General features: G+C 35.6%; 1 protein-coding gene across 1 annotated transcript; it reads right to left on the minus strand.

Annotated features, from left to right (window-relative positions):
- Positions 1-16,043: 16,043 nt before the first annotated feature.
- LOC145667488 (uncharacterized) lies at positions 16,044-32,024 on the minus strand. Its single transcript, XM_081734964.1, has 8 exons — positions 31,439-32,024; positions 27,800-27,961; positions 24,853-25,011; positions 21,529-22,124; positions 21,224-21,281; positions 19,038-19,169; positions 18,040-18,274; positions 16,044-16,219 (listed from the first exon to the last, which is right to left on the minus strand). The coding sequence occupies exons 1-8, from the start codon at positions 31,574-31,576 to the stop codon at positions 16,044-16,046; spliced, it is 1,656 nt and encodes a 551-aa protein (XP_081591090.1). The 5' UTR covers positions 31,577-32,024.
- Positions 32,025-72,089: the final 40,065 nt, after the last annotated feature.

Consider the following 72,089-nt stretch of genomic DNA (forward strand, 5'->3'; position numbering starts at 1 on the left):
GAAAAATCTAACACCGAAGGATATCCATGCAGATATGGTGGAAACTCTTGGAGACTCTACTCCTACACATGACATAGTAAGACATGGTGCCGTGAATTTAAATGTAGTCCTCAGACCTGTAACGGTGCCCACACCAGAAATGATTACAATAGTGCATGATGTGATTTTAGCAGACCAGTGAGTGACTGTCCGCCATATAGCTGAGATGTGGCATCTCAACTTGCAGTGGGCACTCCATTCTACATAAACATTTGTTAATGAAAAAGATCTCTGCACGTTGTGTCCAGCGAATGCTGACGGCCGACGGAAAGAGGACATATTGTGTTCAAGTCAGAACCTGTTACGGACAATAAAGGCTGACAAGCCAAAGTTTCTGAAGAGATTTGTTACAATGGATGGAACGTGGGTTCACCACTTCGATGCCGAATGTAAACGCCAAAGTATGCAACGGAAACACCCCAATTCTCCACTACCAAAGAAATTCAAGGTTCAACCATCAAAGGGAAAAGTCATGACATGTGTTTTCTGGGATGCAGCAGAAGGAATTCTTTTAATAGATTATCTTCACTAGGGAAAGACGATCACAGGTGTTCATTTTGCAAACTTAATTGCACAATTACATACTGCCATCAAAGAAAAACGCCGCGGAATGTTGGCTCATGGTGTGTTGTTCCACTGCGACAACGCTCCTGCCCATACCTCTCAAGTTGCAGTGGCTGCAATTCATGCAGCAAGGTTTGAAATTGTCCCTCATGACCCTTATTCTCCAGATTTGGCCTCCTGTGACTTCCATCTGTTCCCGAACATGAAGAAACATTTTCATGGAAAATATTTTGCCAGTGATTCATAGGTTATATATATTGTGAATAAATGGTTGCAGGACCAATCAAAAGATTTATTTTTTCCGCTGGAACTGGGGCACTAGAAAGTCGATTGGAAAAGTGTGTTCATGTTGCAGGGGACTATGTTGAAAAATAACTGTGGTTTAGTAATCCTACAGGGGTTCCTTCTATGTCAGAGGCGGAGCATGTTGAACCAATCTCGTAAAGGTAAGGATCGGTTATACAATGATAAAAATGGTGCTGATAACGTTCCCTGAGAAAAAGAAAATATTCAATTAAAGTAATATACACAGAGGCACAAGGTGAGCCACTTTTCTTATCAAATAGATTACTTTGTTTTCCTTGCCTCAAGAGACAAACAGACGGAACAGTCTAGAACGTAACATCAAAATAACGATATTATTTTTTAATGGCTGAATTAAACTGTAATTTTAGCTTAAGGTGCTAAAATTCAAAACTCTACAGGGTTCCTACTGATCTGGAGAAATCTATTTCCGCGACCTTTGACAGGAAGTTCCCTGACTTTCATGACAGTTGTCGGATGACGTTGACATATAAATAAGGAATAAATAACGGTGAATATTTATATATGAGAATATTTATTCTATAGAGACAAATAATAATCAATTGCTCACACGTACATTCCACTTACCACCCATAAAAATCTGAGCAACGTCCCATACTGTGATCATTAGTATCTACCCATAAACGTCTGACAATCAAGTACTCTGAAGATACGATACTTCTCATACATTCATAATTTCCCTGATTTCCAATCTTTTCCCCTGACTTCCCTGACCACTAGGAACCCTGCTCTAATTCTTTAGTAAGTTTTACATATAAATCTATCTACCTATCTATCATAAGTATAAGTTGATTTCACAGATTACAATGTCCTGGGTTCGAATTTCGACTGAAGCATTCATATTTTTAATATAAGTTACAATAGTGGAAAGCCCCGCGAAACATGAGGAAATCTGTAGGTAAAAGCTACTTAAAACGAACATACTTTTAATAATATTAAACAGTAAAATCGTTATTTATCTTGAATGCGTAGTTCTCTTTGTACGCAACTTATTATCCGTTATCACACTATGTTGTACACATTGCCATGTTAGTATAAGGACGAAACATGGCTGAGTATTTAAAATAACTACGCAGTCAACGTAAATAACAATTTTATTATGCTTTTGTTATACCTTAATTGATTTTAGGGTAAACTTACACAGTCATGGTCCTCTTGGTAAATTTGACTCCAGGTGCCGTTGAATTTTCCTCCAGGTGAAGTTGGCCGTACATTTTCCCTCCTGCTTTTGCAACCGGGCTGGGGACCGGCTTAGGCGAGTTAAAAATGTACTGCAGTCACCTCTGCAGTTTTCCTTAAAAATAAAACATACATTAACGTAACACTAAATGAAATAGAAGTCACAAAAGAATATTACTTATATTTCATTTATATGTATTTTTTATTCATAATTTATGTGTTTGCTTGTGTTTCGACTCTTTTGTTGTTTTCGGTGCATATAGTTTCATGTTCGATTTCCAGTTGAAATGTATTCTCTATTCTGTAGCACATAACTAGACTAAATCTTGCAAAATGAATTCAGATTAAAGGACATTAACTATTCATTCCTGTTAAGGAATTGGTTTTATTGATTAATACTAAAAAAGTGAAATATTAATTAGATACAAGATCGGAAACCTTAATAATAATTCATTAATTCATGCCCTCAATGCTAGTACCATACAATCGATCATATTCTTTTGTAACATCTATTTACCTTATAGACATAATATATTACATACTACGTATTATGTAATAATAATAATAATAATAATAATAATAATAATAATAATAAGAAGAAGAATAAGAAGAGGAAGAAGAGGAAGAAATAAGAACTGAACTGAAAACTCTAAGACGACGACCGCGGAGATTTTTTAGATTTAAAATTATGAAATATAACAGAGGTTTTCAATATATACACAGAGATCGGCGTATATTTTTAAGATTCTTTTCCTTACTTGCGAAATTCAACTTCAAATAAAGGTAAAAAAAAAAGTATCGTATCCTTGCTTATATTTATGGTGTCTAATTATTTGAAAGCAAGGGGCAAGCGTATGGCTAGAGGGAAAGAAAATCGAAGACGTTAAGACGTTCTTCTATTTAGGAAATCTATAATCCTCGAATGGAAGAAATGAAAAAGACGTAAATTCCAGTAAAGCGCGGGCTAAACAAACATTCAATATAAATAGAGAACTGCTAACATCAAGAAATGTGTCGTTGAACGTTCGAAAACGATTTATTGAGACTCTGATATGGAGCGTGACGCTTTACGAACCAGAGATGTGAACATTGGGAAAAGCTGAAATATCCAAGTTGGAAGCATTTAAAATGTGATGTTGGCGCAGAATGCTGCGAATATCACGGACCGAAAGGAAAAGGAATTAAGACATACTAAAGGAAGCTAATGAAGGACGACAGATCTTGAAGATAATAGGGAAAAAAATAAACAGCATGCTTGGCCATCTTATTCGGCACTCCGATTGGATCAATGTGTTGATAACGGGAAAGGCAGAAGGAAAACCAGGAAGAGGAAGAGCAGGGATAGACTAGATGCTCTTACGAAGAAGGCACTTTATCAAAGTATAAAACAGCTCTCCCAAGGGAGAGAAAAGCTTTAAAATTTGCATGTTGCCCAATAATCTATGACTGAGGACAGAAAGAAGAATTATTTGAAGCACATATTGGAACCAATCACCAATCCTCAATCGTTTATTAGACATCTTCACTGGCTAGTGGCTAGAGCGCACGCCTTTGATACACGTGATCTCGGGTTCGATTCTCCGTGGAAAAGCTTTGAAATTTGAGCGTTTTACGGAAATTTATATTGCACCTTTAACTACAGGTCTACATCACATATAGCCCTGGTGCTGAAAATGGATGATGGACCAAGAAATCAACTGTTATTAACTCGGAAATTACTAGAAAATGTGTTATAGTTTTACCTCGGATCACAAAAAACCTAGGTAATAGCTATTTATTATTATAATTATTATTAAATTTAATCTATTACCAGATTAAACATTTCTCTTCTTTTTCCTATACACTAAATAAATGCTATGATAATAACTTCCTTCTTCTTCGGTCCTGGAAAAGCCACAAAGCACAAACATGAAATAAGAATAACAAAAAGATCCAAGCAAAATAACGCTTAAGAAAACGTTTGGTAAAAATTTTGGCTAAACTACTAGTTTTAAATATAGTTTTAATCCAGTCTTTTAACTATAGTACCTTAATAACTATTTGATAAGTAGTGAGCTGTTGCACAAGTAATGCAGGATTTGGGGTACCTCAATTTAAAACATGACTGTCATCCTAGTGATGTTATCTATATATACCGTGTTATATATCATTCAACAGCTTATGTGTTACTTATTTTAGATATACACCTCGTAGAAAGTATGGATTGTGTTTCCGTTTTGTGTATTGAAACCATTTCTGTCGACGAATTTAAACTTCACTGTAGCGTGCATAAATAACTGAGCAGCATGTCAGCTCTGTCATTAGTATTTCAGGCTGAAGCTAAAGTAAGTCCCGAACATCGATTTATTGCTGATTACAAATTAAAGGACATCCAGACACGGGAAGAAGTTGTACGAGATTTCCGTCGCACGGCATTGGAGAAATTATGAAATGTCTAAAAGATGGACACATTCGTAGCACAAGAATGTACAAAGAATTGAACAAATTGGTACTTTTAATTAAGAAAAAAAAGGAAGATTGGAGGCTTTCTAAATATAGCTGTGAAGAAGAGTAGAGAAATTTACCTAGGTTGAACGGGAAACGAATAAGAAAGTATTAGAAATAGTGGACGAGAAAAGTACAATTTAGAGGAAGAGAAACTGCTTGGGACATTCGCTGAGAAGGCATTATATCATGAAGGACATGATAGAAGCTAAGGTGAAGTGGAAAAGGGAGAGCGAAAGAGCCTAAAGCTGATGGACGGTATTAAAAAAGAAAATTAATACATCAAGACTAAGAGATTAGCTGAAGAACGTGATGCATGGAAGCTTCTTTGTTGCAACAAACTACCTGCAATAATGGCAGAATATCTATGATTATGAAATAAAATGAATGAAATGATATCTTTTAGTTTTACGTCCCACGGATATGCCGGCGAGGCTAAAGGAGACTGTGATGAGAGAAAGCTAAATTGCGCTTCTGCTTCTAAACACTTTCTAATACAACAGTTATACCCGAAGATCATGCCAATTCTGCTCCTAAACACTTTCTAATACAACAGTTATACCCGAAGATCATGACAACTATGTAGTGATCTTTAGATGGAGAGAACCCCTCAATCCGCTTAAATCCATCACGATTGAAAATTATCAGGAAATTGACCAAATGCATCAAATGTTCAACGCCTATGGCCATCATTGTTGAACATAAAAGGCTCAATCATGTTAGTAACAATAGTGCCGAACACTTATTAGGATACGAAACTCAACAAATTGTCCAACATATTCGTCAGACCTCTCGCCCACTATCACCTTTTTCTACACTTGGACTGCTTCTTGCACGAACACGTCTTCAATAACCAAATCAAGAATGCATTATGAGATTTTACCAGTTGTACAACCACAGATATTGGCAGAACTATATTGATGATGTTAGTTTTTACTTCAATAAATTTCGTTCAGTTTCATGTAAGTTGTGGCCATTTGAACCTGTGAACCAAGATCCTGCATTACTGTGTACCAATCTATTAGGAAATTAAAGATCAGAATACTTACGATATCAGTCATCAATAAATATACCTTTTAAATAGCTTCTTTCTATGAAGAACTCCAGAACAAACTGAAAAATTAGTCTCAGCGAAAAAAAAATAATTAATTATTTAAATAGCCAAGGAGTAAAGCAAGATTATTTGAAGACAAAAACGGAACAAAATGAGACCTATAATACACAATACGTTAACTGAAAGTTTTACTGAACAAATACACAGAATATGTAATGACGAACATAGAAGACGGACTCTCAACATGCGGCGACAAACATCTTATGCAAACTGGGCAAACCTCAAAAGACTAGACTGAAGATACACAAAACACATTTAAACTTATGCACCACAGATCAAAGATACAAGGCAGAGAATAGGTTTCCATTTGACAGCATAAGAGTATTGTATAAAATCAATATAATGGATTAAGAAGTGACAAAATTTACTAACTAAATTCTTTTAAAAGTAGCATATAGGGACATTACTTTTATGGTATTATTTAGATAATTTAAGCAATATGAATAGAACCAGATTATTACTTATGATGTTGAAAACTTTCTACGTAAAAAATTACTTTTATTACAACCTTATGTATATAGAATGACCTCATCAATATTGGACACTAACGAAATATAAACATAATTTAAAAAGGAAAATTTTTCGCTGTAATGAAAAACTTGTAAAATTTATCTTTCATAAAAACAACACATGTAACCTCATTTATTGATATGCAATAGATATGAAATTTAAATAACAAAATTACCTCTAAATTACCAGTCTGCTAAAATGAAATTAAAATTTAGTTAAACAAGCTTATTATATTATTCTTCAATAGAAAGAGAGAGAAAGAGAGAGAGAGAATATAATTTTTCGTAGAAAGCGATGAAGTAGCTACTTATTTACCATTTAATCTTACTTTAAACACACACACACACTAACTTGTTAGTATTCTTAAGTAAACCACCACGTCTTTTACAACACGAAATAAAAAACAGCATATACCTGGAAATAACTGCGATTTGTTCTAATTTTACAACCCTATGAAAGCAAAAAACAAAATCCAGTTCATTCATTCACAAGACTACTTGTTTTAATACTAATTTTAAAAGTGCGCCAAACAACATTATACCAAATAACTCACTTTTACATTAACATATTTTTATATCTGCTCCAATGTTACTGGATACTTTTTCATTTACAAGCATTATGTGTCTCTATAATTTCAACATTATTTCCTATTTTATTCCAAGTAACCGATTCTTATGATGACCTCTACATCTATCTACCTACCTACCTCTACACTACATCCTATTTTAGCCCGAGTAAACAATTCTTAGGATTTAAGATTGTCTCTGTATTTACCTACCTACCAACACACTTACAAACTATATGTATGGTATATCTTATTTTGGCCCTATGTCTATTTTTTCAACCTCTAGGTTAATAGTTTTGGAGAATAAAACGTAGAAACATCAAGTGTAACCGTAGAGCTCACCAGGTGTGATCTAATGCTGTAAATCGCTTTCTCGAGGCTTCAGCCACAATTTGTCATCGAATGAATGATCTCTACAGCGAGGACTTAATGAATGATAGTTGTGTGTACGAGGGCACAGAAAGTTTTAAAAGGGACGTACCAAGGTAAATGGCAATGGTAGTCACGGGCGGAAATCTGTGACGATGTGGTTGATTAAAGACGTAGATTTTCGTCTTCTGAAATGTCTGCTGTCTTCCCTGAAATTTCAAGATCAGTTCTCTATGGCACTTTGACTATAATGCTTGAGCACAAGAAACTTGGTCCACTGTGAGTTACAAAATTGACTACTGATCACCACAAGTCTTAGCAAATAGACTCGGTCTTGAAATTTTTGGAACGCTACGACGCGAAAGGAGAGATGAGACATGTGAGCGGTTCAAAATTATAGAGATGAAAATGCATCCCAAAGCTAACAAAGGCTTATGGTGGCCCTAGCTAAGTGATCAGAAAGAAATCTACTTCGGTATAAGAAAACCCTTACCAAGGTATGATAAATACTTTAATCACAATGGCAGCTATGTAGAAATAACATGTGACATATCAGAGTGCGGTATCTTGAGTAAGCAGAATTAGAACAATGTTTAGCAAGTGAAAAATAGAGTTGTTCGAAGGTTTATAATTTTGTTAAGTGTAATATTTAAATTTGGAGCACAGATATGTATCTTCGTCGGCATTGCCACAATTTTTAGTTGAGGCAGGGTCCCATTGAACTGAGAAGAAATTTGGATTTCAGGTAAAGTGGACAAACAAAACAGATTTAAGAGGTAAACTACCCGTGAATCAACACGATTCAGTAAGAAATCCATACCAGTTCCCATCACGTAAAGCGGTATTAACAAGATAGCATTGTGTAGATATATAATTCACAGGCATCTTTTACCTGACAAGGTAATTTAAAGGCAGTAATTCAAAATTTATTAACATTATTTCTACAGCAGATGAGAAAATGTGGTTCCACAAGCAGTGTGATGTTCTTAAGAAACAAGTACTGAGAATGACAAAATTTGGTCGTTGAAACGTTTACGCCAAGTTGTTATATGAGTACTTTGATGACTAGATTTATTCTGATGAATTTATGTATTCATGTTCTTATTTCTACTTTACTAGAGATTGAGAAAATAGCCCTCCTGTGTGCATATATAGTAACAACGGTACATTAACAAGTTACAAATCAAAGTACAATATCTTCTTAAGATATTGTTTACATCTTTATAAGTACAATAAATATTTTGTATTTACCTTTAACATAAAGTGTTTGTTTTCCTTTTCAACAGAAAGTTTATCATAGACTATCCTGCTTTGCCAGCTTAATTTACTTACTTTACAAAATTCACTGTTAATATACATTCAATATTTAAAAGGAAAAGAAAACATTTGAGCTAAGTACAAAACTATATTGGTAATAATTATTAAAGCTAACAAAAACATTGATATATAGTATATACAAAATGAAAAAGTAAAATGAAAACATGAACAAACAAAACAACACATCTAAATATATAATTACGCAGTAGCATAATCATATGAACATTTCATAATTATCTACTCATAAAATATACAAAGATAATTATTTAGAAAAAAACATAACATGACATATATATATATTAAAATATTTACAATAAAATTACAAACATAATTGAAAACATGACATATAATTATTATTTTCTCGTTTTTATGAATATTTCAAAAATATTACTCTCTTATCCTTTCATTAAAAAATTAAAAAATACACTATATTAAACTTGTTCAATGTTTATGAACTAAACTTAGTTAAAAATATACTAATTATAACTATATTAATTACCTCTTACCTCTAGTGGGCCCTTCGCCCCAGGAATAGCTTCATCATATGAAGAGGAGCTATACCTGGACACCCCCTTCGCCACGAGACACTGCACAACTATTATTAAGCAACAGCCAACAGATAGTAATAGAATTTCTAATTTCTAATAAGCAACAGCCAAAAGATAGTAGAATTCACTAATTTATTTTTTTTACGAAATAATATCTATCAGATTACTTTTTGATGTTATGCTTTGAATATGAAACGTATAAATGCAAACTGAAGAATAAATTATTTTTATTGTCCAAAGGAAATCACTATCTGGTTATTGGTTTACTTTATTTACTTCTAAATAACTGCACAAACTGCCTCGCTGCAACAGATTTCTACTGAACACAATTCAGTAGATATCATTTTGCACGTGTAGGCGTCCCACAGGAAGGGGATTTTATTTATTTAAAAAATATATAATAAATATGTACATTTATATGCCACTGCTTGACAAAATTACTGTGCTAATTGAATGGAGTGAAATTATGTTTTTTTTTCATTCATGATATTATTTACCTATGTAATGTTGACTTTCTCATTAACTGTTTATTTTGGATTTGTGAAGATTAAGATACGTAATGCATCATTGGTGCTATAATAGTTAAGACGCAAATCAAAAAAATCAAGAGACACTTTATGTATGAATATGAGTTAATAGGACGTATAAGAACATATGCAACCATTTGAAGACAAAGAAATATCTTAAAGAAGACGTGTAAACATAACCGAAGCTATTGGAAGAAGGAAGAAAGAGATACGAAGATTATAATATGTTCTAGAGATTTTTTTAAAAGAAAGAATCATATAAGTACCAGAGAATGAATGAATGTATAATTTATCACTCAGGGTTGTAATGGAAGAGAATTGTACCACTCAAATTTAACCGAAATTTGATACATATTTCAGAACATGCTGTTTACAGAAAGAACCAAGACTACTCTATTTAAGGCTAGGGTCAGACACGCCTCTGTTTTCTCCATGGAAGCAGAGGTCAAACTATGACGTCACATGGCGACAACTAAAGGGACAAACACACACACATACACAAATGCAAATTAATGGGAAACATGTGTGGCTGAAAACAAGAATTTGAGAAGCGTTTCTGTTAGAAATTAGTTTGTTTTGTGATTGTGTTGTGGGCTGTGTTTTGTTGTGTATATTTTTTCATTATTCTCATATATTCATGTGTTAATGCTGAGTGAGTGAGTGCATGTCTAATATCTAAAGAAAATGCCGTCTGAGTGTGCTGTTTCAACTTTACTCATTTTATTTTCTCTATTTTGTTCTCTACATAATGTTTAAGTAGAGTCAGAAGATTTATGAAGTTAGGGAACTATTTCGCCTATTGTGCATAAATCTTTGATCTCTTATGTTTTAGTTATTAATTTTATGTTTCTTTTCTATTTATTTTATTTTATTACTTATTATTTACAAGTAAGTATTTTAGTGGAAAACCACGTGAAGAAACATAGCTATTTCGCCTATTGTGCATAAATCTTTTCTTTTGATGGTGATTCCGAAACAATTATTGCAAGAAAGCTTGCAATAGTTATTGGGAAACATCAGTTTCTCTGAAAGAATCTAGGAAATTTAACAAATAATAAAAACACTTTTTACTGTTATCAGAAACTATTCGTAAATGCCCTTTTTTAGAAAATTCTAGCTGTCACATGCTTCTTGTAGCTTTAGTAAAAATTGTATGTACATTGGTTTTTATTGTTATTATTATAAAGAAAAGTGTGTGCTGACATGTTAGAGATTATTGAAAAAGCGACTAATTTACAGCTCAGAACTAACAGTTCGATTTATTAAATGTAAACCAGACATATAACACAGAACAATCGGTTACTCTTTATTGGATAAAAAATCATGGATCTTGGGAAGTGTTTGTAATGGCAGAGTGATAGAAATTCAAGTTCTTAGCAATATTAGACTTCGGAGACACGTTCTGAATATATGAAATTAACAGACCTGTTATTAACAAGTCTGTTAAATTAACAGACACTAGAATATTTACGACAAATTGAAAAATCATGGCCTAAAGTTGAAACAAACCCAACTAAAACTAAAATGAACATTGAAAATTGGAAAGTAAAGCATAGTGGATAAGTTGAGGTATTAACCCATTATAAAAAGTTAGTTCAAAGGGGGTACATGAGACATTGTATACATAGCTATCATCCCAGACTTTCAAACTTGAAAGATTAACTGGAAAAACATGCAAAATGAAGATAAATAAGAAGAAAACCAAAGCGATAAAGTACACAAGAGCAGCAGAGGAAGGGGCAAACGTATGCCTAGATGGAGAAAAAATCGAAGGGTTACCTTATTTAGGAAGTCTAATATTCTCGGACGGAAGTGAAAAAGATGTAAATTCCAGAATAGCACAGGCTAAACATGCATTCAATAGAAAAAGAGGACTGCTAACATCAAGAAATGTGTCGTTGGATGTTCGTAAATAATTTATTACGACTCTGGTATGGAGCGTGGCGCTTTACGGATCAGAGACGTGGACACTGAGGAAAGCTGAAATATCCAAGCTCGAAGCATTTAAAATGTGGTGTTGGCGCAAGAATGCTGCACATATCATGGACCGAAAGGAAAAGGAATGAAGTGCTAAAGGAAGGTAATGAAGGACAATAGATCATGAAGATAAAAGGAAAAATAAGAAACAGCTTGCTTAGCCATCTTATTCGGCACTCCGATTGGAGCACCGTGCTGGTAGGGGAAAAGGCAGAAGGAAAACCAGAAAGAGGAAGACCAAGGATAGATTATCTAAATGCTGTTACGAAGAAGAAACATTATCAAATTATAAAACAGCTCTCCCAAGCGAGAGAAAAGCTTTAAAATTTACATATTGCCCACCAACCTAGACTTGATGTGAACAAGAAGATCATCCCAGAAAGAATGGAAGGTTGACTGGTAAACTCGGAGAGCCTGAAATATATTTAGCAAAGGAAGCTTCAATGAAAATTCACATTTTGGTATACAGGAAGATCGTTTGAAATCGTTGTGGAACTATTTTGATCGCACAGTTTTGATTAATTTGTAGATTGAACTTGCACGTAAGTTAGTCTCTATGAAAATTATTTTCAGGTTCAATTTGATTATTATTTGGCCACGAAGTTGTCTTAGAGGAATATGTGAAGGTATTGCCGACATGAATGTTCTGTTTATAAAGTTACTTAAGAAAAATTAGATTTCCCGTAAAGTAAAGGCTAAACGTTCCATAACTCTCAAAGAATATTAGATATAAGTCTTCCCTCTCCTTGCTGATGCTAGATGGGGTAAATTGTGAGAGTGATCTACATAAACAACAAAGAACTTGTGATAAATAAAAGATAGAAGGATATTAATTTTGATACCTAGCAACATTGATGATTCATGGAAAATGGAAATACTGTCATAGAATGAAATAGCGGGAACACGGAAGGCAGTCTCAGCTTGTTTAATTTATTACAAAAGCGTTTATTATGGTCTTTAATGAAATCTAAGTAATGGAATGTACACATGAAAATCGAAACAAAAAAAGTTCAACAAAAATATGTCAATTAATTTTAGTAAGCATTTTTTAATGTTTGTCAAGCAGTGTAGAATTTAAAAATTGTCAAGATTTACGAAATATGTGGTTCATTTCTATTCCAAGCGTAATGACTTCCATTTTTCAACTAATCTAATATTCATTTGATTTCATTACATAATACTTTATTTTTTTTTATTCTTTAATTAACTGATATTCATTTGAAATCTACACTATACTATATTTCTACAATCTAATTCTAATGTTTTTTTGGAAATTAACCCTAGAGTACAATGATCATGACAAAAGATGTATCTATCTAATGTGCTCTAATGGCAAAGAGCGCCATAGAACACATGGACATTCTCGTGAAATCTCTTTGCATAGCATAATTTGTCGATGCACACGAAACAGGAATTTCAATAAAAGAAAATAGCTTTTAGGACGACCTACAAATACACTATAGTGACGAAGCATCTGCAACTTCAAGCATGACAGGAAGACATAATATCATGCGAAATACCGATTGATATGGTCAATTATTTACAAGAAAATTACAGCGACATGACATTCAGGATTATTTCGAGAAGTCGATTTGGAAGATATAGTACATATATTGATAACAAAATCGATGTTTAGAAAGAGGCAAAAAAGTAAAAGAAAGGTGTCAAGAGAAGGTTTATCAGTTTTCATAAAATGTTACTGTCGCACAGTAAAGTGTGTTCAATATAAATATATACAAATTTCTAGAGGATAGCACCTGTCTCACGTAGTACATGAACAGGCGGTAGACCTGTCAGGATGATGAGCCAGTAGTGCACCAACAGATACAGGAACAAATGGTGTTATCGTGATCCTGTTTGACGGCGAGGATAACCTAATGTGTGTACATGTTCTACGGCACACAACAAAGCACGGGTAAAATGTGCACAGTAAAAACATTTTACAGCTGAAGGAGTACCACGTAGAACAGCCTACGACATCATTAAAAGATGTAAGAATGGGATTGAGTGACCATCCCGAAGCACACAGAACAACAAAAAAGCATGGTTAAACTCAAGTGTGGCCACTTGTTGCAAAAATTCGATGTTCGTGATTTCATCTTGGATGATGAAACCTATGTTACATTGTCCCATGCCTCTATCAATGGAAATGTTGGCTTCTATACAACCGAAACCTCTAAAGCTCCATCTAGTGTTAAATTTGCCAAAAAGAAGAAATTTGAAGAGAAAGTGCTTGTTTGGATTGCTATGGCTCCCAAAAGTGTTAGCCAACCGTTGTGTCGATTTGGATTTGCTATTAACGTCCAGACGTACCTGGTACAGTGCATTAGGAATAGACTAACACCGTACATACGTGTCAAAAATCCAGTCGAAATCCGTTGTGAAAAAGGAGCAAAATTGATGTTGTGGCGCTTAGCAAGTGATTCATTTTCTCCTGATTTGTTGTACTTAGGGTTAATCTTTTTTCTTTCTTTTTTTTTCTACTTCGCTTGGAATCTATTTTACTTTTGTTTCCTTTTTGTTTTTCAGATTTCTGCATTACTCAATATATTTTCTATTTCTATATTATATATCTGTTCTATACTACACTACATTCTACTTTCTACACAACTGTTCTACTTAACACTACTTTTTACCTACTTTATATTTTTTTTTACTTTTTTATATTTTTTATTTTTTTTTTTTTTACTTTTTTATTTTATTATTATTATTATTTTTATTGATTTCTATATTGAGTCTATAACAGTGCATATGTATTGTGTAAAGAAACAGTTGGAATATTAGTATTCTCAACTTTCGATCACTAAGTCTGAGATTTGATACTCGTAACCACCTTTAATTTTTAAAATAAATCAAACCCGTTTGGAAGTGTAGCACCATCATGTGTGAATACATTGACCTGACTTTTTAACACTATGTACTAGATAATTTTATAGTTCTCTCTTGTATTTAAAATCTACAGTCGCTGAAATATTTACTTAATGTGACTGAGAGTCAGTGTGTTTATCAAAAGTCACCACAAACATTCAGGCACTTGTCCAATTATGATGCTGTTTAAATTCCTCCACACAGAATTCGGGAAGGTGGTCTTTGAACCACTGTTGTACGGTGGCCTTCATTTCATGATATGTGAAATGTCATCTCATCAAAACCTGTCACCTTAGTGGCTTCTTCAGCAGACCGAAGATGTGAAGGTTCCAACGTGACAGGCCAATGATATAGGAAGGATGACTCAACATTTTTCACTTGAATCGTTGGAACAAGTCCTGTACTACTGGTTTTATATGAAACTTACATGAAACAATTTGAAACATTCTTTGATCTTCTGAGGTTAAGTAATGATGATTTTTGTTTTCTTGAAGAATAAAAGTGTAACAATAATCATTAAATACTGTTATAAACTCAATACAATATAAACTTCATGCAGAAATCTTCCTACTACAGTGATACCTTTGAATAACGGGCATTGATAGGACGTAACTATTTGTCTGTAAATGAAAGTTGATAGTTACAGAGAAGACATGTTCCAATTGTTGGGGGAGTAAAGCAGGAATTCGTTTTGTAAACAAATAGAAGTATCATTGAAGAGATGTGTTTATGTGGGGTTGCAGGGGAAGATACAAGTACCAAGGGAAACACAAGTAGTGACTTTTTCAGGGAAGAAAAGAAATTTCGTGTAGAATTCTTGCTCTTATAATTGGTTCTCCACCATAGAAAGTGTTGAAGGAGTAACGCCAGGAAGCAATTTAGTTTGGATAGATGCACAGGAAAATGAAGAATGTTGTGTGTGGTGGTTTACCAATTTATTGAGATTGAATTTGAAAGATGTTTTGTAGAGAAGAGAATTTCTGTTTACTGTAGCGTGACCAAGTTTTATTTTTTAATTGAAAGAAGCACTTTTTGTACTGAATATGTATAGAACAAAGAGCTTACTAAAGCATTAGGGGAAAAGAAGACTGCTGAGGCTCCTGTCCTATTATAATACAAACAGTTTTAACGGGATTAAAAAAAAAAAATCTGTCTGTATTGTGGAGGTGTCCGTTATTGTGAGGTTTCACTGCATTAGATTCTACAAAACGACTTGTCGTTGAGAATTAGCAAAAGCTTACTATTGAATTTTGAGTAACTACAATTACTACATAAATTATATACACATATATATACACAACATCCTTTGGTCTAATGGATGTAATTTTAGTTCGTGAGGAACTGGAATATTCTGAGGCAAAAAGATAGGTAATAAAGATGTATTTAATCTTAACATAATACTTAACCCTTCTGCAAAATGACAACCTAAAGGATTGAAAAAGATGAAATATTTCTCAAAAGTCGCCGAGTTGAGAGTCCGTCAAATTACCCGAAATCATAACTGCAGACAATTAATACAGAAAATCCGAGACACAGACGTCAAAGAGAAATATCGAAGACTTACAAATACATAATACAGATAAGGATATTAAAGCGAATTGATAAAACGAAAGATATATTATGTTTAGAAATGCTTATCTTTTTACCTCAATTCCTCTTTAGAGGAAGCACTCACGCTCATCGTCGCACCAAGGAATGCAGCAGCAGCAGGGACAAAAATAAAACTTGAAGCAGCGGCCACACTGAGATTCATGGCGAAGATGAAGTAAGTTGGGAGGAAGATCCCTGTTTCCAAATTGTCTTTCCCACCTTCTTCTTCTTTCCTCTCGTTGATCTAAAATGAACAAAAATATAAAAATAATGAGGATTTGAATTATTATATTTGATACAATTTAAATAGCATTATTTCTAATTTCAGTTTTTGTACTTGGGTTCATCTGGGAACTATTAGTACTCATGGGGACTAATGATATTTAGAGGGAGGTTACACGTTGAACACAGTATTATATAAGGTATCTCTAATACAGTAGGCTATTCGCGTACGAAATGGGCCTAGTGTCTCAAGTCTCTGGGTATATAAGTCGCAGCGTGTCCGGCCTAAGGTCATTTCACAGTTGAAGCTAGTAGATGTATAAGTGATGGGATTCTTACAAATAGACGTAAGAGGATACTTTCAAATATCTAGGATCAATATTAATAGACGGAAACCATATTCACGAAGAAATTAAATGTAGACTAAAAGTTGGGAATTCGTACTTATTCAGTTCAAAATCTATATTTATTTATTATTCAGCTCAAAATCTCTTGTCGTAGCGAATTCTGTCTAGGAATTTGAAGCTTAAAATATATAAAACGATAATCATGCCTGTCATGCTGTATGGTCGCTTACTCTGAGGGAAGAACATATATTGAAAATATTTGAGGACAAGATCCTGAGACGAATATTCGGACCGAAGAGGAACGTGAAAGCGGAATGACGGAAACTTCATAACGAGGAACTACATAATTTATGCGGTTTACCAAAAATTGTTAGGGTCATCAAATCTAAGAGGGTCAGGTGGACAGGTCATGTAGCCAGGCTGGAAGAAAGTAGGAACGCTTTCAAAGACTTGACTGGAAGATCAATCGGGAAATGACCATTAGGAAGACCTAGGCGCAGATAGGAGGGCAATATTAAAATGGATCTCGCAGAAATAGGAATACAAAACAGAAGCTGGATCTAGTTGGCTTGTGAACGCGGCATTGACCCTCCGGGTTCCATAGGCCATGAAGTTAGTTAGACGTAAGGTATTGCACCGTGAAAATCCCGCAAAACTGCGCTACATTTTCCAATTTTATTTCAGTAAAGGTGTAAATATTGCACAGACCTGTTAAGAAATTTCTGCTGTTTACGGGCAAGATAAGATAACAGTCACTTTCTTTGTGGAAATTTTTATATCCAAGATGCTCCTCACAGTAGGCATCCAATCACACAAAAAATAGGTGATATTCGGGCAAAAGTCGAGTAAGACCGACATATAAATAGTCATGGCTTCGCTAATGACCTAAACGTTCATAATCAAACTACCGTGTTCACTTGCGTAATAGTAGCACTTTTTGTATTTATTTATTTATTTATTTTATTTTATTTTTTTTTTTTTAAATGCGAAAATCCAACTGCGACTATTAAACGAGGAAAACTGCCATTTACTTATCGCTATGATCAAGACAATTTCGAATTTTGATACATACAACATTGTGTCAACAAAAAAATGGAGGGTGGAAGAAGTAGGTTGCTTGATCTCTATTGACAGATGGGTCACGATGTTACGTGTCAGTAAACACGAAAAGTTCTTTTGCAATTTCGAAGGAAGTCACGTTCACCAAGAGAAAACTTAAATGATTAAAATATATTTATATAATTTGAAATAAATGAATATAGACAACTAGACTTGTTTACCACAAAAAGTTGCAATCTACTGGACTAGGTATGAATTAGTTGCATTTCAGTTCAATGGATAACATCAGTAATCAGTGCTATAAGATGGTTTCACCGTGTAACCAAGTAAACATTTGTATACTGGTACATAAAAGATTAACTCATAAAGATTAATGATCATAACTCTTATGGTGATAACACTAATTTGTACAGATTAAAATATGAAAACAACTTACACCAATTGTCGCACGGGTCCACTTCATAGCCCAAACAAGCCGAAAACGGGGCGACAACGCATCTAGCTGCACAACTGATTACACAGAGAAGTCTACTTCGCCAAGATATGGGATATGGATACGACGGCTCCTGAACTGGGTGTTCCCTCAGATTATCATCATCGACTTCTCGCGGTGACCTCTCGGTCACCTCTTGTCGCTGTTTTCTCGGTCTTGGTTCCTGTTGCCGTTCGTGCTATAATAAAACAATAGAAATTTAATGAGAATAGAGAAGCATTATTTATTATTCTTGAAATTTCATATAGAAAACTATATATAATGATAATTCTAAGCTACTTGCGTTTCGGAAAAAAAAATCAGTATCAGTGATGTCATTCAGCTAGTTCGCACTGATTCGCCCGAACTGGTTGTTAAAATCACCTCTCCACCTAATAGAGGAGCACTTATGAAAAAGAAAAAATTAGTATTGTTCTTGAGAATCTAATATATTTATTTTCCTTTCCTTTCCAGCTTTCAAAGAGATGATTAACACCACATTAAATAATTTTCAAGTGTTTGTAGATAGTCAAGGTTTTCCTAAAGCAGAAATTCATCAAATCATCAAGGAGGCAAGAAAAATAATTAAAGTTATTGCTGAGAGTTAAGGCATTCAGTTTAATAAACAACGTAACTACAGATAAAAGAAACTACCTCCTTGCTGAAACTCGTATCTCACCTCTGAGAATAACTTCTTGTAGGAAAGCCTTTAGAAGAATGGGATGCAACGCACTGGTAAAAACGTGGTTACACCAAGGGTATTATACACGTGCCGATTGTTGGGTTAAAAAGAAAGCAACATCCGAGTATTCTAAACATCGACTTTAATTCTAGGCTTATCTCAACATCGGCGAGTTTTGCAAACTAAATATTAAAATAAGCTTTTGCATGACTTCAATCTAATACTGTTATTAGTATCATTGGAATCAATCAATCAATAAATAAATAATAAATCAGTTTACCTCCTTGATCTCCTCCACGAAAACTTCTTTGACCATCGTCTCACGATCCATCTGCGAGGTCTCAGGAGGAGAGGTGGGATGACTTCGTTCCTCAGTTGGTGGTGGAGTGGTCCGTTTTCGTGTTGCTTCCTCCTACGAAATATAAATCAAGTTATTTTAGTTCCAGTCCAAATCTGTTTCATCAATGACTCATCTTACTTGTAACAATACCCCTGTACTTTTATTTCCTACGTAATATCTCTAGTTGCATATAAACAGCATTAACAGCTAGGAATTCAGCAGTATATGCGTAAACAGTGCTGTGTCAACAATAAGTACAATCTCCTACTTCAAGTGAATTTTGCCACATGTGTAGTATTATTTCTTCCAGCATATTAAAAACAGTCATTTATTATTGGTAAAGAACGACACATTTCTTAGCGCCACAAAAGTTAGTATCTTCCTTTTTTTCGATTTTCCCAAAAACTAAGCATAAGAATTTAGCTTAAAGCATATTATTTCGTTCATTTCCAAGGGATCTATCGATTTATGTATGTCTTATCCATCGGCGCAAATCTGTCTTCAACATTGGAGGGGGGGGGACGGGTAATACCGTTCCTTTTTTTAAGCGATGTTCAAAATAGTTATGAAGTAGAAAAATAATGCTGTGGAGGATCAAGGGAGCACAAGTGTCTTCAACATTGGGAGGCGGGCAATTTGAGGCTTATTCTGGAAGGGTGGGGTGGGGGGAGACAGAGACTCATATTACGGTAGATGAATCTGATTTCCGAAGTGAACCTGTTGTATATTATACAGCAAGGAACATCAATTTAATCTCTCTTTCCTTTGTAGCAGTCGGACACAAATAATATCATATTTCTTCTCCTCACCCCCAAAAATACACATTTCAAATCGGATTATTGGGGGGACATTCCCTCCAACTCCAAGATTGAGGGGATTTGCGCCAATGCCTTATTTTTGGACAATATATTAGTTAAATAAAAATAAAAAATTTAAGAGTTCATGATAATTTCGGGCTATATCTCATTAAGAATCTATGTCTTAATGAAAAGCTTAATGAAAGGTTACTTTAACGTTTTACCTCAATAAGCTCTCGTACAGGATAAATTATTTAAGTTTATAAATTAATTATTTTTTCCCTCCATTTTCTCAAAAACTACGCATGACCTTTTACAGTCGCACATATCATTTTGTTCTATCGATTGGTGTATTTCTCATCTGTGAACATTTTTTTTTTTTTTCATTAAACGCTAAGAGTATTCTAGAATTGGGTTAAGGTACAATTGATTAGTGGATTTCGCTTTATTTCTGTAATAGAAGATCGAACTATAAGTATGGATGACAATTTCACTTCTTCCTTTTCAGAGGTAGCAGCGAAGGAAAAAAAAAAAAAAAAACTGAGTTAAACTATATCCTAACCAACTATTAAATTAAACTCCGGAATGCGTCTAAATACCAGTTGTCAATACCGAAATTTTCAATGGGAACCTCCATTTTCTTCAGAAGCTTATTTATTTACATAAACACACATTGCTCTTTTCAATCACATTTTATGGTTTCCATCACATAATTAAAAGAAATATATATTTCAGATATGGTTAAGCTTACATCTAACATTACATAGCTTGTAGCAAATATGGTAATTCATAATACATAAATGTTTCTGTTTCAATTAATTATTGGGGTTTCATCTGTATTGTGATTTTTTTTGTTTTTACCTGTGGAGTTATGCTTGCTGGTAATATGGTGAAAAATAAAAATAAAACCAATTAGTTCAGTAAATAGTTTGTATTAACTAATAAAGCTCAGCTGATAACATCATTTTCCCTGATAGCTTGAAATAATATATATGATTTGCTTCAAACTTTTCAATCTGCAAAGAATATTTGGGTCCTGGTTCTCTTGATGCAATGATCCATTATACGCTGAAGAAGATGGCAGCTTGTATTGAATTTTTCGGCATTAACGAATAGTTAGAACTGTGAGCGTCAGTTTAGTTTCTTCAGAAGTTATATCTTAATATCTTCACACTCACAATTTATACCTTTTGTCAGAATTTTTACACTTAGCGTTAGTACAAATAGAAAAAAAAAATAAATTTATAAATTTCATAAATATAAATAAATAAAAAATAAAATAAATAAGAAACTACTGATTATAAATTAATTTCTATTTTATTGTCTTACCGTTCCGCTTTGTCTCCGCCGGAAGATTAAGCTTCTTATCCTTTGGAATCTAGATAAACTAAGATAAAAAAGAAATTAGAATTCGTGTGAACATAAATTCAATTTAGTGCACTAACAAATAATAAAATAAATTAATTTATTGTAAATAATTTCAATTAAGTTTTTGAGTCTTATTAAGTCCATTAATATAATTCTCGGGTCTCTAACAAGCTGGGCATGAGAAATACTACGGTCGCTAAAAGTGCATAACCCACAACCATTTTCAGAAATAATATATATGAATAAATAAGACTTTGAAGTATTACCTGGAACGGGGAGGCGGTCGAACAACTGGGCCATACACACGCCTCCTCTCTTCATCCTTAGGCCTCCTCTCTTCATCACTGGCTTCTTCCTCTCTGTGGCTGCCATTAGAGTGTGATCCTTCCTCTTCTTCCACTTGCACTTCAACCTCAGCTTCACCTAGTTGAACCTCTACTTCTGGAAGTGCAATTGCTGGGGTTCCCCACCTCTGGAACTGGAGGATTCGCCACAAGCAATACACACTTCTGAAGAAGTTAGTCATAGGAGAGTCTTCTCGAGGAATGCCACTGAGATCGTAATCGGGCAAGTCCACGATTTGCCATGGCATTCCAATTCGAATCCTCTCAGAACTTATTAGGTAAGATAAGGACACTCCAAGGACCGAAGTCTCTGGAGTGGTCATTATCAACAAAATCTTGAGACCGCTGACACGCTGGGCCTCAGACATGTTGATAATGGCAAAGATGGTGTATGATGAATAGCCATACAACATTCTCAGCCATGGTACAGACACTGGCTGCGAATGCAATGACATGACTGAGGTCGAAGTGTCAAGTATAGAACAGAAGCTCTCATCACTACTGTTGTCATATGAGTGCTAAATCAAAGAAAGAAAAACAGAGGTAAGTCACATAAAATGGACAACCATCAACAATACATTACTTTAAACACATTAGCAATTCTTGAGAAACCTAGTTGGAGCGCAATTATGAGAAATCGCCTCAGCCCATGAGCTGTTACCAGCCTGATAGCTTGAGCATGGTTTGGGCATCGGCTTCCGATGTGATTTTTTCGGAGGTTAGAACCTCGTAATTCAAGTGACTCCCCAAATGTCTGACGATACTATATCAAAACCGAAAAACATGTACTTCCAACATAGATAGTAAATTTTAATTTTTCCGTAATATCTTGCTCAGGAGGGGGGTTAAACCTCGAACTTTTTCCTTCATATATATATATATATATAGTGTTTCAATAAACAACACTTACAACGTTTGGGAGGTGATTCCCGAGACAAAAGAAAATTCATATGGACCTATGGAGAAAAGTCTTAGTTTTACAGCTAAAGCTGCCCAAAAGTATGGAAAAGCTATATTGCAACACTCGTTATTTCGAACACGAGAGACCGTGGAGTGGTGGTTCATACCAGTGTAAAGGAAGTTATGCATATGCATCCAAAATACATTATTCTAGTAATGTACAATGTGTGTGCAAGGGATTCCCTCATAACATAAATCCCAGACATGCTACCACCAGAATTTTTAGATATACTGTGACTTAAAAGGTGAGTCTACGTAGGGAAAAGGTAAGCTTTGACAACAGTAAATACGGAATGCGTAAGCGGGACATCTGACGTATTAGGGAACGCCAGCTCCGTGGTTACTCGTGTTGAGAAATAACGTACGCTGAGATGTGATATGCCACAGTATATTTCACGTTTTTTAATACGTAAAAGCGTCAAATGATATACTGTATCACTTTATGAACGTTGATGGTGTTGTTTTGCGCACCCTATATACAGGCTATTTCAAAACAACACCGACAGTGTTTGGGAGGTGATTCCTGACACCAAAATAAGACAAAAAGTATATATCAAGCTGGTTGCACAAGTGCTTCCTTTCGCAGTTATAAGCTGCCGAAAACGTGAAAAAAAAAAAAAAAAAAAACACTTCAAAGCTCTATCGGGTCAAGACTTCATTTAGAAACTAGTATGTGCTCTACCCAAATATCCAAGTTTCAGAATCGTGCGGTACTTCTGCAACAATTTTTATAGAGGTAGTTGGTGAGCACTTCAAATTATATGCCGGTAGCTAAACTCCCTCTATAAAAATAGTTGCGTGAGTACCTTTGGATTCTGAAACATGTATTTTTGAATAGCGCACATATTAGTTCCTAGGTGAAGTCTTGATCTTACTACGGTAGGACCAATAGTTTTAGAGCTATGGATCTTTAAAGTTCATTCTTTTCACGTTTTCGGCAGCTTATAACTCCAAAAGGGAGCATTTGTTCATCCAGATTAGTCTATATTTTTGTCTTATTTTGGTGTCAGGAATCACCTCCTAAGCGTTGTCGGTGTTGTTTTGAAACATCCTGTATATAGAAATCACGCTAGTCCTGAAAGTATATGAAATAAAGTCCTTGAAGCCCCCTTCTCCCCGTTGATTTTATACTGCGTATACCACTGGAAAAATATATTTAACAACTATACAGAATATAATAAATAAAATGTTTGAATAAGAAATAATATTCATATTAAATACAGTGAACCCTTGCGTCCTGAATTTAATCCGTTTCGTAAGCTGTTTAAGAGCTAAAATTATTTTTGCCATTTAAATTAATGTAAATATACACAATTGATCTGTTCTGGCCACAGAAATGTGTTTTTGTTTTTATCTTTTTAAGCGTTTTTTTTTTTTGTGATGAAGGATATAAATGAAAATATTCTTAATTATCCTAAATTAGATATAATGAAGACTAAAATAATACAAAAAAATGCAAAGAAATTTTTGGACACAACACCCTGACAAATAATGTGTATGACAAATGCTTGAAAGCACTACTGATAGCATGGATACAAATGTGTGTTCATAGCCCGAAATATCATTCGTGAACCGATATGTGGACGAATAGAGGGAGTCGTGAACTGTGGTCCACTGTATTAAATAAAGAAATATTATTAAACAAACAAGTTTCGTGTGAAACTACGGTAGACTTCCAAATTATACAAATTTAATACTTAAACTTGAAGTAGTACCTCTATAACTACTGGTTCCAACAGAGGAATAAGATCAAAGATAAGACCTGTTCCTCCATCCATATTAAAAAGCCATTATTTGCTATCTCTTGCTGTTTTTGTTCTATGGAGAGTCGTATTAAAACCGGAAGTACTTGTAAATTTCAACCACTTGTGGTTTTGGTAGAGTGTTGTAGGTTGTGACGGTATGTTCTCTTAAGACGATGATCGATTACAGAAAACCTCTTGTTGCTGTTCATTACCATTTTTGTTGTATGGCAACCAACGTTGAAACAGGAAATTGTTAATTTGAACCTCTTCCGGTTTGAACGAATAGTTAAGGGAGGTGATAGAACCTATTCTTGGGACGCTAAAATGATCGGGAAAAATTGCTTCTTGATATCTCTTACCGTTTTTGTTCTGATATCTTTCGACAGACGGACGGAAAGAACTGTTGTATAAGACTCCGACATTTATGCACAGCATAGTATGGAAGTCTGATAATTCGTTCATATAAAGCTACATTTATTTTCGTAAATGTTAAGATAAAAATTACAAGGTACTAAAGTAGTAGAAACTGATGCAGACATACCTCAGAAACAGTAATCCAGCTACCGGTACTACTACTAGAGTACCGTCTGTCTCCAGTGATCCCTTCCTCCAGTGAGTCTTCTGTCAAATCCGGGTTATTGTTTTCTATCGTCATATCCAGGTAATCAATTGAGTGGAAACTCTCCGTTGAACTATCCTCCTAAAATAATAATAATAACGTAGAAAATTAATAATAATGTATATATATATATATATATATTTAAAATTCTACAGCGTTAAGTCTACTCAAAGTGTATACTCATTTTTTTAAAGTTAATCTGTATTTATTTAAGATTTAAGTACGAGGTATCCCTATAAACTTTAACAAATACAGCTGCCTCCCTTTAAAATATTACCATAGTATAACAACACTGGAAACACCTTTGTCTAAGCTTCCTGTTAGTTTGATGCAGTCTGTATCTGGATATGCCTGTGACAAATGTATGTAGTGTGAAGTCATCGTACGAAACACGTGTAACGAAATAGAGCAATATTCTAACATTATGCTTTGTTACAAATTGGATAAATATTTTATTGAAACGTTGCAGATGTAGATACAAAAGTGTTGTGGATGATACTAGGTCACAACTCCATTGAACGTCAAGAAATGAGGTAAATATGGAGAAATATCGTTGAAATTTGATAAACATATAATTCCACAGCAATTGTCAACCATGTTCGAGATAAACAAAGAAAAGTTTTGGTTAATTTTAAGGAAGGACCTGAAAATGAGGAAGATGTGTGTTTGTTTTGCAAATGTCTCTGATTTTTTAACAGAACAGTAGGAAAAAAAAAAAAGCCAATAAGAAAGAATAATATGAGGATTCGGTGGCTACTGCAGTACAGGACAACACCTTTCTAAAGTACATTGTGGTGGGCGATCAAACCTGACGTTCAAAACTTTTGTACAACGACATCACACTATGTGCATTTGTCGAACGTTTACTCAAGTACAAATTGCACAAAACTGGTTTAAACAGGCACTAATAAAAAATCTTAGACAAAAGTATTTCCAGTGTTATTTTACTTTTTTTTAGGTTCAATTGAGTTGATTTTGAGTTTAACGATCCTTCCAGCAGCGAGGTTATATGAGACGAGACCTACTGATTAACGTGGAATCCGAACCACATGAGCTCCCGGCGGGAATCGAACTTGGGCCTCCCTTGCTTAAGTTCGAGTACCTTTATAGGCGCATCTCGTAATATTAAACCTTAGCCGTACCAATCACTTACATCCCTAATAAAGTAGTTGGAAATTTTAAAAATGCGAGTAAGTAACTTAAAATAAATTTTAAAAACCTGTGACAATGAAACTTATCATATAATTACCTCTGTATAAACATCTATAAATTTTATTTTATTTGTGGGGCCGCGGTGGCTCAGTGGTAGAGCGTTCATTTCTGGTGCTTGGGATCCCGGGTTTGATCCCAACTCCCGTGTGGATGAGTTTCATTGGGGTTCTCCCATTTCCTCCCACTTTCTTCATTACACCATTTTTATTCATTTCTCATCATCACCTTCTCCTTTAGCCTAGCCGGCATATCGTGAGACGTAAAACTCAAATATTTCATTTCATTTTTTTTATTTTATTAATATTTTTACAATTATAAATAAATAAATAAATAAAAATATATATTAATTAATCTTTAAGGTAACGTAGAAGAAAGAAATACAAGTGGCAACATTGAAGAAATTTAACAAGTTTGTTTTAAGAGAAAGTGCCTATGTTCAAATATATAAGAGAAAGAATTCATCTATTTTTCTGCTATACTCGTACACGAATTTTTAAATATTTTGAATAGTAATTAAATATTCTAGAGCTCACTGATAGAACGCTCACCTCTGGTGAGACGATCACAGACTGTGTGAATTTATGATAGACAGCATCGTGTCCGTAGAGTTTCATAATGTTCTTCCGCATTTTCATTCCACCACTTTTCTCATATTCATTCAGTTTCACTAATGATCCGTTTCCTTTAGCCTAAAGGGCATAATCATGGGACGTAAATTTAGTTTAATTTTCTATAATAATAATAATAATAATAATAATAATAATAATAATAATAATAATAATAATAATAATAATAATAATAATAATAATAATAATAATCCATTCTAAATTGAATAAGCAAAGACATGTATTTTTTAATAATTGGTTCATATGAAAGAAATCATTTCTAAATATTAAACAAAATTTCATTTATTTTCGTATCAAAATTTACAAGCTACCAAGGCAATAGAAACGTTGTGATAGGCAACAAAATCTCACAGAAAGAGTATCCAAATTAATGGAGTCATGAATTAAGTTACGTGTATATGTATAATACGGATATCAGGGAAATTTTAGGTCTTCAGATTAAGAATCGATTTACGCAGACAAGTTGAGTTGAGTTGATTTTGAGTTTAACGTTTCTTTCAGCAGCGAGGTTATATGAGACGGGACCTACTGATTAATGTGGAATCCGAACCACATGAGCTCCCGCCGGGAACCGAACAAGGGTCTCCCACGCCAAAGGTGCGTACGCTAACCGCTTAGCCACGAAGGACCTCAAGCAGACAAATTGAATAGTATGTATCATTTATTAAAAATAATAAAAAATGTATTACGAAAATCTATTTGACGATTCTAATTGATGTTTTAATTCTTAATATGGTATTAATTTATTTTAAGAACATCACAATAGTTAAGTTTATATATGTTTAACTATTGTAATAATCGCCACACAAACACACACACACACACACACACACACACACAAAAAAAAATGACCAGATAAAGCAATTCTAAAGAAAGTTAAAATATCGCTTTCTACATTTCACCTTATTACTGTCATTAAATCACATATATTTATCTTTTATGATGAGAAACATGAGGTTATTATCCAGATAAAAAGACTAATTTCTAATGCAACAATATTATACAATGTTGAACAATTCAAGTATACTGACCTCGTGTTCACTGGTTCTGCGACAACTTACAGTAGCAAGCTGGAGATCCAGAACACAGGAACTGATATCAATCCTCGCTCTTCTTATAGTTTCCATCAGATATTCCTCTTCTGTGGCCAATCTCTGCTCCAAGTCCATTCCACGGTTGACGAACTCGTCGATCTGAAAAAAGAAATAAATACACAATGTAAAGCTTTTTGTTTATAAAGTATATAATATGGAGTGTCCACAAAGTTCTCTACCATTACAATGAAACATAGCTCGTAAACTATACGAGATAGAGACATGCGGTTTTCTGCAATATGTTCTATAAAAGTAACCAAGAAAGTTCTGTCGCTTTTCGTGCAGGTCTGTGTTCCATGGCCCTCACAACATGAGTTGAATGTCAATGGAGATAAGGCAAAGGTCAGTTATTGGTGTGGGTATATCCAACATACTACCTGGTTGTGGCAGTTCACTTACATCGTGAACTTGCGTGAGAACAGAGTGAACATGGAACCTCCACAGTGCGTCATAAGGGCTTGTATGCTGTACGAGTTCAAATTAGGGTCAAACGTCGCTGCAGCGGAGCGGAAGATATGTCAGGCCTTTAGTGAGGGTGTCGTGACTACGCGGACAGTGCAGCGGTGGTTTAACAAGTTTAAGGACGGTGGCGAAACACTCGAAGACACACCACGGGCCGGAACACCAACACGTGTACAATATGAAGATCTTTAGACAGCAATTGAGGCGAACAGTGGTCAGACATGTGAGGAACTGGGACCACAAATCAGTGTGAGTGGAGAAACCATTCGGCAGCTCCTCCTTCAACTTGGAAGGCACTGCAAGTTGGGTCGATGGGTCCCATATGATTTGACTCCTTGCCAGACAGCAACACGAGCAGACACTTGTTTCTTTACTGTCAAGTCTGAGGAAGGAAAAATTTCTGTGCAGGGTGTTGACATGTGATGAAAAGTGGGTCCTATACAAAGCTCCACGGCGCCGTCATTATTGGTTAGCATCCTATGAACCGGTTCCAAAACAGCCGAAATCAGCACTGCACCAGAAGGTCTTCTTGTGTGTTTAGTGGACTGCTCGCGGCATCGTGCACCGGTAACTGCTACTAGCTGGTCAGAGATCAATGTAACTGAGTACTGTCAGCAGTTGAGCCGTGTTCAAGAAAAACTCAAAACTCTGGAGCCAGCACTTCTGAATCGCAAAGGGATCCTCTTGTTACAGGACAACGCTAAGCCTCACGTGGCTAGGATGACCCGGGACACCATTCTGCGCCTTGGATGGGAAATACTATTGTATCCACCATATTCCTCGAACATTGCACCGTCCGATTATCACCTGTTCCATTCCTTGGACAATCCCTCAGAGAACGCCAGTTCAAATCCCTAGTAGAGGTGCAAAATGCACTTGGTATCTTCTTCGCTTCACGATCCACCAAATTCTACAGCGATGGATCCATGGCCTTCCAGATAGTTAGCAGAAAGTCGTCGATGCTGATGGGGATTATTTTTGATCTTGCAGGTACATTTTAGGTGACATATCGGTTTGAAGGTGGTGAGTGAAAAATCGACAGAACTTCCTTGGTTACCTTTATACATCTCTACAAAGTTTTATTGACAATTACACTACTTCTACACGTGCCAATCTATTTGCCTTCAGGATATCGAGACGATATTCAAGCTCTATCCATATATGCTGCAACATAGCAGCATCAACAAGTCAGTTAAGTTTTCGCAACAATCTGTGTACGAAGTGCGGCAAGATCTGGAACAGGGGTTTCGTAGGCACTAACCTTGACCACCACAATCCGTCTCTCAGGGAAACGTCATTTCAAAAAGTTCCTAACATCTCGAGAGCAATGAGGAGGTACTCCATCGTGTTGGAAGGTTATGTTTGGCCTTCAGTTCCATCATCTGAGAGAGTAGGTGCTCATGCAACATGTCATAGTAAGCTGCCCATGTAACCGTGTTCTCAGCAAAGAAAAAATGGACCGATTACTCTACGATACATAAGAGCACACCAAACTTTAAATTTTGTGCTAACATGAACATGTTCGCGAATGACATACTAATGTTCAGAGCCTCATATCTGAACGACCAGAGCTGACATGTAACTCGAAAATTGAAAACATGGGCAAACGGCACGTAATATTGGTATACATCTCGTATTGTAAAATTTTTATTATACTGTATGTACTCTTTTAGGGGAAGACAGATGTATGATTTACCTCTATAAATGAATGATTTAATTATTGTCAGAGGAACGGGAGAAATGATTGCCAGAGTTCAGAAAGAGGTCCCATGAAACCACAATCAGTCAATAGATGACGTCACAAACATGCTTGGACTCTCTCAAGGATTAGTTGACGCTATCTATATATATAATCGGTATACGCGATACGGAATTACACGTGAAAATACACACGGTACTAACACTATCAGCCGTGAAGGAGTTGACCAGTCCAACTCCAAAGAGTCATTAGATCATGAAAAGATTTATATGAAGTCTGTGAGAAAGTATATTCTTTAAAAGTAAAAAAGAATAATCAAAATCAGTACATCTGTGCTGAAGTTATGCGTGAGCATGCTCACAGTGAAGTCGATTAATTACGATATTAACACTATCCATTGAGGAGTTTCATGGTTTAGCTCCGATGATTATCATCAAATCCTAATAAAAATTTATATAAAATAACCATGAGAACATACTTTTTTAGCCAAAAAGTAAATCAATAAAATAGGTGCATCTATGTCGAATTCATACGCGATCGTACACACAATTATAGTACGAAAACTCAGCCATTCAAAAGTTTCATGACCTAGTTCCGAAGAATATGATTAGATCCTCATGAAATTTATGTGGAACACCCGGGAAAGAATACTCTTTCAAACAAACAAACAAAAACATTAAAGTCAGTGCATATGTGTCGATGAATTATGCTTGATTATGCGCACAACACATATATATGTATAAACAGGTCGAATGAGAACATCATTTTGTTTTGAAGCGGCTATAAGGGTATGAGTTGAGTTGATTTTGAATTTAACGTCCCTTCCAGCAGCGAGGCTATACGAGACGCGAACTACTGATTAACGTGGAATCCGAACCACGTGAGCTCCCACTGGGGATCGAACCCGGGTCTCCCACGCCAAACATTAAGACATTCAAGATGCTATAGCTCAACTGATTTCAGAGTTAACCACAAATCATGACAACCTACCTTTTCAATAATTTGTCCCACATTAAAGAACTTCTCAATAATTTTCCTGATTTTCTCTAACAAAAATCAAATTCCCTGATATTCCCTGATTTTTTGGGTCAGTGGGAACCCTGTTATATATAGAAAGATTACTTCCATTACCTCTGTAGTGCGGGCATCCAACATCATTTTTTTAAAGTTACGAAATATTGCTTAATTTGTCAGGCTTTGTTAAATTTATCAAAGACGTAATCCCTTGCTACACCATCCCTAGGAAGTGCTAGTAGTGTGTTACGCCACAGTAATTTTTTTTCAAGTTGTAAAACATATGTGTAGATATATTTGTAGATGAAAGTTTTTAATTTTTTTTCTGATACTATTCTGTAAATAAGCTGACGAAAATTAATTATACTGTGAATCAGCTAAGTCATTAAATGGATTCTAACCTGGCCTTCGGCATTTCTTCTGCCTTCGTCTGGTCCTTGTACGGCATCCTGGAGTCTTCTCCCTTCCGCTAACAATGTGCGGGTAGACTCCTCTATCTGTCTACGAACAGACGCAAGAATTCTTATACACTCATACATTCTCCTATCTGTAAAGAAAGGTGATAACACGTTAGGAAAATTTTGTTCATTTTCGAACAACTTAGGAACGCAAATTAGATTTATATCTTGCGCGAGTAAAAGTCATGCAATCCAATGGATCATGTTAATTAAAAAAAAAAAAAAAAAAAAAAAAAAACTATCGGAATCTTATTTGCGCTCCTATGCTAAGTCTTATTTCTAGAGAAGTCTACCAGTATCTACAACATCCGTTAGTGACCTTTTTGATTTTGCGTTATACCATTTGTTATAACAGCTACTTTTTGTACAATACAACTGCTTGACTGATGACTCAAATGTTAATTTCATGTTGGTTTCATGATTCACCTTAAAGGTACAGCAATATACTTTAGCGTGTCAGAAAATATCTGCTATTTGATTGTCCTTTCCGTTTTAAGAAATATTTATAAATAATTTAGTTCTGTTTTGAGATTATATACATTGTTTATTATTATTATTATTATTATTATTATTATTATTATTATTATTATTATTATTATTATTATTATTATTATTACTATTTTAATATAAAATAGAGGTATACTATTCCAGAAATAAATGTAAATAAATAAATAAAGATAACTTGTCTTTTTCCTTCTCTTTTAGAAATAATAGATTAAAATGTTACAGTGAAGTAACTGAAATGATGAACAATAATCTTACTTCATTTACAATTTAAACTTTAATGGATACTAGCAAATTGAAGGGCATATTAACAGTAGCTGAATTGTTAACAGTTTCTGTAGGATAACTTTTTATTTATTTAGCAGCTGTTATTAGTTGATAATCGATAACGTTTTATTGATTTAGTAACTGTTATTATAAGTAGGTCAGTAACGGAATGTTTACTATATCTACTTTCTTCATTATTTTGGTTTGTTGGGCTACATCCATAATCAACTATTTACTACTCACAATCTACGTTCGTATCTAATGGATGTATGCCCTCTAGAACCTGCATTATCTACAATACCATGAACTACTTTACTTGTCAATTTAGTTTAATGCAGGCTTTGCAACGTTATCTACTTCACTCACAATGTACAACAAATTCAAGTCAAGAAACAATGTTAGAAAATTGTCTACATTAGTTGATTGTTCCGAAGCTATATTTTCCATTTTAGTGGTAAGGAAATATATAGTTTGTGTAGGGTCCCAGCCACATGCACTAGTACACAAGAAAACGAAGTTGGGTCTTCCAACTAAAAGCGAAAACGCTAATTATTTTGTCATGAAGCACTTCTAACGGATTGCGGTTGCTCAGTGGTAGAGAACTCACCTTTAGTGCATGAGATTCCTGGTTTGATCCCAGCTCACGCCAATTAGGCTTATTGATATGGTGGACAAACACCGTATCACGGACGTTTCAGAGGTTCTCCCGTTTCCTCCTACTTTCTTCATTCCACTATCTCGTCCATTATTATCATCACCGTCTAACTTAGTCTTGGAACATAATCGTGGGACATTATTTTTTTTAAAAAAAGTAAAGTATCTCTAGTGTCTCCTCAAGAATCACATTAGACTATATTTCCAGTAGAAGCTAAATAAAGCACAACAGTTTTCATATTGGAAACATAATTCTTTGCTTGAAATTTGGTTCGAACGGGGGAAAGTGCACCTAAAAAATCTTCAGTGAAGACAATTTACAAGCACATTTAAAAAAAAGTTTTGGTAATTTTTACAGAGTTGTTCATGTAAAATACATAAATCGGCTTTTGACAAATTTAATGCATTTATTTCATTTATTTAATTATGTATTTTGGAAATTAAGTTTTAGGAGCGAACATTTACCGAAAAAATAAGGATAAAATATCCAAAAACTATCTATATTTCGACAGTATTTTTTAAATATTTTATATTTATTACCACTTTATTATATTTATTATTTATTATATTTATTATTATATTTATTATTTTATACTATTTTATAAAAACAAGAACTTTGACTTGAATTAACTGTACATGTAAGTCTACTGAATTCTAACTACGCTACTTGGCCAAAATGAAATATGTGGAAAGTCTGGAGAACATACAGCAGATGGCACAGTGCTAAGATGGACCAGCACTTCAGGAATTAACATTCTGATTGAGATCTGAGAATTGGAACAGCTTATTTCACTGAAAGCATTGATGGTTTGATTCGGAGATATCAGCGTGGACTTGTAACGGAGACATTGGCTATCGAAGGCGATGAACTGGAAGAATCAGAGTCAGTAATTTTCGACGTTTGTGATAAATACCCCCCTCCCAGCTTTCGACGATCTTAAAATGTAGTACCCTTCCGAACTTTCGACGATCGCGACAATTACCCCCCTCCCATCGTTATATTTCGTTTAGATAATTAATTAGAATTAAACTTAGTAATTAGAATTAAGCATAGTAACTTATATTTTAAAAATAGTAAACAACGAAATGCAATATAAAAATCAAATTATAAATAAAAACAGTATACAAAATTTAAAATATCTAAAAATAACATTATGTAATGAACAATATGTAAATTGTAAAATATCAAAAAGTATAAACAAAATTATTATAGAGAATAAGTACTCAAAAATATATAATACAGAATTCATTAAAACATCCTTCCAAACATAGGTAAATACACACAAAAAGTAATCACAAAAATACAAATAAATGAATAAAAATTATGTATAAGATGAAAAAATATCATAAAGAAATATCAAAATTGGAAACATATATAATTAAAAAAAATAGCTGCTAAGAAACATGGAGATTTCATAACTATAAAACACAATCATCGACGAAAGAAAATAAAGTTTCATAGGAAAACTGTATACATATACAAATATTTTAAAACACACAAACAGAGTAATACGTACGTACATAAAATATAAAATTTGAAAGTATATCTGAAAAAAGATTGTAAAAAAGAAATACTGTAAAACAAAAATTGTAAACAAAATTCAAAATTCAAAAGAATAATAGTTAAGAATATGGTTTAAAATTTTTAAAAAAATGTAAAATCATGAATGTACAAGTGCATACGAATAGTATAATCAAAATATATTAAAATTTGAATTATAAAAATGTTATAAAATAGGTAAAAAGAACCAAAATAATGTCAATAAACATAAAAGAGATTGAAATGTAAATATATCTAAATGTAAAAGAAATTATAAAAAATAAAACAATAACTGAAAAGAAACAGAGAAAGGTATGTATTATACATGAAAATACACAACTTGAGAGAAATAAGTTATAATAAGAAGATTCAAGGGTATATTACTACGAAAATTAAATTTAGAAACAAATAAGAAATCATCAGTTTTTCAACTTATTCCTAAGGAACCTGTATTGAAACGAAACCTTACTCCGAGAAGACAGAGTACAAAGTTTTAGTAAAGTGAGTTATCCGAAACGCTGAAAAGAAACCTCTCCTGAACACTGAACTACTTTGAATAAATATTCATAATAAATACAGTTATGCATATCTGTAACTTAAATTTAACGTGATGTTCTAGTGATTACAGAATATACAAATAAGATAGAAATATAATGCAAATACAATAACAAGAAATGGTAATAAAGAAAAATACTGTAAATAATTTAACGCAGAAAAATGGACAGTACGAAAAATTTTTACACACAAAACAGGAAGAATAATATTACCAGACAGCATTGCAATGAATTTGGAAAAGAAATATATATATACTTAATCCGTTCATAATTGGCACTAAAGAAATCACACTTCATAAACACTTATTAAAGTAAGTATATACAGAAAATTAAAGCAACAAGTGGAAAGAGACAGAAAATAACCCAATTATGTTCATAACAAAAGCAATATAAGTCTAATATACTTCCTTACTCGTAGTATCTATGGATATTAAAAAGGTGGATATTCAAGCCATGTTCTAAGTATTCATAGGCATCAAGTGAATGGAGGACATTATTCATATAATGCCCTTCAATGGGGTCAGATTTGAGAAATTTATTCTTTATACAATGTAAACAGAAATGATGTTTACATTATGCATAGTCATCAACAAAAGAAAATAGCATCTTACATACAGGCTGTATGTAAACTATTATATTTTCTTCTGTTTCACACTAGAAAACACAGAACTCAAATTATAGGCGTTGGCATGGAATCAAGAGGAAGAAAGAGCCAAATTGTATTGTTCACAATGAAATAAGACATAAAAATCATATAATATATAAAAACAATATAAAAATTATCTATAAGTCACGTTATGTAATAAATAATACAGAAACTTTAAAATACCTAAAAGCATTTAAAAATATTTTTCTTTTTAAAGATTTTATTACTTCTAGATTATTTAATTGCCAACCTATTTTTATTGGACACTACAGCTCGAAAGATGAACCCGTATCGTGTCGCATCTAACTTTCCTTCAGTCATTTTATAATTGTTCCTACTATCTTTAGAAGCAGTAGCAGATATAAAAGAAAAGTTCAAATGAAAAATGATTTTCTTAGAAACACATCACAATCAGGATATGGAAAGGCTGAATAAAATAAGATATCAACGGAAACTTATAGGAATTCACGTGGGCTGGTGTACCTCACGTTACATAACCAGAAAGCCCTAACCGCAATAGAGAGAGACGCTATTCAATGGAGAACTGGCAGCGGTCTTGGAACTTATGAATATTCTAAAATGGCAAACATAATGCTGCAATACGACATAGAACACTGATCAACTCCCATCTAAGACTGGTTATTCTGTATGAAAAGACAGTGTCAAAGAAAGCTGTTTCAAGTAAGTCATGAAAACTCGTCGGATGACACACAACCCGATCGGGCATACACTTCATTGTTCTCCCTAAGATCTTGCATGGGCTAAGGAACACGTGCAGAAATATTGATAAGTAAGCTTTAAATTATAGAAGTAGGAGGGGGGGGGGGAATAGAACAGGTGACTAGTTTTCGATACCTGGGTAGTATTATTAATAATTATATGAAATATGAACGTGAAATAAAAACAAGGATAGGAATGACGACTCATAAAATGCTTCGTGTCGAATATTGTACTGTATGGGTCAGAAACATGAGCATTACGCAAAAATGACAAAAAACGACTGAAAGCTTTCAAAATATGGAAGTGGAGAAGAACGGAGAGAATTAGCTGTATCGAGCGGAAAACGAATGAAATGGTAAGGGAGAAAAGAACAATGTTAGATATTATTAAGAAGAGGAAGAAAAATGGTTGGGACAATAGAGGGTATGGTGGCAGGAAAGAGAGGACTATAATTAATGGACGATATAAAAACAGAAAAATCGTACGTGAAGACGAAGAGGTCAGCGAAAGAGTGTGAAGCATGGAAGCTTCTCAGTTGCTGCAAGTGACCTGCCAATAATAGCAGAATGCCTATGATGATGCTGATGATGATGACGATTTAAATGATAGATCTCATCCTATACAGCCTCGCTGCTAATAAAAGACATAAATCAATGGAATCATTGTCTGTATCGAGGACACCTACAACCCTTCAGATTGACATTTTAGCATGAGAAACAAACCAAAGTTGCTAGCTAGTAAGTTTGGAATTCAAGAAAGCAGGTTATGACTTGCTTAGACCATTATTATCTTCCGTCCTATTTTCTATAATCTCATTTAAAACCCTACATTACTTAAGTTCACAAGAATAACGGATAAAATGAACAATTATATAATAATGCCAGAAAGTGAAATGTTCACGTTGTGTTTATTAGAATTAATTCTGAATACATCGTTTGTTAAGTATACCGGAAATTTTAATGTCTACTGTCAAAGAATTCTTCAAAGAAATAAATAGTTCACAACGTGTTGTTATACAATAAACGGGACAACAACTTCAAACGAACTTGAATGATTTAAATCTAAACTGGATCTAGACCACTGAACAATGGTTAATACGAAAAGAAAAGTTAATCTGGGAAGTCTTATAACTCCAAGTTATTTATTTATTTTAATTTGGGAAAAAATCGAAAGTTTTCGTGTAATGAAGGATCTAATCTCACTGATTCATCACTAATTCTCGAAATAATTCTTTCTAAAATATTAATAAGAGCACCGCTAAAATACGAAAATTTCACATTTTTTTTAACTTTAAAATGATCTAATTTTATTATTTATGAGTACAAGTGTGAATTTTTTTCTAGCATGTTGTTATTGTTTCTGAAATACTTAAGCTAGTTTTTACCTCCCCTTTCAATTTTCCAACTTCAGAAACGTGCACATCCCTTTTGATTCATATTACATACAGATCGAACACTATGCCTTGATTTCTGAGATACTAAAATCAAGGAAATTTATAAGCTTTTGTTATAAACTAACACCGCTTGATCGAAAATAAATAATAATCCCTAGGTACTGTCTTATTAATTTGGTTGGGTAACCATTTGCTTTGATATTTCAGGTATAATTTCTACCTTTTTCAGCAACCAAGATATTATGACTGGGCTGTATAAAAGGAAAACCTAAACGAGATGACATTTTAAGACTACACAATATTAAAGAATTAAAATGTATCAAACAATAACACGTATAAAAATATTTGAAAATAAACCACAAATACATGACGAAATTTCAACTTTAAGATATAAAAAAGAAAAAGAAAGGAAAAAGAAAAACTAATGAAATTACATGCTATATTCTAACACTAATTATCAACCTGTGGGTAAACTACTGTAAAATGAAAATAAATAAATAAATAAATAACTTATCAAATAAATAAAATAAATATAATCTATATAAATTGGAAATCGAAAACTTTAAGTTACAAGTCACATCCAATCTGTTGGTTAGTGTCTACACCTAAAGGAACAAAACACATCGCAAAATTTCAAAGCCAGAAGCACTTGCGAATCCAAAAATCATGGTCGTCAGTATCTCTCACGTACAAATTATGAGAGGTTCCCCTCCTCCACGGCCTTTGGATTATATCAGGGCATAAAATTTCAAAACCAGACAATTAGATTCAGGATAATCAATTTTGAACTGGGCAATTCACATACATGTTAAAAAGTATCTTACCTTAAGACTTCACGTTTCTGTAACGCTCTCTCTCTGCACTGAAATACCAGTTGTATATTGCAGTGATAATGGTATCTCATGCAAATATCTATTTTTAAAAAAATATTTTATGCATTTATTATCACTGACATCGTGACATGATTGGTTAATCTATTCTAGGTACTGGGCTGTCCCCCCAGCTGTTCTACCTTCAAACAGCGAGGGAGATGATCCCTCTCGTTGGTACGCCGGGAGGCAAATCATTTCGATTGAGGGTAGGAAAGGAGGGGTGAATTACAACGTTGTGAAGACTTCCTCTCCATATCTGTTGTGAAGGCTTCACATTCTCTCGCTCAGTGACAATTATTTTCGTGCGAAACAAACTGTGCAGGCCTGCGAGTTAAAGCAGAAACCATTCCTACTGAACACTGGTCGCCAATGACGACCTGGCGACCGGAAATTTTTCGCCTGAACAAAGTTAGTGCTATTACGGAGAGGAACATGTGTACGATTTCCTGGATTTTTTTCAAAATTAAATTGAGGTATTTACCATTATTTTATGTACAGATATTGAAGTAGTAGAGTCCTTGCGGAGTCGCAGGGCTGTGGGAAGCATACTTTGAGAATGGACTCCTATGAACAGACTTGAGAAATAGTTGCAAACTCAAAGAACACCTATATACTTGTGCATAAGTTCAGTATGTGCACAAGCTGTTCGTTATAAAGGGAAAAGTCTATTACATTCTTTTTTAAATGTAACAACAGTTAAGTGTCAGTCCCGTCATGAAACGTATTTCAAAGGACAACAGCTTCCAAGTAGTACAACCAAGGACGATCCATGCTACTACCATTGTGGATAATCGTTAATTCGAGCGTTCGGTCGGGAAAGCACTATGATGTCCGTCCATTATAGAAAGATTTCCAATGCGCACTGCAAGTGTTATGAATGGAATACAATATTTTGAATTAACTATCAAACATAAAATGTCTTAATTCGGAGAATTTTCATGTTACCCAAACGAAAACGAAAGGCCTGTATTCATTAGGAATAAGTCACTTGGAACATACATATATACTAGTATGAGCCGCTGAAGGGGGGTTGATTCCAGTACTGGTTGTCGAAGGAGAAAATACGGATAATAGGGAGGAAAAATATTTTGTGTCACACACAACAAATGTTTTCTTTCAACAACCGGCAAAATTTAGTGGAAGAAAATAAACTCCAAAGAGCTTACAACTGCACAGGTCTGAGGACATAAGATTTAGTTTGTTTGTAATGTTGTTTACTGTACAAATGCAGTTTTATTTTTCGGAAAATAAAAGTTATTCTGAAACTAGTAACATACTGGATATATAAACAAACTAGTGGAATGAAGGTTAGTACATTTGTTAGGGAAGTAATAAATTATACTTTTTACTTTTGAAATGAGTTCTCAGATCTGCAATTGAGGAGGGGAGGGAGAAAGAGTGGGGCTATTATTTTACGTCACACATTTTACCACTTACAAATCGTGAGGCGTATTATTTTACGTCAATGCACTCCTACTGAAAGCCACTTTTTTTTTTTCAAAAATTCTTTTATATCTTTAAGAAAATCAAGCATGAAAGTTGGTTATTTTGCCAAATTATGAAAAAGGGGAGGAGGAATAATTGAAAGGAACTAAGACCATCGACTATACAACCTCTCCTTATATTTAACATTGCGTTCCCTCTGCAAGGATCCTTCCGTCTGGAAATCACTGGAAACTTCCCAGTGTTTCGGAGACAGTTTTCACCTTGTCCACCGAGAACAAAAAATCAAAAACATAAACAAGAGAAATAATTATTTTATAACTAATTAATAAGATCACTAACATTTTGTTTGGTCTAGAGAATTACTTTATGGAAAGAAACATAAAATTAATTGAACTATCAACACACTGGCTACTTATATGTTGTCTATCCAACAGCAAAGGAACTACAGATATCTACAACTTCAATAATTCTAATTTATACACCTAATGTATATATAAATTCAAGTTTGTAACATAACCGATGAGTTAGGGTTTCCGGCAATGACGGTGCCAGTTTTAATTTCTTGGGGTGGCAAACGGCGGGTAGAGAAAAGTTTTGGATGGCCAGCTATTCTTTTGTATACCGATAAAGGTAGTTTTATATTACGTGACGTACATTATAATACAACATGTCTGGAGAGAAATCAGGGATGGATGCAGTCACCAGAAGAGTGTCCGACTTCATCACCACTCCTCTGGTGTCACTAGTTCCTGGATTTTTCGAAAGAAAAATCGGATATTTGCGCCCTTGCCCCATAATGGGATTCAATATGATCTTTACTTTTTTCTATCTACAATTTAACAAATCGTAAGTTTCTTTTTTTTTTCTCAAACACGAACGCGGTTAAAAGGGAGTTATCGTGGCCCCCGTATTTTTCAGCCTTTTTGGGCTTAAAATGTAAATTTCAATGAGCTGTGCCCAATGGCATCACTTTTGATTTCTGGAACCGACAGCTTCAGAATCAAATTAGGAGTCAAAAAATAAAAGGTTGGAACATTTGGAGAATGCGGACCAATGACTAACTGGGACAAAATGGATGTCATTTGATTCGTATTCACACGTACATGAATAATTGATATACCATTTTACCGAAAATTCTATTTTAATCCCGAAAATTAAGGAAAATCCAAGATCCAAAATTACAGATTTTCGTTAATTTTCGGGAAAATGTCATATCAATTATTCATGTACGTGTGAATTCGAATCGAATGCCATGCATTTTGTCCCAATTAGTCACTGGTTCGCATTCCCTAATTTGTCTCACTTTTTATTTATGAACTCTAATTTGACCTTGAATCGATCGGTTTCAGACATCAAAAAATGATGCCATTGGACACAACTCATCGAAATCTACATTTTAAGCCCAAAAAAGTTGAAACATACGAGGTCACGGTAATTCCCTTTTAACCGAACCTGGGTCTTCTACGCCAAAGGCGTGTATGCTAACCTCTTCGCTACGAGAGAGTTCACTGTTTTGTACAAATGTAAGAGTACTAAGCAATTCAAGGTCTTTTCCATACCTCAGAAACTGCAGATCTCAACAACTATGGCTATAACTACAATTGTCAGCATTTATTAATTACCCTCCCTCACCTTCTATTGTATCTGGTAGCAGGCGTCCATACCTGCCTAACTAACTATCTTTCTTTTCTAAATTTATACTTATTTTTTTAAAAAAAGAAACTAATTTTTTTACCTTCCATATTGATTTCCTAGGCGCCTCTTGCAATCCTAACGTTGAAGAAGTCTTGGTTTAACCTATTCTATGAAGTTTTCACCTATTCAATGTAAATTGCCACCGAAAGGAAATATGAAATAACCACCGCACCACACTAAAAGCCATAAATTAGGCCTAAATCTACAACATGTAAAGAACACTAAGAAAATACGTAATGCATTTTCTGCTGATTATAGTTGTAAGATACAGGTAAGTTTTAATCTACAAAACTACTGAATCGACTATTAGCTGATTAAACACAGCTATACTAGCAGAAAAGTTGCGCTTTAGATATTACACTAATGTACAAGATGTACTTCATCTATATTTTTAGGCCTAAACTACCATGTAAACCTAAGTTCAATAGATAATTATAATCTACATTTTACTTTTAATACTCAGCTAGCTTAATCTGACCTTTATCAATGAATTTAAAATCTTCTTCCGTCTCTATCAAAACCATTTTTTAAAAAAGACACAAAAGTTATTACTTCACTCACTGATCTTGATTCCGATACCATCTTGACATTCGTTTCTGCGAGTTACACTGCAATGGTAGTTTCCATAGCATTGTAGATAAAAGAATAACGATATCCGATATACCCATTCTTAGCTCTCAAACAATGAAACGCATTTTTGAAATAAAAACTGTTAAAACCAATTGTAGACTAGCAAAGTAAATTATACTATCATAGCAACAAACATACGGTTTATTTCTTTTGCTGAGGATTGCCTATGTAAAACAGAATATAATCATAGTTTTTATTCACGTATAAAAAATCGTATTAAACAGGACATTCGATATACTGGGTGTACCAAAAGTTCGGTGTCAAAGACCAACTCCGTTATGTGTAAAGATACGGAAAATGGAAAGCATGGGAAGTTGTTGAAAATAGGCGGTATTTAATCTAAAATAGTGAAATTTTTCCAATCGCACCAGCCGTTTGGGCTCCACGCTGGTAAACAGTAATGTAGCGTGGAGTTTTGAAATGGGAAGGCTGAAATAACTTATCGGAAAGTGGTGATTCATGTAATATATTATTTTACAGTTGACTGCGCAATGCAAGAGAAAATATATAACATTGCTTCTGTTTCATAGAGAGTATTACTGCTTGAAATGAACAAGTAAAAATCTTTTGGAATTAACTATTCATCATTCAAACACGAACTCAAATTATCCACTTCACTCATAGCCAGGGGTAAAAGTGGATCTGAAAAGATGGGAGGACGGTAGGTAGCGACATGACTTCATGCCGTTCCCTCTGCCTACTTTTGTCCATTGTAATGTTTTAGGAACTGGGGGAACGCTGTACATATTTTTTTCGAGGTGGGGGACGCCGTCTCCCCACGTTTCCCCCGCACTTTTACCCTTGCTTATAACAAGAAATATCGAAGTGCTAAAACAAAGCATTAAGGCCTACTATTGCAGAATAGCGCACAATACTTTATTCTATTACGAGCACAAGTGCACGTTCTTTGCATGGGAAGAATAAATTTTAATGAATATCTGAATTTTGAATATTGCAGAAATTTTACTTTAGAAGCAAAATTGTCGAAAACGATTGAACACTTGTTCCCGTATTTTTAATAATGGAAAGTTCAAATAGCGAATCCAAGGAAAGGGAAATTTTAATATTATGAAAATAATCCATTCTCCCTGTTTAGACAATCAAACAACGTACTTCACAATGTTCCCTTGGGCCCTCACCATAACAGCAATATAGCATTGTTGGAAAACGGATTAGAGGTGTTCTAGATTCCATCGCGTAATAACGTGAACGTTCCCCGTCTCACTTTTTTGTGCCATTACATTCCTCTTGAACATCCTACTGAAGTGGAAACTTTACTTTTTCATTCAACATAGGGTGTCTTAGCAGTGTTGACTACAAACGGCTGGAGCAATTTAGAAAATCCACAATTTTAGATTGAGAATCGTGAATTTCCAATAGTTCATCTCTCTTAAAACTTCTTCGTATCTTTAATCATAACATAGCTGGCTCATGACTCAGGACTTTTGTTAGACCCTATTACAAGAGTAAGTCATAAGTCTTGTAATATTTCCACAACCCAAACATCAGACACGTGTATATGCCGCGATTGAGCGTAAATATAAGATCAAACTGACCCAAGTGACAAGCGGACTGTTTAACAAGGAGGCCACCACTGCATCAGTATCTACGGTCCGCTTAAGTCGCAGTGACAATAAATGTTCAACGTCTGATATGTCAACTGTTACTCCACGAGTTCGAACTCGAGCATAACGCTGCGGTAGCAACCCAAAACATTTGTTACCCTAAAGAGAAAGATACAATGACAACAGCACAGCAATTCGTTGGTTCCAAAACATTTGTGCAGATTGTAAAAATGCCAAAGATCAGCGCAGGTCCGGCCACCCAGAGTAACAGATTCTGAGATCATACGACACGTCATTGAGGAAACTGCATCCACCAGCAAAACATAAAGGATTGTCAAACCGACTTGGCACTTCCCAGTCTACGAGTGTGTCAGGGGCGGATTCAGGGGGTGGCGATCGCCACCTCCCCCAGAAGAGGAAACTTTCTTATTTTATATATATAAATAAAACCCATCCCAAAATTTGGACCCCTTAAAAGTAGCAGTATGACAACCCACCGCCCCCCCCAGAAGTCAGTCCTGGATCCGCCCCTGGAGTGTGTCACCTGCACGAACTGGAGAAAACCACCAGGAGCTGCCGAATTGTTCTATTTGAGTTGATCTTAGCTCAGGCCTAGAGTAAAATGGACGTCTACCAAAAGTGCTGCAAAATCCGCGTAATGTACGTTTCCTGAAATGGACTGTCATATGCAACGAGAAATTGGTTTCTCTGAAATCCGAATGTCGAAAAAAAAAGTGGTTAAGCAATGGCTAACTTTCAGAACTGGCGTCAAACAGGGCGGTTTAGAGCATAAAGTCATGTTCTATGTGTAGTGGAACTAGCACATTGTCTTCAACATTGGGGGGAAGGGGGGGCACAAGTAAGACTTTTGTTGTTGTTGTTGTAAAGCGATGCTCAAAATATTTGTGAAGTTGAAAAAACAATCCTGTGAAGGATCAGGGAGCAGAGTTGTCTTCAACATTGGCAGGCGGGCAGATTTGAGGCTTTGGGGGACATCAATTTCATCTTACTTTCCTTTGTGGCAATCGGACACAAATCGTCACATTTTTTCCCAAAAAACACATTTCAAATCGTATTATTGGAAGGAACAGTCCCCAAAGTTTCAAGATTGAAGGGGACATTTCCCCTCATCCCAGTTGAAGCGGTTCTATGCTGCACTACGCCAAAAAATCATGCATTGGTGAACCGAAAGCTCGCCCTGCTGCAAAAGGGTAACGCAGAACTACACTCGGTTAGGAAAACGCAACAAGAACTACAGAAATTTAATGGCATCAAACTGATGCCACATTCGTCATAAAGTTCTAACCTTACCCCTTCAAATTACTACCTGTTCCGGCAATGACGTCATAGATCGATCGAAAGAAGATCGATAAACAAATAATAATATGTATCTGAGGTTATCTTTGTAAAAACAAAATGAAATTAGTTTAACGTCCTACGATTATGCCCTTTAGGGTAAAGGAGATATATCATTACTGAAAGCTAATAATGATGGAATTAAATTTTGTGCTCCACCATCGGGAACCGAACCCGGGACCACGTGCACTAGTCACTAGATCAGTGGGAACTTAACCTTTTTCAGATCAATTCATTCCCTATCATCATGAGCGGTTCTTGGTGTGAGTTAGTACTTTTGGTATTTACTTAATTTTATTTACGATCGACAGTAACTGGTATTGCGATGGATCAGTTTTCAGAAATCCTTCTTTCCTAACTATATCGATAGTCTAGATCTATTGTCTGCATTATCGTCTAAAGATATAATTATCCAGTTTTTTATACTATCTATGGTGGGCAAAGGCAGACGTCGACTTCAAGGACACCTATGAAGTGGACTAATAAAATCGCGTATTTTTTCCGAAAGAATTTGGACGGTATTTCTTGACTTGATATATCCAAATAATAAAACATGGTTGAAGAAATGTTTTAATTATCATTTTATATCGATGTTTTACATTTATTTTTTAAATTTAAATATAAATTCAATCCGTATTTTAGTGGAAATATCTATTTACAGGGAAACAGGCTGTGGGTGCTGGGAAACAAAGCGTTGATATATTTATTCTTATGGAATTTATCAAGAGGGAGTTGAAACACCCAATCTCACATCCTTTCAGAACACGCGTGAGCGGTCCCGGGTTCGATTCCCGGTGGGGACACTCGAACATCCTGCGTGAGGTTTACCCTGGGTTTTCCTCATTCACACCAGGCAAATGCCGTTACGGTACCTAACATAAGGTCCCAGGCTGTTTCCTTAATTCTCCCTTTCCCGAGGGACGTCTTCCCTCATATGTGATAGGTTTATGACCATAGCTGCAGGTAATACCCAAAACTAACTGTGATAAATAAATAAATAAGGCCTGACCATAATGTATAAATAAAGCATGATTTCTGTATATACAAGGTGCGACCCAAAAGTCTTGAAACAACTGTAATGTATAAACCACAGACCAATGTCAATATGGACACTTTTATTTTTGGAGCAAAAGATCCAATATATTTTAATCAAAAATTTTCTTGTACGTCTTATATCTGGAGAACTACAAATAGCGTAGCCAAACGCAAACTATCAGTTAACTCAGTAGCATGTGCCTATTCCGTAGAAAATACAAAAACTCGATTTAGGAGCCTTTCAAAAATTTTGTGGTCCCTGATTCTAAAACTAATTATTGCCAAGATCACAATCTTTTGATCCAATTTTTTATCATTCCTAAAATTCTTGTTCTTTAAAACACTCCTCCTTGATCGATGTTCTTCTTGTACGTTCCTTCATCGTCTCCATGGACTGTACAAAAATAGTTTTGGGGTATGTTGCGACGCTCCTTTGTCCCAAGAATATTGATACGAGCTGTTTGTTTGTTTGTTTGTTTTTAGTTACTATGCGTGCCATGCAGCAGCTGATATCGAAGCTACGAAGCCAAATGGTTCGTGTAACACGTAACTGACAAGGGAAGTTCGGGAGAAGGCACTCGCAGGGAAACTAAGCATGCCATTTGAACATTGCCGTACCGTAAAAAATTAGCACCCGAGGCGAGAGTATACGACGGCGCCCTCACCCCGTACATATGAGTGAGGTCGAGAAACCAGTGGTTGGCGCGAAGCGTAAGGAAATTTTCAAAAATAGACCCTGCTTTTCCTTGATTTTGAACACTTTTTTCATCAATTTTATTATATCTTTTCTTTTTACCTCCCGAATTGTGAGCTCCGTTACATCGGCGCCCGGGGCCGACGCCCCGCTCGCCCCCCCCCCCCTACGGCACGGTATTGCATTTGAAGGACCAATTCATGCTGATTACTACAAGCTAATAAAACTCCTGTACGCTTTAGAACCTTTCCAGAGATTCAACTCGGAAATTTATATATATATATATATATATATATATATATATATATATATATATATATATATATATATATATATATATATATATATATATATATATATATATATATATATATATATATATATATATATATATATATATATATATATATGCGCATTTGAACGCGTTAAGTGCAACATTATTAGCAACAAATATTGACATACGAATAACAGAAAAATACTGTTTTACAATAACTAGTGGGTTTGTTAATTAAAAATCATGATTATACTGTTAACAATAATGATAAGTTAAAGAGGAAAAATTGATCACTGGTTTTTCTGTTCTATGAAGAAATGAAGCAGGCAAAAAGATTTCCTGAACATGAACTGCACCATGAACATTTTATATGTACAATTGCATTGCATCTGTCAACGGAACAGTTCGCATAACCAAAGCGAAAAGCAAATTTGATAGATGATTCAAAAGATATGTAATTTGTTCGGTAACCTGTCTTATGGAACGCAAACTGAAACAATTCAATGTATCGCGGTGATCGGAACTGATTCATTAGCATGCACACGAACTTTGTTTGATTGTATCGTTGGTACATCATAACGTTTGGATGAAAAAGTTTCATACTATGTACAAATCTTCCGCCATAATCTTTGATTGGTCAGAATCCAAATACATCAAGTACATGGTTGTACAAATCGTGTGCATTTCTTTGGTATATTCGCAACCATTACGTCTTTGCCATCCGTCATCCAACTTGCAATGGACATTTTGTCTGTAAATGGACTCCACTGATCAAGCAGTAGCAAGTTCAAACCATCAGGCTTCGCCATGGGAGAGAATACTTCAGTTACATGCTTCTGGTTGACTCTTGAACAATTCTCAATCGTACAGGAATTTTATTAGCTTGTTGTAATCAGCAAGAATTGGTCTTTCAAATGGCATGCTTAGCTTCTCTGCAGGCGAGTGCTTCTTCCGAACTTCCCTTGTGAGTATCAACAGTTTTGGGTTATGAGTCTGTGAAGACGAACGTCAGGCGGTTTGCAAGAAAAGATTTTTCGCTTTCTCATCACCGTCATAAGACAAGCAGAGAGGGGTAATTAAATTTTATCTTAAAGCGGGCAATAATACAGTGAAAGCCATCCTACTCACCAGATCTCGTTCTTGCCGATTACTTTCTTATCCCGAAATTGAAATTTTCCTTAAAACGATGCCATTTTCAAACAGCGAAAGGCGTTCATAGCACCGTAACAAAGGAGCTCGGAACATCTCCAAAACTTCTTTTCTACAGCCAGTAGCATAAATAAGGATGCATGGTCTACTTTACCCTCGCGAAAATGTCAGAAGGGGCTCCCTATTCCTATGTTCATGAAGACACGTAACATTTATACAGGAATAGAAAAAAATGTTTTGACTTTGAATGTTCCATCCAGTCAGTCACTATTTGCTCCTATTATACAAAAATTATTATTATTATTATTATTATTATTATTATTATTATTATTATTATTATTATTATTATTATTATTATTATTATTATTATTATTATTATTTTGGGATGATGATGTCCGGTTTGATTTTGTTCTCATTATGACCAACCAAGAAAGTAAATTTTAATTGTCTTGGGTAGACAGATGTAAGGGGTCGGATAAAAACTCTTTTTTTTTTTTTTTTTAACTAAACCGAATCAATTTTTTTCCCGTGTCAGTTTCGTTTGGGAAATTTAGGGCTTTTTAAAATATTTTAACTCTAGTAGAGAAAAACACGTTCCACCTTAGTATTCTCATCATAACACGAGAAAACATTTAATTTCTGCATTCTGAAGAGAAAATCCTAAAACAGTTTAGAATCAAAGATAATAGGTCATTGGATAGGCAGTGCCTTGCCATCAGGAGGGGCGAGCAGGGTGACGGCCCCCTTTCGCCGAAGTAAGGGGTGCAAAATTCGGGAGGAGAAAAAGAAAAGAAGGAAAGAAAAAAGAGAGAGGAAAATTACTAAAAATGCATGATCACATATATAAAGTGGAAGGTAAAAATAATAAAATGTTTTCAAAATCAAAGAAAAGCAGCTATTTTTGAATTTTTTTTGACGCTTCCCGTCAACCATGATGGCGTTTCGCGGCTGGTCTGTCGACCTCACTCATATGTCCAGGAGCGCCGTCGTATACTCTCGCCCCGGATGCTAATTTTCCACGGCACAGCACTGTCGATAGAAAGGGAAAAGTGTAAGTCCATAGCCGCAGTGGGTTTTCTAGAGTCAACGAATTGTTTATAGAGCTGTTAGATTAACGGTCAATGACTTTTTCTTTTTTTTTGGTAAAATGTTTAATAATATCGATAAATGTTCTGAAAAAGTAGCAGATTTCATGGAACAAAATTCCCACTTGAAATTAATGAATGAATTAGAACTTCATGTTTCATTTAGTGAGGCCACTAAACAGAGCCGTACTGGCCAGGCGGGAGACCGGGAAATTTTCCGGTGGGCCCTGGACGGTGAATTTTTTAGTGGGCCCTCTGCCTCGTATCGTAAGTAGCGGTATATGAACAAAAAGGCACACGTCACGCACTCCTCGCATACGGGAGTAAGAGGTCGAAAGACGATAACACCTTGAGTACCGGCAATAGTCAGCTAATACCAGACCAGCGTTGCCAGTCCATAATGTTGCGAAAACAGTCTTTCAGATTTTTTGTAATTCAACCCTTGAAAGGTTCCTGATTTCCCACTCTGCTTTATAGGTACTTCTGTTAATATTGAAGTATTCAGCTAAATTGAAATCTCAAATAATGCCACAACTTGAAAAAAAATTTGGGCCTCCTTTGTCGCTGTCAATCAGAGCCGTAGCTAGAGATTCCAGGACGAAGTAAAATTCGGCGCTCCCCTCCCCTACACTAATCTAGGGATGGTACCGAGACCGAGATCGAGACGGACTTTTATATACCGAGACGAGACCGAGGCCGAGACGGACTTTTACATACCGAGACGAGACCGAGACCGAGACAGACCTCTATAAATCGAGACGAGACCATAGTCAGTCTCGAAAGTCTCGGTCTCGTCTCGATTATAGATAGTTATTTTGCCTTTACTCAAAATTTGTTTCGTTGCTGTATGAGATAATATGGGAACGGTTGACTGATGTACCTGTACAGTGGCGTATTTAGGGCGTAGTTGTCGGGCTCAAGCCCCTCCCGAAATAAATTTGTAATCATTTTTTCGCATTGCACGTACAACACGAATGTTTTTTACCCGTTCCTCAAGCCTCTCCCGAAACAAAATCCACTGCTGTTGTATATAATCCTTTCTCTCTTTCTCTCTATCCCCCTCTATCTATCTATCTATCTATCTATCTTATATATATATATACATATATATATATACATGGTGGCCCATTTTAATCTTTCCATGGAAATATCTCGAAAACGGTTGAACATAAATGAACTGAACAAAAACTAAAATAAGAAATACCATGCGGCAGATCGAATGATGTTGTCGCGGTGCCCCCCAAGGGCCGGCTTCGATGAGGGCCCAGGCCCAGCTTAGAAATTTTAAACGAAATTATGGGTCAAGTGATACCTCGTTCGATAGATCTTCATACACTAACCAGCGTTTTGGCAAAAGATTGTTCATATGGGTCACCGTTTTCAAAATGGTCGCCAAGACATGGTGCCTGTATCAGATAAAACATCCAGTACCACTAATATGAAAATGGTTGAAGATAATAACCTATGAACAGAATAAAACTCCTATAGGAAATCACAGAGGGTATTTATCATTTCAGGACTCGAAAATGTTGCAACAGAGGAGAAGATGCCAAGAGTAAAAGTGCCATAATGCAAAGGAGGAAATCTAGTTCCTAGAAAAACCATAGTTCCAACGTCCTCCGTAAGTGGTGAAGCGGGACGGGAAGAAACGGTGAAATTGCAAATGAGAACCTTAGTTTTTGCAAATTTTATCTACACAACAAAATTATCTGAAATGTGATTTTATAACAGATAGGTGTCTTTAAAAAAAAAGGTAGGTAAAATTCTTTTTAAATATTACTTTTCATTTTGATTGCAGGCAATGATTTGTGCAAAAGTGAATCAACTGAAATGCGAAACCAATTTGTCGAACAATGCAATTTTAGAACAACGTGTACAAATGTTGGTTTGGCTCAAAAGTCGTCTGCACAGTATTGGTTCATTACTTCATTACAGTACCAGTCACTTGTACACCCAAGTGTTTCAGGCAAGCCATACCTATTGCAAGTAAAAGTGGGGTTCTCATTTGAGATTTTACCATTCATTTCCGTTTCACCCACTTACGGAGGGAGATCGAAAAGATAATTATCTAAGAATTAGATTTCCTCTTTAGCATTATCTCACTTATATTTTAATAATCTCTTTCTCCGTTGAAATGATAAATACCTTCTGCGATTTCCTATACGAATTTTATCCTTTTTATTTATCTCCTACCGTTTTCATATTAGTGGTACTGGACGTTTTATCTAATACAAGCACCATGTCTTGGCGCCCATTTAGAATACGGTAACCGATATGAAAAATCTTTTACCACAGCACTTTTTAGTTTTTAAAGATCTATCGAACGAGATATCACTTGACCTATGTTTTTTCCATTGACAATTTTGAAGTTGGACCCCCATGAAAGGCGACCCTGGGGGTCACCACGACATCATCCGACGTGCTTTATGTCATTTTCCTGTTTTTGTTCTGTTCATTGTCACAACTCTGTTTAGTGTTTGAAGGTCTATCGAACGAGGTATCACTTGCCCCATGTTTCCATTTAAAATTTTAAAGTTGGTCCCTGGGTCCCCATGAAGGACGACCCTTAGGAACACCATTCGATGTGCCTCCATGGCTTTCCTATTTGAACTTTTGTTTGGTTCATTTATGTTCAACCGTTTTCATGTTAGTGCTACAGGACAATTAACTGATACAGGTAACATAATTTGGCTGCCATTTTGAAAACGGTGACCGACATATAAAAAAATCTTTTGCCACATTCCTTTTCAGTTTTTAAAGATCTATCTAACGAGGTGTCACTCGCCTCATGTTTCCATTTAAAATTTTAGAGTTGGGCCCCGGGCGCCCTTGAAGACCGGCCCTGGGGGACACCATGACATCACCATTCGATTTGTCCCATAGTATTTCCTATTTGAGTTTTTGTTCAGTTTATTTATGTTTAACCGTTTTCGAGATATTTCCGTGGAAAGATTAAAATGGGCCACCCTATATATATATATATATATATATATATATATATATATATATATATATATATATATAGGCGCGGATCCAGGATATGATCAAGGCAGGGGCTAAACCATAGTTTGCCTCTTTATCCAGTGTAAAGCAGGATTGAAGCTCATTTTATTTAGTGTAGCTTTACCTGAGCGTTAAGGGGATATATAGCCCCTATAGCCCTTCCCTTGGATCCGCGCCTATAAACAAGCAGTGTTACTAACGCAAAATAAAGTTATATTTTCTCAAGTTGCACTATGTAAGGCAAGGTGACCAGACGACCCGTTTTAGCCGGAACAGTCCCTTTTTTCCACCGTTGTCCCGTTTTTATCTGATTCTCAAACGGGACGCCTAAATGTCCCGTTTTTAAAGAAAAATGACCCAGGTGTCAAGTAATTATTATTCAAAATGTAAATGTTCATTGCAAATTCTACACTCTTCCGTACCAGCACTCATTGGGAAGGTTCAGCTGTGTCTGGAACTTCTGAATGTTCAAATGGGAATTGAGTGTTCTGTGCTTCAAGTGAAAATTGAGTTGGAATTCTGAGTGTTCAAGTAGTTAAAAGTATTGTTGGGTTGTACTTAAGTTAGAAATGGTGTGTTATCATTCTTACTTGTATATTTTGTAAATTGAAAACACTGCTGAGTCCCAAACTGCAATGTGGAAGTCAGATATATAAGCCCCCTCCCCCCGGTCGCCGATTCGTATGCGTCCCGTTTTTGAAAGTAAAAGTTCTGGTCACCTTGATGTAAGGTATTATCTATTTCTAATTTAGATATTTAAAAAAAAACACAATACCACATACATTATTCAGTGTAACAAAAGACAATACACTATCACTAACATTAACATTTTGGAGATCTCTAATAACTCAAATAGCATAGACGGTACAATGCGCATCATTTGTATCTTAGCGTCAAATACTGTGATCATGGTATAATGTATTTCGAATGAAGGAAGGAACAAAGTTACAGGAATTAAAAATGTTAACATTTTCTAAAGACTTTACTTCGAAAACGTGCTGACATATCACGTCTCATCATGTAGATGCTTCCAAAAGACTTAAGTGATCATAATGTCATTTACAAGAATTGTTATTTCAAACCGTTTCAGAGATACCAAACACATGGATAGTGATTGTTTTATTGCTTAAAATAACGCATTTGTGTTAAGATTTTATAACGATTGTTGTTTTAGTTTGCCTCTATAACATTACAACAATAGTTTTTGGTTGTTTTAATTAAAACAAGTTGCAGTTGCATTATTTTAAGCAGTGTTGCCAACTTAAATAAATTGCTAAATGTTATTCTAAATAAGTGCCAACATCGTAAGTTGCAAAATATTTTAATAACTCGTAATTTGCTTTATGGTGCAAGAATGGTTTTAAAAGATGACGTTTTTCATAGTCTTTGGTCTATTTATAATGTTAATGTCAAAGTTTTCGTTACGGCAATACATATAAATGCAAATTGTAACTGAAATTAAATGTAACTGATAACTTTTCAGTACCACTAGTTGTTCCCCTAAGCCTGATGTACACAAACCCATGCTTAATTAAAAGTTCTAAATACACCTTAGTTACATTTCACTTGTTTTAGTTTGACCACCGGCCACCTCAAACTCGATCCATACCATATAGCTATATGCAATTATTCAAGGACTTACAGTTAGTAATACACATTGTGTTGATTTTTGGTTTGGTTTGGTTTGTTTTAGTTTAACGTCCCATGATTATACTAGGGCGCCTAAAGGAGACGTGGAGCTAATGATTATAATGGAAACCGAACCACTTCGGTCGTTCAACTGTACCCCCACTGGAAATCGAATTCGGGACCACGCGAACCGAAGTCAAGCGTGCTAGCCGCTAGACCAAATGGAGGTCCTCACATTGTGTTGATTTAAATCATTGAGTCAGTGTTGCCAGATTCGAAGATCAAAAAGTAGTGTGGCTGTGCTCCAAAAGTAGCGGATTTGAACTATTTGTAGGCTAAATATATACAGTAGAAATGAATTATTTGGCAGCTAATGACTGGTACTAATTGAATAATTTTTAACATGGGCTGGAAAGTGTGCTGGACATATTGCAAGAAATTATGATCGATGAACAAAAACAATTCTAGACAGGATACCACGAGATAAAAACAGCCTAGGAAACGTCCTTATACAAGAAGGTTTGACAAAATAAAGAACAACTGGGGAGTAACCTGAAAAAGAATTGCTCAAGATAGATAGTTGTGGAGAAGACTTGGAAAGACCTTCATCCAGCAGTGGATTGACAATTATTGATTATGATTATGGCTATGATTTTATTATATCTGGACTTCAGAGGTAAACTAAACCAAGTCATAATTTACTAATTTTACAAGAGAAGTGAAACACCAGTTCCTTAAGTAAGACCTATAGTAAGTACTGTTTTCAAATTATAGGGTCTACTAAGTAGTTACAAAGTAATAGGATGCTTTTAGACTTATATTGTTACACCACTAGAAAGAACATAGTCTATTATAAAAGTATTCTTAACTCAATTTCAACCAAAAAATGGCTTAGCATAGTCTACCTCTAAAGTTCATGTATAGGGTAACTTCGGAGTGAACCCTCTGCTATAATCCAATGAGAAAACAAAGATCGTACACATACAATGTCGACCACAATGCACTGAGAATCGGAGTGAGTATGAGATGGCGTTATTACCAGACGTGTCGGCAAATAACGCCACTCGTTTTATAACAACGGAATCGTAACGAAATACATTTTGAATGCAACTAAACAATGTTCTTGGCAATGTGCTACCTGCTTTGCTGGTACACAAAACTCACAGTCATCGTACATGTCGTTAACCGGCAACTCTTGTGATGATTGTGAAACTCTTAACATAACAGCTGCAGTCATATGGAACACTACTCCTCGGAGCCAGACAACAATGCACAACCAGCATCACAAAATGTTCAGAAGCCACATTTAACAATGCTATCAGAATCACATAAATCGTGAAACCAAATTTTGCATTCAATACATTGAATCCACGTTTTAAGACCCCTGAGATGATAGTAATATCCTCCACAGTCCCCGCAGAGCATATTTCCATCCTTCATCTTTCCAGAGGATGCTTGTTTCTTCGTGCCGAAAGAAGGGAAAGGGCCAGCTCTTGTGAATAGGTCTAGTGTTACCAATACTCCTCTGGCAGTAAGAGAAATCCCCCTGGGATGAGATTTGCTCCTAGTATTTTAACTGTAGGCAGAAGCCCGTGGATGAAGTGGGCATTCGGTGGTGTTGAAGGAGAGATGGAAGCTGGTCATGTGCTTGGAGGTGTTGGTGGAGGTTGCTGTTGCTCTGAGACATCATTTGGGGAAAAAGCGACATCGATTATAGCATTTTTGTTAAAAGGATGCCCTGTAGCGCTGAAGCCTCAAATTGTGGTCTGAAGTGTTGCTGAACGGAACCATGCCTGTGGAAACAGTTTTGGAAACTGTGGCTTCCCAAGTGTTAATCCGGGATGCGTTCGTCGATAACTGTCAACCGCTTCAGAGCACTACAATTTTAACGATTTGAAGAAACTCTTGTCGAGCCATTGAAGTTCATGGGTGCAATGTGCAGGCAAGCACACCAGTTTAATATGCATGGTCTCAGCAGCACTTAAAATGGTAATATCAAGATGACTGCGATGGCAATATACAATAAGCAGTGCTCGGCCAGGGATCCGATGTCTGTTGAAATGTTCCAGAAATGTACGGAATTCTCCCTTGTAACATAGCCTTTAGGTGTCATTGCATAGGTGTTACCTGAAGGAAGATCATCATCAAACTATTTTTTAAATACTTTTTCTTGTATAACACCATCGAAGGGATCTAATTTGAACCTGATACATCAGTGCACGCAATAACACTCACAGTTTCACCTTTTTCGCCATGTGTGGCATTAAGTACTCGCTTGCTCCCTTTCTTTGACAAAATTTTTAGGCTACTGTTGTACGTTAGTTATAGTCCTGCATTTAATCTGCATTGTAAATAAGTTCAGGATTGTCACAAACGTTCATAGCATCAAGTGTATTTCCCAATAGCATATACAATTCGTTCATATAGTTCTGTTGAAACGCATGAGTTTAGCATAGCTCAAATTCTCCGTCTTTCTGCACACGATATTAGGGTGTCTTGCCATGAAAGCATAAAACTAGACTTTTCCGGCTCTACCACAACGACAGAGAAAAACAAACTTTCAACACCAGTATTAGTTTCGATTAGCGATTAGATAGAGTGGCGTTATTTTCAGAAACAATAGATTTTGTTTTGGCCATTATTTCTATACCAAGAATAGCGGTCCTGCATATTTTATCTATATCATAATATTATGCAAGTACAGCCCTATCAACGCATACCTTTAATAATAGTAAAATCTCACTTTTACCCAAACAATTCGCCTACCTCATTTGACACACTAAAAATTTTCGAGCTCTTTCCTCTGCTCAGCGGCTGTCACGTCAACATTTGTTCACCAGTTTCTCTTTACTGATGCTTGGCTGACCTCTAGTCTTTGTGTCTACAAAGACAACAGGCATCACTGTTTAGCATACACTCATAAGCAGAAACCTTACGAACCACGTGTTTTCTAGCATTGTGGAAAGCTTTAAAGGGCGTTATTACCCGACTGGCGTTATTTGCCGAAGTTACCCTATATATAAGTTTTACCAGGTAAAGTAGGGTAAAATCAGATCCAAAATTTAACGAAATTCGTACAGCGAAAACAAATTTGATCCTTCACATTGCAGCAAAACTACGAAAATTAATACAAAAGAAAACTAGAAAGTTAAGAATCACTTGTTTTGCCGGGACAGAGAAAATAGATACATATAGCTCGAATTACCTATATATTTACATAATATGTATATCCATGTTTCGCAAGTAATTTTCAAGCAATATAAAATTTCAGCGTAATGAACGCATAATTAGTTTTCTCGAAGATTACATGCACCGCTGAGAAAAATGAAATGAAATCTTTGAGTTTTACGTCCCACGGTTATAACGGTTAGGCTAAAGGAGACGGTAATGAGTAATGAATGAAATGGTGGATTGAAGAAAGTGGAAGGAAACGGGAGAACCCCGAGGAAACCCACGCACACGGTGTTTGTCCACCACAAAGTTCACTTGGCGGGGATTGGGATCGAACCCGGGACCCCAAGCACCGAAGGTGAACGTTCTCCCACTGAGCCACCTCGGCCCCGTGCACCGTTGAGGACTCAGGAATAAGCTTAATCTATGTTACAGCACTGAACATATGCTTATATAATACATTACGACTTTATAAACTTGTATAACAAACAGAATGTACTTAAAGTGAAACGCGAACTATACGAAACATAAGACTTTGAATCTAACTTATCAACCCGAGACCATAGATAGCAAAGATGAGTGCCGTAGCTCCCACCATAAGGTTAAGGAAGTGCCTGTTTTAAAGTGTCAATTAAACACTCAGATGTGAAACGGTAATAAAGCAATTGATCAATTTGAAACAAAATAAAAAAATATGGTAGTAATAATTTACTCTATTTGTTAAGATAATGAACGTTATATTCTGTTTTTAAAATGACATTCAAAGCAGAGTGTTTTGAATAATAACTGAGAAATTGTAAAATTTCAATTTCGATACGATTAAATACATTCGTGCTGCTATGTGTTGCGTAATTCGTTAGGAGGTATTGAACAATTCTGATTCAAAGGAAGTAAATAAACTACTGTATAGTACTGGAGTTAATTTAATAGTGTTTAATTGTATAGGCAATACTGAGGCTATTTGAGACAAAGTCTATTGCTGAAGTGAAACATGGGTTACTATTAGACTTTTATCCCAGGTATGTTATACCCACTGATGATTGAACCCGGAACACACCCATGGAAAGCATTAGCGCTAGCAAATTAGCTACGAAGAAATACATCATACCATAATTCTGTCAAGAATGAAGGGAAAAAGTAAGAACCGGAAACGACAGACTGTACGATAATAATACTTTCACAATTTTTATTTCATACTATTTATTTCGAGACTTTCGAGACGAGATCCGAGACGAGACCGAGACTTGGCCTTCGAGACCGAGACCGAGACGACGATTTTTGACTCGAGACGAGACCGAGAATGAGACTGCCATTTATCAACCGAGACGAGACCGAGACTGTACAAAGTCTCGTCTCGTCTCGTCTCGATACCATTCCTACACTCATCTCACCAAGACTTTTATATATATTGTCAACCCCCCTACGTAGTGCCTTATATTGCAATAGCGTAGCTCCGAAAGTAGGGAGATTGTCCTCTGAACATTGTCCAAAATGCCCAGGAAATAGCTAGTAAAAGTATCTCAAAGAAAACAAATACAATGCTGAATTTCATTATTTAAAATCTGTATTGTCATTAAATTGATTGTAATTAATGTGTAGCTGTATGGTGTGCACGGGATAGGCAAAACATTACCAGATCACAACTCAACAAAGGCTTATTAATTCCTCTATTTGATAACGGTGATCAGATAGCAAACACATACCTTTTAATTTGAAGATGTTGGTCGTCTTCTTGAATAAAGGTGCAGCTTAGTAAAACTCCGAAGACTTGGATGGATGAAATTACTTGGAGTTAGAACTTTAAATGTACATAGAACTTGATAACTGATAACTGTCAACTTCTTAATAGTCGAATATTACTCGTAGATTACTCGCTGTATAATACTCTCTCTAGCAACTCTCCATTGAATCTCCTACTCGTCGTCTTCTCTCCTTCTACCCCCGTTTCATCCTTGGTAGAGTATTTATCTGTACAATTTTGATTTCTAAACTGTCACCTTGATTCACGTCACTACACGTGTTTGCTTATCCCATTGCCGAAATTCACATTTCTGCAATGATCATCAAATAGACAAAATCTCCAGACGTCTATCTCCGTAATCTGACAGTTTTGTCATATCCCAAAAATTGTTTTGATGTTAACAAACATTAATTACAACAAATCTTACAATAAATCTTACAATGCAACTTGACTGTTTGTTGTTCTTTGTCATCACAACATTGCAAATCCACATGTCCACATATCTGTGTTTACTATCTTACATAAAAACAAAACAAGGACTTTGACAACATTACGATCTCATCACAATCTTGAAATAACTTTAATAATGTCTTTCCTTACCAAATTTTAATTTTGTAAGTTCTTGTCTGTCTAAACTTTAATTCTGTAACATCTTGTGTTTATTTTTGATCAATTTTAATAAATCTTTGGATTATAATTCTATTTTAACCTAACTCCTCATCAATATATATATAAGAGAAGCAGCTTTTGTCGTTATGCTACGATAAATTTTTATCAAGCTGCTTGGACAGACCATTGCAACAGCCAAAAGCGATCATTAGTATTCTTTTACAAATAAGAGCTTTTTTTCATGATGTTTATATTAGTTTTGTTAAACTTGACAAAACTACCTTTGGTTCTATACAAATCTACTTGAAGAGCAGTTATGGAAATTTACAACTATTTAAAACGTTTCATACTGTAGATAATAAATGAAAGGGCCTGTGACACATCCATAAGATGTCTGGGCCACAACAACCGATTTTAATTAAACTTGGTAGACTAATAGGACACTTTGCAAAACTAATGTAAGTGGCACGAATTTGTCGAAAAAGCTGTAGTTTCTGAGATACAGTCGATTCATTAAAAATGGCATTTGTCGTGATATCTTGGGAACGGCTCCACTGAGAACAAGCAAACTTTGCAATCCATAGTAGATACGTGTTAGTTTTAAAACGGAATTAAAACGAATTGTCTGCACCTGCGCATAATGCGCAAATAATTGTTCGCATGCGCATATCTCGAAAACGTGAAGACTACGATATATTTTTCTCTTGCTTAGTTTGAACTACATGACAAGTATAACATAATGCAAGAAAAAACTAGACTCAAAGGTGAGCGTTTTCAAGCAATTGAGGTGAGATGTTGGGGTGGTCTGCCCCCGGACACCCGCCTCTAGTTACGCACTCTGCCTGGCTTCTTAGTCATACATTTCCATTACACCTGTGTAGAAATCATATAGTTAACGTTAATAGTCGGCATATTCGGAGCATAGTGATATCAAGTACTGTAAGTCATCAATGTTACACAACAGTAACACAGTATTAAGAGAGCGTAAGGATAAACTATCAGACCCATGGTCGCGGTCTATTGGAACACATCAGTGTGATGTAGTTTGGCTACTACATATGTTCCAAATTATAGTAATTATTTAATTTCTTAATGAATGAAAGTTCTAAATTTAACACTACTTATTATTAATTAACATATTGAAAATACACTAACACATGCACACATGTTAATATATCCCTTTCCGCACGGGAGTAGAAATTCTTAGATTATTTACAAAAAAAAACGGTTTTTCCATACTACATGAAACATGTATAGAACATTTTTATTAAAACAATGTGTGGGTCTATCGTACGTTCTGAGAAAGTGGACCCGCACAATTGTGCGTGTTTTGAAGCCATAGTGAGCAGTAAAAATGAAAAATCCTCGCTTCTAGATAGATTAAAATATCACACCACTAGATACGTATCCACAATATACAGGGTGTTAATGAACTATACCGACAAACTGTAAGAGGTGATTCCTCACTTCATAATAGGAGAAAAAGTTCATATGGAACTATAGCGGAAAGTGCATGGTTTCAGAGCTAGGGCTGTCCAAAATCACGAAAAAGCTAAATTTCAATAGGCCCTATTTCGAATTCCAGAAAGTGTGGATGGTCGTTCTTATCAGCGTAAAGGAAGCCACGCATACACAATCCAAAAGTGCATATTTCATCGATTATCAATAGGTGTAGAGGGTATTCCCTACAAGGTGCAATTCTCAGATAGTTTTCAATAGAGTTTTCATATATTCCCTGATTTTAAGAAGGGTCTAAAGTAAGCAGAAGGTAAGCCTGGACAACAATGGACATCCAATGCTTCGGAGGGAAGTCGGAAGTGTTAGGAACAGGCAGTTCCATGTTTCTTTGTGTTCGGAATAACGTGTGATGATATGTATTTTATCACGGTATTTTTCATGTTTTCTTCACATATAAGCGTTAAGAAAACACTGCACCATGCGTTTTCCCGAGTACAAGAGATCGTGCTGCTGACGATCCCTGATACTTCCGACATCGCGCGAAAGGGTTCCGTGTTCACTGCTATTGAGGCTTATCGTTTGCCTACTTTGGACCAATCATAAAGTAAGAGCATATCTCAAAATTCCGTTGTTGGCATATCTGTGAATTTCAGCCTGCAGGGAATAATCTGTACACAGGGACGTACGCAGGAATTTATTTCGGGAGGGGTCCAAAGCTTTTCGGGGGGATCCAAAACAATTTCAGGCTAAATTATATTAAAAATTGTAAAATTGCCCCTAAAATTAGACTAAATTTACAAAGAAAGTCCGGATTTCGGGAAGGGGAAAGTCCGGACCCTCAGTATCCACCCGCTGTGTACGTCCCTGTCTGTACACCCATTGAACATTAATGAAATATGCATTTTTGGATTGCGTATGCTTGATTTCTTTACGCTGACAAGGACCACCATCCACAGTCTCTTGAATTCGAAATAGGACCTGTTGTAATTTGGCTTTTTCCCGATTTTGTACAGCCCTAGCTCTGAAACTATGCACTTTTCGCCATAGGTCCATATGAACTTTTTCTCTTATTTTGATGTAAAGAATCACCTCTTACAGTTTGTCGGTATAGTTCATTAACACCGTTGTTTCTGTTGTCTAATTCTAAGCAATTCTGGTAATGAGCCTTATAAGCAAGGACTATTTTCTTCTGCCGCATGGGTGTTCTAAGGCTCTGTAACCAATAAAATCAAACAATCACCACGTGTATTTGTTTACATGAGGTATTGAACGTTCCTTGAATAAACTTTAGGACAGTGTCGCTTCGCTTCACTGAAACAGTTCTTGACAACGTGGTTGAACACACAAGGAGAGGATTTTTTTTTTTTTTTTTTTTTTTTGCCAGGAGGGAATTTTCAAACTCATTCCACGATGCGGCAATTGCCTCAACCGATACGGAAACTGTCGAAAAGTAACTTAATGTATGTACTATCTGTTGATGTACATACATGTATTGGGCTGTATTGGTTGTATGCATACATGTTTCAATGCAGGCTTTGTAACCCTATTTTCTGATCACACCTCGTATTTAAAAAAAATTGACACGATATACTTGTATCACTAGAAAAAAGGAATTCTATGAATAATGATTTTAAACTAAAACAGCCACAATAGCCATGTATCGAAATCTCTGAAGCCCGAGATAAAGTATTTTCCGAACAGAGAATGAGATCTAAGCAAACTTTTATGCAAAATAATAATAATAATAATAATAATAATAATAATAATAATAATAATAATAATAATAATAATAATAATAATAATAATAATAATAATAATATTTGGTCTAGGAATTAATTCGTGCGGGTGGACAAGAGATGGCGCAACGAACGGAGCGTCCCACAGTTCCGTGTATCCACACATGTGTTGCAAACCCCTGTCATCGCGTATCGTTCGTAGTATAGGGCAGTGGATTAAAGCGTCAACAACACCAGTTTGTAGTTAAGTGAACATGGCGCAATTTGTGCCTGATAAAGTGTTTTTGCGGGGTGTCCTGCTGCATTACTTTAACATGCAGAAAAATGCGACTGAAAGTCATCGTATTTTGGTGGAAGTGTATGGTGACCATGCTCTAGCTGAGCGAACGTGTCAGAAGTGGTTTGCACGGTTTAGAAGTGGTGATTTCGGCTTGGCAGACCAAGAGCGAGCTGGACAGCCAAAAAAATTTCAAGACGAAGAATTGACAGCATTGCTCGAGCAGGATTCGTGTCAAACGCAGGAACAACTTGCAGCAGCATTAGGCGTTGATCAAACAACAGTCTCCAAACGCTTGAAAGCCATGGGAATGATTCAAAAGATGTCACATTGGGTTCCACATGAATTGAAAGACAGAGACGTTGAAAGACGAAAAACCATTTGCGAATTGCTGCTTCAACGACAGAGCAGAAAGGGGTTTCTGCATCGAATTATTACGGGTGATGAGAAGTGGATCCATTACGAGAACCCTAAACGAAAAAAGGCCTGGGTGAAACCAGGTGAACCAGGTCCATCACAACCAAAACGAGATATTCACTGTGCAAAGGTTATGCTGTGCATATGGTGGGATATGAAAGGTGTGGTGTACTATGAGCTGCTGCAACCGGGTGAAACTATGAATGGAGAACGTTATCGATGACAATTAATGCGTTTGAAGCAAGCTCTGGCCAGAACACGACCAGAATGGGAGAACAGACATGATAAACTTATTGTTCAACATGATAACGCTCGCCCACATGTCGCAAAACCGGTCAAAACCTATTTAGAAAATGTCGGATGGGAAGTTTTAACCCACCCGCCGTATTCACCAGACGTTGCTCCTTCGGACTACTACTTGTTCGATTGCATGAACAACGATTTGATTGGACAGCGGTTTACTTCTTCAGAAGATATCGAAACATGGGTCTCTGACTGGATCGCTTCCAAGGATGAGGACTTCTTTCGCCACGGAATCCGTACATTGCCTGACAGATGGGCGAAAGTGGTGGCTAGCGATGGACAATATTTTTCTTAAGGTATTTATATATTTTGTGTTTGTACTACAGCTTCAATGTGTGCGTACCAACCGCACGAATTAATTCCTAGACCAAATAATAATAATAATAATAATAATAATAATAATAATAATAATAATAATAATAATAATAATAATAATATTTTTTGTATCTGCTTCTTCTTTTGTGGTACTTTTTTCTTGCCTGCCAGATTAAATTTATTCAACCAGCAAAATGTATATAAATGTGTGCATAAATATGCAGCGTTACCTCCCAGCAGCGTCATTAAATTTTCTGAACTGAGGGAATAAGAAGTTTAAGCAGGGTAGGGTAAAATGAATTCATACTTAACTTGTCATAACTGTCAACAGGTTCAACATCGCATAATATTTCATTTCAACCTTGGAATATCTGCTGCAGAAGGCAAAAGAACGATGGATGAAGTGTATGGGAAGGACAAGATTGATACAAATACGGTAAGAGAAAGGTTTTCCAACTTCAAGAAGGAAGATTTCAACCTGAAAGACAAGTGAAAGAGTAGAAGACCTCAAGAACTCGAAAACGATGATCTGGAAACGCTACTTGGAGAAGACCCGTGGCAAACAACTAAAGAATTGGGTGAGAAGGTAGACGTCTGCATGCGCTTGGTAAGATCCAGAAAGCAGTAAATTGATTCCACAAAGGTTTACATAACGCACTGTAATGTGTTGTCTGAACACTTGAGTGTCACTTCGTGCTCGCCATAAAAGAAAGTTTCTTATTTAGAAAATCGTAACAGATGATAAAAATTGGGTTTGCTCCAATAACTCCAAATGTCGAAAATAGTGGGTAAATCGTAGTCAGCCGACAATTTCCGTTGCTGAAACGGATATCCATGACAAAAAGTTTTTTGGATCTGGTGGGATATCAAGAGAGGATTCTATTACAAATTGCTGAACCCTGGTAACTTGGTAAAACCATCAAAGCCGAACGCTACAAAAAGAAAAAAAAATCCATTTAAACGAAAAATCGGAGAGAAACCACCTTTTACAAAGCAAGGAACACACGAAGCTATACTTTCGTTCACATGTCGCTTTGTCAACAAAGAAACAATCTTTAACCTGGGTTGCATATGCAACATATACGGTACATTCACCTGATCTCGCTCCTTCAGATTATCATATACTTTCTGGCCTTTGAAACCATTGATAATATCAAGAATTGCATCAACAACTTCATCGACTCAAAGTTACAGTCCTTCTTTGGGTAGGGAATGCGCAAGCTAATTGATTTATGGGCTAAAGTGATAGAGAGTCAAGAAAAATACTTTGATGATTTCGGTTGTATTTCGTTACTTTAAAAAAAAATATATTTTGTTCTAAGCAAGGAACGCTAGAAATTTATGCACACATCTAATATATTAAGATGTATAACTTCCAGGTACTTGACAAGATAGTTAGGCAACCAAAACGACATTTGGGATATGGTGGTTGAATAACCCACACTTACTGGCAGCAGCTAAAATGCCAGTTTGGAAACCAATCAAGACACCCAGTTCAGGATTGAACTATAGGACTTACAAGTACCCGTACTGAATGTTGTAACCACATTTTCTTAGTGTATAATCCACTAAACTGAAACAAAAGTGATACTTAAACAAAAAAATCAGTTAAAAAAGCATTTTAAAAAATATCACTACTCGCAGTAAACATTATTGAATATTGTCAAATCCTTCTGTTTACTATTCCAGTTTCTATACAGCGTAAATGAAATGACTTTGTAACCGCCAACCTGATAATATTAGAAGGCTACAGAACATTGATTGATTGATTGATTAAGATTTAATGGGGGCGTCAACGTCGAGGCTATCTGTCCCCGTCACTGCGGTAAATAAAAGTTTCTTTACAAACGTCAAAATAGAAGAGACAAAAAACTGCGGCAAAATACAAATAAAATCCAAAAAGAAGAGATAAAGTAATAAATATAAGAGAATAGCAAGTACATAATAACAGTAAATAGTAAATATAGAGAGGAAAGTACCCAAATTTCGCCCACTTTTTTTCTATTTTCTATAGCATTTACACTCAAAGTTACGAAAAGCAAATAAATATAAATATATTAATAAGTATTCTACGCACTATTATCTAAATACTCTTTGCACCTTAAAATTAATCAACGCAATCTACATGAACAACATATTTATTTTATACATTAACTCGAAATTTGCCATTTTGAAAATGAGCTCAAAATTTCGCCCAGTACATGTCTTTTCATGTGCTTAAACTTTGACAACGAGCTAAACGAAAATATCACAAGTTTTTAAAAACGAAATATTCAAACTTAAGAACACAAATCATTCTACACATAAAAATAAAATATTAATGAACCACATAACTATCTACTTTTTTTCAAGAAGAGAGAGGCCAACTTCGGAGAACGCAGATTTATTTTGTTCAGGCACAATTTTTTTGAAAAATTACAGCCCTAGTTACAAAGGTAAGTATCACATGTAAATAAAAGGATCTTCGGCTCCATGGCCTGCGCATATCTCATGGAACTAAGTGTGACATTTTGTGCACGCATCCCACTTTTCACCTTTTTAATCGCATGTTCTTCTTTTCGTTGCCATCTGAAAGGAAACGGGAGTACATTGTGACTTAGCTGTGTAAAGTTTCGCTTCCCACAAATTCTTACAATAGTGTAGAACGTGAAAAGTAAACATCTCACCCGACAACTCGATATTCATGCTGTCGGGGCTGCCGCGAGAGTCGAACGGAAAGAGATAAAACTGTAATATGCAGAAATAAAATGCAGAGATTCCTCCTCTTGACCCCCATTGCAAAATAATACAAAGAGTTACTTTCTTCTTACATTTTATTACAGCTTTTTTTGATACCAAAGTACACTTATCACTTTCTACACAAACTGATGTTCCATTTCCGCCCTATGCGAAATTAGGATCTATCAGGTGGGTGATCTTGAAATACTAAACAAACCTGCCTTCAACTGTAGGTTTCACAAGAAGAGAGATTCTCTGACAAACATCAGATGACGAAAATTATTCGATTTGTCACTGTGTGTTTACCACGCTATTAACTTTCTCACAGATTACTGTGTACCATTTCTGTTCCCCGGGGAAGACATTCTGCAGAGTTATCAACCCATAATAGCTAAAATTTCCTGGTGGGTGAAATTACGCCACTGGGCGAAATTTGGGTACTTTCCTCTATTAATAACAATTAATAGCGATAATAGTAATAATGGAGAAAAGCCATAACAATATAGTGAAAAAACAATAAAAAGTCAGAAATTAACGTTTCAGGCGAAACTTTCCATGTGGGCCAAGTACCGTCCACTGAGTGTCCATTAGTTGCTCTTCCATCATGTCAGATTTCAAAGAAACTTAAGGTGGCTTACGAACAGGTGGAGAGTTCGCTCTTTTCGGGGGAAACAAGTGTATCATTGAGCTGGCGTATATACTGGCTAAATTTTAGGCCGGCCATATAAGGTAAATGACGATGAGCTGGAGTCAATCTTGGGAAATAACGTAACGGAAGTAAAGTTTCCTAGTAACGCGTTACATTTTTTGTAAAGTAACTGTTACGGTAACGCGTTACAAACTTTTAAGTAACGTACCTAGACCGTGTAACGTGGGTTCCTGTCACCACGACATGGCGCGTCCTCAGGTTGCGGATCGAGGAGAAGGCCTCTAGATATAGAGGTTAGCTGCGAATATACTGAATAAGCAGTCGCGGACAGCCGACTAGGAGTGGTCCTCCAGCTTGGGGGTTTGGGTAAGGCTAAAACCCTCATCCTGTAAAAAAAAGGTACTTGTTCACAAACATTCACAAAAGCCTCGGACAAGGACTGATAACTTGGCACGACCTCGGCAAAAGAAAATGGACATGAGATTTGGAACATGGAATATTAGAAGTCTTTATAGGGCAGGCGCGTTAAAATCTGTTACGAGTGAGTTAGAGAAATACAGGATGGACCTAGTAGGAGTTCAGGAAGTTAGGTGGGAAGGAAATGGATCTGAGAATTCCGGAAATTTTACGTTCTTTTACGGGGAAGGAAATAAAAATCACCAGTTAGGAACAGGGTTTTTCGTTCACAAACGAATATTACCAGCAATTAAACGGGTTGAATTTGTTACTGACAGACTTTCTTTTATTACTCTCAAGGGACGGTGGTGTGATATTATTGTTTTAAATGTACATGCTCCAACTGAAGATAAGGCTGACGATATAAAGGATAGTTTTTACGAAGAAGTGGAACGGATATTTGACCAACTCCCGCGATACCATATGAAGATTCTACTAGGGGATTTCAATGCGAAGGTAGGACGAGAGGATATTTTCAAACCGATTATAGGGAACGAAACTCTGCATAAGGAAATTAATGACAACGGTGTTAGACTCGTGAACTTTGCAACATCCAAAAACCTAATCGTGAAGAGTACAAAATTCCCACATCGCGATGTTCATAAATACACTTGGACATCACCAGACGGAAAAACGCATAATCAAATTGATCACGTTTTAGTAGATAGAAGAAGACAATCTAGCATAATTGACGTCCGGTCGTTTAGAGGGGCTGATTGTGACACTGATCACTACCTGGTAGTAGCGATAATACGGGAGAGATTATCGTTCAATAAAGGTAATATTCAATGTCCGAAAACGGAGAGATTTAATTTAAAGAAATTAGAAGAGAGCCATGTAAGAAAGGAATACCAGATTGAAGTTTCGAATACACTCTCGGTTTTAGAAGACTCGGAATGTACTAGTGTTGAGGATACTTGGATTGAAATTAGAGATAGCATTAAAAGTTCAGCAATAGAAAAATTGGGACACGCGGAAATACGTAGGAACAAACCATGGTTCGACCAAGAATGCATTAAACTAGCAGAGACGAGAAAACAGGCAAAATTACGGTGGCTACAAAATCCGAATGAAATAACTACACAAAATTTCGCAGATATCAGGCGGGAAACTTCCAAAACTTTTAGAACAAAGAAACGCGATTTCTTGAAAGCTAAAATTAAGGAACTTGAAGATAATAGTAAAAATAAAAACACCCGGCACATGTATAAGGGGATAGGCGAATTTAAGAAAGGCTATCAACCTCGTGCATATATATTGAAGAAACCTGACGTAACAGTTCTCACTGATACGGATAGCCTCTTAAATAGATGGAAAGATTTCTTTGACGATTTGCTGAACACGCAGCCAAAAACTAATGCGCGTGGAGAAAAGGAGATACACACCGCAGAACCGTATATTCCAGAACCCAATCGAATAGAAGTAGAAGCCGCTATAAAGAAATTAAAGAAACACAAATCTCCGGGTGTGGATGAAATTCCGGCTGAGTTAATTTTAGCTGGAGGCGAAAAATTGTGGAACAAGATACACAAACTCATTCTCCTTATCTGGAACAAGGAAGAATTGCCACAAGAGTGGAAAGAATCAATCATTGTTCCAATTCACAAGAAAGGCGACAAAACTGACTGTAATAATTATCGAGGCATTTCTCTTCTGTCAACATCCTATAAAATCCTTTCAAATATTCTATTAGCAAGACTGACCCCATACGCAGATGAAATTATTGGAGATTATCAGTGCGGATTTAGACGAAATCGATCAACTATCGACCAAATATTTACCATTCGCCAAATACTCGAAAAAAAGTGGGAATACAATATCCCGGTACATCAACTATTTATTGATTTTAGAAAGGCTTACGACTCGGTTAGGAGAGAAACATTGTACAACGTTCTTACAGAACTTGGAATACCGAGAAAGCTAATTGGATTAATTAAGATATGCTTAAGTGAATCCCAAAGTAAAGTCCGGGTAGGAAATTTTTTGTCCACGAGCTTTCACGTCCAAAATGGCCTGAAACAAGGAGATACGTTGTCGCCATTATTATTTAACTTTGTGCTGGAATACGCTATACGGAAAATCAAAGATAGCAACCAGGGCCTACAGTTGAACGGTATTCACCAGGTGATGGCATATGCTGATGATGTAAATTTAATAGGGGATGATAGGAGAAGAGTAGAAATAAATACAGAGATCTTATTAAATGCTTGCAGGGACATGGGTTTAGAAGTAAATGCAGAGAAAACTAAATACATGGAAGTGCGTCGGGACCGTAATACGGCAAATTGTGGGGCGTTAAAATATTAAATAATACTTTTGATAAAGTGGATACTTTCAAATATTTAGGATCAATATTAACAGATGAAAATCATATTCACGAAGAAATTAAATGTCGACTAAAAGCAGGGAATTCGTGTTACTATTCGGTTCAAAATCTCTTGTCGTCGTGAATTCTGTCTAAGAATTTGAAGCTTAAAATATATAAAACGATAATCATGCCTGTTGTTCTGTATGGTTGCGAAACATGGTCACTTACTCTGAGGGAAGAACATAGACTGAAAGTATTTGAGAACAGGATCCTGTGAAGAATATTCGGACCCAAGAGGAACGAGAATGGGGAATGGCGGAAACTTCATAACGAGGAACTACATAGTTTATACGGTTTACCCAACATTGTTAGGGTCGTCAAGTCTAGGAGGCTTAGGTGGGCGGGTCTTGTAGCTAGAATGGAAGAAAGTAGAAACGCTTTCAAAGTCTTGACTGGAAGACCCATAGGAAAACGACCATTAGGAAGACCTAGGCGCAGATGGGAGGATAATATTAAGATGGATCTCGCAGAGATATGAATACAAAGTAGAAACTGAATGCAATTAGCTAAGGATAGAAGTCTGTGGAGAGCTTTTGTGAACGCGGCACTGAACCTGCGGGTTCCATAGGCCATAGAGTTAGTTAGTTAGTTAGTTTTAACGTACATAGTTTCCGTTACTTTTTTCTTGCGTTGCATTTCAGATGAGTAAGTACAATATATGTATTTTTTAGGATATAAATGTTTCTTTCCTGTAAGTGAATTTCTCACAAGTAAACCTTACGTTTGGGTGAATCGAGTTGCTGACTGAGACACATACGAGAAAGTAGAACTAAATGTGGTCACTATTTCAGTGAAGTTGTAGGTGCGAAGCTCCAGGGGTTTAGGAGATACAGCTACCAGAACATCACATGGAAGTACAGAACAGTCTTCATACAGTTGGAGGTAAAAGCTCTGTAAGACCTCTTGTAACGACGAAAGGTGAATAACAAATATATGGGTACATATTAGGACTAGGGGGAAGTCATATAGTAATGGTATACCTGACGGCGACCATCTTGAAATCCGCCATTTTGAATTGAGGTTAAGTTTTTAAAATAGGAATAGGGTCATGTGATACATGATTTAAGGCGCAAATTTAATCAGAAGAACAATGGTGACGTTAATTTTTATTTACGCGCAATTGGTAAAGAGTTACAGAGAAATTAAATATTGTTGCAGCATATGTATTAGTCCTTTACCCCACCTTGTAAATTTTGTGTTTATGATAATAATTAAATAAAAAGCAGGTGGATAAATATTAGGTCTATGATAAGAGTTGCTTAAATGGCGGCCATGTTCAAATCCGCCATTTTGAATCGGACAAAAGTTTTAAACAAAACGCATGACAGTGACAACTTATTAATAGCAAAGTTTAAAATAAATACAACGGTATAACCATTTTTGCTTTATCATTAACCAGCACAAAATTAAATGGGAATAGAGTAATGCAATAGATGACTTGGGCTAGAAGTTATTCAGAAATACAACGGTGGCGTAACAAATGCTGGTTAATGTTAAAGAAAAAATGGTTATACCTTTGGATTTATGGTAAAATTTTGCTATTAATAAGTTGTCACTGTTATGCGTTTTGTTTAAAACTTTTGTCCGATTCAAAATGGCGGATTTGAACATGGCCGCCATCAAGGCAACTCTTACCATAGATCTAATATTTATTCACCTGCTTTT

Source organism: Thermobia domestica, chromosome 13 (assembly GCF_964235325.1).
Source record: "Thermobia domestica chromosome 13, izTheDome1.hap1.1, whole genome shotgun sequence".
In the NCBI taxonomy this organism is placed as follows: Eukaryota; Metazoa; Arthropoda; class Insecta; order Zygentoma; family Lepismatidae; genus Thermobia; species Thermobia domestica.

Bases quoted from the DNA above. Each gene is read 5' to 3' on its own strand.
- LOC145667488 (XM_081734964.1), bottom strand. From the start codon at position 31,576: ATGTATGAGTGTATAAGAATTCTTGCGTCTGTTCGTAGACAGATAGAG. The intron at 22,125-24,852 runs GTATGTCTGCAT...TCTTTGATTTAG, and splicing joins GCTGGATTACTGTTTCTGAG to CACTCATATGACAACAGTAG. The intron at 18,275-19,037 runs GTAAACTGATTT...GTTTTATTATAG, and splicing joins TCGTGGAGGAGATCAAGGAG to CACGAACGGCAACAGGAACC.